General features: G+C 40.2%; 1 protein-coding gene and 1 long non-coding RNA gene across 3 annotated transcripts; one reads left to right on the top strand and one right to left on the bottom strand.

Moving 5' to 3' along the window:
• Positions 1-15834: 15834 nt before the first annotated feature.
• gabrz (gamma-aminobutyric acid type A receptor subunit zeta) lies at positions 15835-25128 on the top strand. Its single transcript, XM_063003956.1, has 9 exons — positions 15835-15842; positions 17406-17506; positions 17775-17842; positions 18863-19080; positions 19441-19523; positions 21943-22080; positions 22774-22926; positions 24215-24408; positions 24776-25128. The coding sequence occupies exons 1-9, from the start codon at positions 15835-15837 to the stop codon at positions 25106-25108; spliced, it is 1296 nt and encodes a 431-aa protein (XP_062860026.1). The 3' UTR covers positions 25109-25128.
• Positions 25129-31958: 6830 nt separating this feature from the next.
• Positions 31959-52856, bottom strand: LOC134321079 (uncharacterized). 2 transcript variants are annotated; one of them, XR_010013785.1, is made up of 4 exons: positions 52814-52856; positions 44639-44753; positions 39326-39428; positions 31959-32128 (listed from the first exon to the last, which is right to left on the bottom strand). It is a non-coding gene; the product is annotated as an uncharacterized LOC134321079 (long non-coding RNA). The 2 variants fall into 2 exon arrangements; XR_010013786.1 differs by lacking the exon at positions 52814-52856 and adding an exon at positions 47797-47887.
• Positions 52857-72089: the final 19233 nt, after the last annotated feature.

The following is a 72089-nucleotide window of genomic DNA, read 5'->3' as shown; positions in this document are numbered from 1 at the left end:
AGGAAAAATATTACTCTATGTGTTTATAGTGATGTGCCACTGATGCCACAATGTTCTGGTAAATTCTTTTTAGTAGTATTTAAACATACACTGATCAACATTAAAACCACCTCATTGTTTCTACACTCACTGTCCATTTTATCAGCTCCACTTACCATATAAAAGCACTTTGTAGTTCTACAATTACTGACTGTAGTCTATCTGTTTCTCTGCATGCTTTGTTAGCCCCCTTTCATGCTGTTCTTTAATGGTCAGGACTCTCCCAGGACCACTACAGAGTAGGTATCATTTAGGTGGTGGATCATTCTCAGCACTGCAGTGACACTGACATGGTGGTGGTGTGTTAGTGTGTGTTGTGCTGGTATGAGTGGATCAGACACAGCAGCACTGCTGGAGTTTTGAGTCTTGATCTTATCCTGCTTTTGCTTGATTTGGGTCTTGATCTCAAGAGGCATACTCTTGATTAAACTAGTTTGCCACAAGTGAGACAGTCATTGGCAGGCTTGCGGTGAGATCTGTATTATGCACATTGAGGGCGGTGAACGGGCACGACTCTCCGGCGCGCACTAGATGTGATCAGTACTTGCGCAGCTGTAATTCACACCTTGTGCATTTTGTTTGTTTTTATGGAGGAAAATCGGAATCTTACTTTAAATAAGGAAACAGATGGTTGTAACCAGTGACGCATTAAGTCTGTCCAGATGAGCGCAGGTATTTTTTGCGGCTGTATCCTGTGTGGACACGCACACGGCTGAACGACTTTAAAGGTAAGTACAGTATATGGATCATTCACTTTGTATTGATTATTTGTGGCATGTTTGTGGCATAAGATTACATAAATGTTTATTTTAAGATCAAACATGCACCCACTTATTCTGCATACGCCCTGTTGATTGTCGTTTAAATGATAAATGTATCTAGTACTCAGTAATCCTTCGGGATCTATAATATCCTGTGATTATGGATCATCATCTTTGATCAAGGTTAACACTGTAATACTGTAAGATTTATTAGTGCATACACTTTATATAACACCTCTCACTTTTATGTAACGAGATCTCATGTACATGCTATCCCACTGGGTTATGCATTATGGAGATGTTCCAATCCAATCATCTCTCATTTATCAATTCATTAATTCATTGTTTATTTTACCACAACTTTGCCCTATTCCAAGGTAGAAAACACCCCGGACTGGTCGTCCATCACACACACACACACACACACACACACACACACACACACACACACTTTAAGGGGGTCTTTTAGTATCTCCAGTTAACCTGACTGCATGTCTTTGGACTGTGGGAGGACACCAGAGCACCCCGGGGAAATCCACACAGACACTGGGAGAGCATGCAAATTCCATACTGGTCTACTCAGGAATCAAACCCAAGCCCTTCTTGCTGTGAGGTGACAGTGCTACCCAATGATCCACCGTGCCACCCTTGATGTGATCAGTTTGAAATAAAATAATTTATTTTGAGTTTTTGGAAAGTATTTAAAAACAGGTGGGCAAAGGGCACAACAAATTAGGGTGAAACAGGTCAGTATCCAACAACACGTTAAGCAACACGGAATAGTTTGTTGTTTTATGTGACCCTCAAGTCTGTGTGTTTTCTGGTAAGGGTGTATAAATGTATTATAGAGTAGGGCTGCAACTATCGATTCTTTTTGTAATCGAGTATTCTATCGATTATTCCAGCGATTAATCGAGTAATCGGATAAGAAATACTTTTGCTTTAATAAAGAGCAAAAATAAATACATATAAGATTAAATACGACATGTCTCTTGAAACAAACTATATATATTTATTACTTGCATAGAGGACAGTTTAAAGAGAAATACTGTATATACATAATAAACATATAATACACAATATACATAATAAACCAGGGGTGGGCAATTAAATTTTCCAAGGTTGTGGAGGGCCAGACCAATAAGGTGAACTTAATTCTGCTCAATATTAATTTTATCTCTTTATTTACATTTACATTACATTTTCAGCATTTAGCAGACGCCTTTATCCAAAGCGATTTACAATACAGTTACAGTATACAGTCTGAGCAATTGAGGGTTAAGGGCCTTGCTCAAGGGCCCAACAGCAGCAACCTGGCTGCCAGCAACCTTCTAATTACTAGTCCAGTACCTTAAGCACTAGGCTACAGCTGCCCACTCTATTAAAAGCAGTAAATTGTGCAGTTCTAATAATCTGTTACTGTTTAGATGTTACAATCAGAATATTAGACGTAGGCAGAGTAAAAACATTAACATTATTTCACTAATTAAACAAACATGCAAAAAAACAAAAACAAATGTGAACAAAATGTGCAGGTTTTTAAACTTTACACTTTTTTGTTTGGAGTCTATTCACCTCATTTGTTTTTTAGTCCTTTGTTATTGTTGGATATTCTTTTTAAAATCACAAATCTGGTCCTGACCGCTTCAGTTCTGGACGTGTTAAACTTTATAAACAATCCTTGTTGCTTGTGCAGTTTAGTTAGTGAAGCTTCAGGTGTGACCCCCCGCATCGTTCATGTTCTTGTATTTCTGTTTAGTACCGCGATTTAGAGCCTAGATTGTGATACTTAACCAGCGTTACATCTGACTTTAGTAAATAAACAATTCAGAAGTTCATGTCGTTTTAAAACTCCACCGTCAATCACACTCAGTTCTGTTCGCATTACAGTGAAGCTGAAACACTCGCGCACACGTAAATCCAAACTTACGGATATTTAAAGACACAGCCCCCCATCAAAATCATTCCTGTTGTAATGCATATTAGATGTACTTTTATTAACGTCCAATTTTTAATTGCCGCGAACCACCTGCACACAGCGCAATCACGTTGTAAAAGTGAAAGTCCGTGCGGAACACTGTGAGCTGTGTATCGGTGTATGGGATAAACGATTCCTCGATGCAAAAAATTTGAATCGATCATTTTTAGTAATCGAATTACTCGAGTTACTCGAGGAATCGTTTCAGCCCTATTATAGAGTATAAATGTATTGTAAATGATGTATTAATAATGGATTATTAGGATATAGCACAGTACGGTGGCACAGCAGGTAGCTATCTATGGCTGTCAGACAACCACGGTATGTACACTACTTATGGAAAATTGCTTGTACATGTAGTATTAGGATCATATGTACACTGATCAGCCATAACATTATAACCACCTCCTTGTTTCTACACTCGCTGTCCATTTTATCAGCTCCACTTACCATATAGAAGCACTTTGTAGTTCTACAATACTAACTGTAGTCCATCTGTTTCTCTACATACTTTTTTAGCCTGCTTTCACCCTGTTCTTCGATGGTCAGGACTCTCACAGGACCACCACAGAGCAGGTATTATTTGGATGGTGGATCATTCTCAGCACTGCAGTGACACTGGCATGGTGGTGGTGTGTTAGTGTGTGTTGTGCTGGTATGCTACTGGAGTTTTTAAATACCATGTCCACTCACTGTCCACTCTATTAGACATTCCTACCTAGTTGCTCCACCTTGTAGATGTAAAGTCAGAGACGATCGCTCATCTACTGCTGCTGTTTGAGTTGGTCATCTACTGGAACTTTATCAGTGGCCAGCTGTTGGCTGGATATATTTTTGGTTGGTGGACTATTCTCAGTCCAGCAGTGACAGAGAGGTGTTTAAATACTCCATCAGCATTGCTGTGTCTGATCCACTCATACCAGCACAACACACACTAACACACCACCACCATGTCAGGGTCACTGCAGTGCCGAGAATGATCCACCACCCAAATAATACCTGCTCTGTGGTGGTCCTGACTATTTAAGAACAGGGTGAAAGCAGACTAAAAAAAGTATGTAGAGAAGCAGATGGAATACAGACAGTAATTGTAGAACTACAAAGTGCTTCTATATGGTAAGTGAAGCCGATAAAATGTGTGTAGAAACAAGGAGGTAATTTTAATGTTATGGCTGAGAGGTATAGATACTGTATATACAGTGGGGCCAAAAAGTATTTAGTCAGCCACTGATTGTGCAGGTTCTCCTACTTAGAAGGATGAGAGAGATCTGTAATTTTCATCATAGGTACACTTCAACTATGAGAGACAAAATGAGAAAAAAAAATCCAGGAAATCACATTGTAGGATTTTTAAAGAATTTATTTGTAAATTATGGTGGAAAATATATACATATATATATATATACAGTATATATACTCATATACATACACAAACATACACATACACTTTTACAACGAACTTCAGCCCCATTGCTTAAGATCACCACTCTGAAATGCTAATGAATAAAAATGTGTCTTAAGACATTTCTTGAAGGTTAATGTAGACTCAGAGAGTCTGATATCGAGTGGGAGACTATTCCATAATTTAGGAGCCTGGACAGAAAAGGCACAGTCCCCTTTCCGCTTCTGTTTGGTACAGGGCACAACCAGAAGCTCTTTATTAGATGACCTCAAAGACCTACAACTTTTGTGAGGAACCAGCAATTCACAAATATAATCAGGTGCTTCCCCATGTAAAGCCTTAAAGGTAAGAACTAAAATTTTCAACCAATGAAGTGAGGCCAGCACTGGACTGATGTGGTCTCTACGTCTAGTTTTTGTTAAAAGCCGGGCAGCTGCATTTTGAACCATTTGGAGTCTTGACACAGCTCCTTGACTGAGGCAAGTATACAAAGCATTGCAGTAATCCAGACGAGATGAAATAAAAGCATGGATGATTTTTTGTCTTGAAAAGACAAAACCAGTCTAAGCTTTGCAATATTTCTTAGCTGAAGGAAGCAAGACTGAACAAGCTTATTTATATGGCCAGAAAATTGCAAGTGAGAATCAAACACAACACCCACATTTCTTGGGGAAGTGTTAATTCTTGAAACGAGAGAACCAAGGGCCACCTCCAAATCCCTGGGTATGTTGTCTAGACCAACAACTAGAACTTCAGTTTTGTCCTCATTTAATTTAAGAAAATTATAATTCATCCAATTCTTGATAGCTGCAATGCACTCAGTTAGATTGCCTAATCCACTGAATTCATTTCGCTTAACAGAGAGGTACAGTTGCATATTGTCTGCATAAAAATGAAAAGAAATATTAAAACGTCTAATTAAATTACCGAGGGGGAGCATATATAATAAGAATAAAACAGGGCCAAGAATAGAACCCTGAGGTACCCCACAGGTAAAATCAGCCTTCAAGGACATCTTATCTCCAATGGAAACAGAAAATTTCCTATTGGATAAAAATGACCGAAACCAATCTAGAGCTGATCCTGATATGCCATATGTGTGTGTAAGAAGGTACAGCATTAATTGCAAGCAACAAACAAAAAATCCCCCCAAAAAGTTGAAACTATAACAGCTTATTTTAAATAATTGACTTTACACGCCCTTTGCAGTGGGTGTTGGTGAAATACCAGAACTAATTAGGAGGGGTGTCCACATTAATGTAACTACACACAGGGGTTAGTAGGGGGTTCATTTATTCAGGACCTGTGGACAAGTTGTATGGTCTGTTATTTTAGTTACTTTTTACTTTCTTTTCACAGACAGACACTTGAGACACCAGCAGCCATGCTTTCATGTAGCCCGTTGGGCTCTGTGGTCTTCCTTCTTATCATAAGCAGGTAAGAAATCTTCACTGATTTGTAACTCGTATTTCCCAGTTTACTCTATTAAGTTCATTTTGGTTAATACAGTATATTGCATGTTAACTAACAGGTATGGTTATTGCTCATTTTCCCCCTTTATGTACATTGACTATCTGTTATTACATCTGTTTTGATATACAGTCATGTGAAAAAGTTAGGACACCCAGTGAGAACCTTTGTCTTTTTCAACATATTTCAACATATGAACATTTGAGCTTCATTTAAACAGTACTGAGAGATGGAGCTTATATAACTAAACAACAAAAATGTTAAAAATTACTTTTAAACACAAGTTGTAAAATGTAATGGACAAAAATGGAAATTTATTTTAAGGACAAAGTTAGGACACCCTATGCCCTAATAGCTGGTATTTCCCCCTTTGGCTGAAATAACCTCAATTAGATGTTTCCTATAACCATTTACCAGTCTCTGACATCGACTGGGAGAAAGTTAATCCCACTCCTCCATGCAGAATTTCTTCAGCTGTGTGAGGTTTGAGGGGTTTCTTTCATGCACAGCCCATTTCAAATCACCCCACAGCATCTCAATAGGATTAAGATCCAGACTTTGACTTGGCCATTGCAGAACTCTCCATTTCTTTCTTTTGAGCCATTCCTTGGTGGATTTACTGGAATGTTTTTTGGATTGTTGTCATGTTGCATGGTCCACCTCGGCTTCAGCTTCAGTTTTTGGACAGATGGTCCTACATTTTCCTCAAGCACCCTCTGATACAGTGAAGAATTCATCGTGGATTCTATAATGGAGAGCTTGCCAGGCCAAGCATCCCCAAACCATGACATTTCCACCTCCATGCTTCACAGTTGGTATGAGGTTCTTGTGCTCAAATGCTGTGTTTGGTTTGCGTCAAAGATGTCTTCTGTTACTGTGCCCAAATAATTCAACTTTGGATTCATCTGTCCAAAGCAAATTGTTCCAGAAGTGCTGGTCTTTGTCTAGGTGTTCTCTGTTAAACTTTAGTCCTGCCCTGATGTTTTTTTTTTTAAATCAAGGGTTTTCTCCTTGCACACCTCCACAAACTTGTGCAGTCTCTTTCTGATGGTAGATGCATGTATCTTGACATCAACTGAGACAAGAGCTACCTGTAGGTCCCGTGATGACATTGTAGGATTATTGGAGACTTCTTTACACATCTTGGGTCTGCTCTTGGGCTGAACTTGCTAGGACGGCCTGACCTGACCATGTTGGCAGTTGTTTTAAATGTTCTCCACTTGTAAATGATTTTCCGGACAGTGGAATGGCTGATTTTTAATTGTTTTGAGATCATTTTAAATCCCTTCCCAGACTCATATGCATCTACAACCTTCTTTCTGAAGGCCTCATAGAGCTCTTTAGATCTCACCATGGTGATAACACTCATTTCAACAATCAAGAGCAAACCAAACTAATTTCTGAGGTTTAAATAAAACTCCAATGTCCTCTAACGATGGTCTAATCATTGCACCTGATTCTAATGTTAGACATTTTAAGTAGTAATAAATGTGGGGGTGTCCTAACTTTTTCCTCACAATAAATTTCATTACATTTTACAACTTGTGTTTAAATGTAATTTTTAACATTTCTGTTGTTTAGTTATATAAGCTCCATCTCTAAGTACTGTTCAAATGAAGCTCAAATGTTCATATGTTTAAATATGTTGAAAAAGACAAAGATTCTCATGGGGTGTCCTAACTTTTTCACATGACTGTAGCTACGGGTGGGCTGTTCATTGATTTATGTCAGTTATAGACCTAAATGCTACAGTATGCTTCAAAATGCTAGAGGCAGAAACCCAATTTTCTTCTCCTGGGCGATAAGCTTACATTTTGACGTGCCCACCAAGGAGACGAGTGGGGAATAATTTAGCTTTTGCTACTTTGGCAGTAAATAAGAGACATGCAATCTCATACACTCATACACTTAGGATTATGTGGGACTGGTAAAAGGTGTAATGATGGTATGATGGAATTAGAGCCAACGAGAGATGACTTTTTGGGTGATCTTTAATGTATGTAATTCAATGTAAGTATGTGTGGGCACATCTTTATGTCTCTCAAAATCTTTATGTGTCTCTTTTATGCTCTTTATGTTAAATGTTATCTTCCCATGCAGAGGAACAGTAAACAAAGCAATAACATAGTTATTATAATCCAATGTCACAAATTTCACTTGCAAGATTGCATGTCTAGAAAGATTGAGGTTAATTAAATGTCTGATCTGATCTGATTTAATGTAGATTTTAGAGGCTAGTCTCATGTCAAATGGTTATTGTCTTCTAAACAGGCAAATTACTGACTTACACTGTAGAAGTATTAGGAGCATTCTACGTAAATTTTTACAATTAGGTCATGACTGCCTGATTTCGTTGATTCATGAATACTGTGCGTGTTCATTATTTATGAGTCAACATCCTGTGGTGTTTTATGCATGTCTTTTGAAAAAACTCAACCAGAACACGATACTTGAAGATCCCATAGCCAATACAGGGCTCTAGAGTGCGACCAATTTGGTCGCACATGCGACCTAATTTCTCAATGGTGCGACTAAAAAAAATCTCAGGTCGCACCGGTGCGACCAGGCTTCCGAGGGAATAAAAAAACAACAGACACACATTAGGCCAATAACATGGTCTAAACCAATCAGAGATAGTGAAGGGCGGGACAATATTCTAGCGGCGATATGTAAGCAACATTCAGCTCAGCCAATCAGAATGCAGCACCAGGTTTATACATGTGCGTTCGGATGTTCTGCAGTTAGTTTAGTTTTGTATATGAGACTCGCTGGATGTCCCCAGAATGGAAGTTCGGGTTCTGGAGCTAGGCAGTCTAAAGTGTTGTAATGCTCACCGAAGCCTTAATTCCCACACCTCCACCACCGCACAGCAAAAGACCCGTTACATCCCCACCGGACAGCGGCTAGGTGAGACGACCCTCTAGTAGCAAGGGGCTAATGCTAGCGATAAAGTGCGATGATAGCGAAAGTAAAAACACGACAATATTTTCGTTAATAAAATATAAAAATAACTAAAAGACCATAATATATTAGAATACATGTAGTCAAAATACGCAGTGAGTGCACCGCAAGCGATTTTGGGAATCTGTGTAAAAGATTCAGTAAAGCAGATAATATAATGCACTGCATTTAAGATTACACTCTAACACTCTAGAGCCCCATACACACACACACACACACACACACACACACACAAACCCACACATATATATATATACATATAATTTTAAATATACACACACATATAAATAGATATACACACATACATACACATTTACTCTATTATTATTTTTATAATTTTTATAAAAAATAATTGCTATAATTAGACTATAATACTATAATTAACTGTAAAGAGCATGGGAAGACCATGGCTGGCAATAGTGTATTTGTGACTGGTTCTAATACATTTTGAATTGAAAGGCTGAAAAAGCACAATGCATCTATAAAACACATTACATGCGGCGATAAATGCACTGCCCAAGTGTCCCCTCTCCCCACTGCCCTTCATTGTCAGGCAGCAGCAAACAGATCATCAGACGAGGCCATGTTGACCAGATTGTTAGTTAATTACAAGTCAATATTGCCTGTATGGACAGTGAGTAAAAAAAAAAAAAAAAAGTGAACCTGTAAAACTGCGGTGTTAAATGCGATGCAGTCGAAAATTTGGGTGCACCTAACTTTTGTGCTGGTGCACCTAAGAAAAAAAGTTAGGCGCACCAGTGCAACCAGTGCAAAAAGTTAGTCTAGAGCCCTGCAATACAAACTGAGCTTTGTCTGTTTTGGGAATTTCAATCTGCAGAAGTCATAAAAACAATCTGCTTTTGACATGAAATTGGAACACAGAGGCTTACAAGTAAGACAGCTACACTGATTAGCCATAACATTAAAACCACCTCCTTGTTTCTATACACACTGTCCATTTTATCAGCTCCACTTACCATATAGGAGCACTTTGTAGTTCTACAATTACTGACTGTAGTTCATCTATTTCACTACATACTTTTTTTAGCCTGCTTTCACCTTGTTCTTCAAGGATCAGGACCACCACAGAACCACCAAAATTGTAATTTTTACACTTCCTTCCCTCCTTCCTTTCCTCCCTCTATCGGTCCCTCCCTCCATCCTTCCATCAGTTACAAAATGTGAAATACTTTTAAACTATATGCAGTCTACCTGAGACAGGTTACTCAGATGCCATCTTTGCCTCTCTTTCAAACAGCTATTTACAATTATTCTGTACCAAACTTCAAGACTATTTAGCCAAAAGTATGTGGACACTTGACCATTAGCTATTTAAACATCCTATTTCAGAATCATTGGCATTATTATGGAGTTTACTCACATTTAAAATAACATTTATGACTGTATAAAACATGAAATATGGCTTTAAAAATATTGCATGAAGAAGCTCAGTAAATGGCATGTTTTCCTTGGAGCAGATCAAAGTGGGGAGTACCAGAAGTGCCAGACTGCCTCACCATATGTCCCCAACCTATCCACTGTAAACCCGATCCCATGTAAATCTGGAAAAAATGCTAATTTGTGGGATTGTAATCCCTTGTTAAAGTCTTACAAGTCACCAGGAAAGCTACAACCCTGCCTAAACTTCACTACCTTTCATTACAGTCGCTGTACAGTTCACACTACACGACTGGATCTCTTGTAATCGGGAGTCTTTCAAGTCGGTGTGGCTTTCACACTGATCGGCGATAGGGGGTTTCACACTACACCATCTATCACCAACTGGAATCGTAGGCGAGCTTCTCTGGTCTCCCAAACTACATTTTGTCACGAAAACAAATGAGTGTTGTGACGAGGGGTTTAATGATACCATGTCCAAAAATACACGTCAACAAGTAGCGAGCGATCAAAGTTTGTGTGCTGATGTGCAGCGTAAAAACAAGGAGAAAAAATTCATGAATCTGAGTGGATTTGGCAAAGCGAACAGCATGAATTGTTTTATAGTGAGTTGGAGGTTAATAAATATTTTTTGCAATGCAAAACAATGTTATGTTTTGTAGAGAACGATCAGGTCAGAAATACTGTAAAACTTGTGTGTGTGCCGATGTATTCTGATAGAAACTATATTATGCCCCTGCCCCACCTTTTTACAACTCCTCCCCTGCATTTCCCCTCACCCCGTATCTTGCGTTCTCACTGGCTGCTCGACATAGCACTCATTGCCAGTTGGGCAACTCAGATCCAGATACAGTATTTGACAAGCTAGATATCTGTCGTTGGTCGCTGAGCACTCGGCGAGCCGCTCAGATCGAGTTGTTGAGTAGTTCACACATAGCGATTGAGAGCTGAGTTTCGATCGCCAAGTGAACGCCGAGTTGCTCCCGAGCCGAAAAAATGGTGTAGTGTGAACTAGGCATTAGCTTGTACTGTATTGTTCTTAAGGCTGTAATTTTATCATTATCTTTATTGCTAAAAAGACCACAATGTTAACCTTTAAACAATTTAGGTTGTATTTTATGTAGCTGCAAAAAATTTAAGCGTTGCAAGAACAGTCAGCTGTTATTTAAGACATTTTAAGGCTGAGAAATGAGCTTTTTTCTCTTTGGGAAATTAAAGATGAGACTTCTTTCTTGAAGTGGAAAGGGGGGATAAATAACATCATGTAGAAACACATTACAAATTCAGTTTGAAGTTTGGAAGGCATCACATATCCAAAGGCATATGCAACAGGGATAAAATCTATTGAAGGGGGTTTGGGAGCCTTATTTAATTCATTCTCAACATGTTAACCTCATTGACTGTTTAATGAGCAGAATACTGAAGATGAGGCACTTGTTTGCCTAATGAGTCTCAAGATTTCAAGATTTCAAGATTTAGATTTCAAAGCTTTATTGTCATATGTACAGTAGGAAACGTGTTTCCCTGTACAATGAAATTCTTATTTTGCTGTCCACACATGATGTAACAAAGTACAAAGATAATAATAAAATCAAATCAAATTAAGAAATAAAAGTTAGATATAGTAAAAAAAAACACGCTGAGTATAAGTTATGTACATTGTGCAAGAAAAGAGCAGATATATTGCAATCAGACAATATAGTTACATGTGCAAAATGTAAAGACAGTAGTGTAAACATACATATATAAAATGTAAAGAAAGTAGTGTAAACATACATGTGCAGCTGTATGTAGACCTGTAAACAGTCATATGTGGTATAGTGCAAGTATTGTGTGCAAGTGTGATAGTGTCTATGAATAATCAGCTCAGCTGTTTAAGAGTCTGATAGCTGTGGGAAAGAAAGAGATCTTTAGTCTTGTTGTCCTGCATTTCACACTTCTGTATCTCCGGCCTGAGGGTAGAAGTGTGAATAGTCCATGTTGGGGGTGGGTGGGGTCTTTGATGATGGACGCAGCTCTCCTGTGATGGTAGATGCTCTGGAGAGAGGGTTGTACCGTCCTGGTGATTTTCGTAGCAGTCTTTATCACTCTCTCCAGGCGTTTGCGATCCTTCACAGTAGAACTGCCGTACCACACGGTGATGCAATTGGTCAGGATGGACTCAATGATGCAGCGGTAGAAGTTGCTGAGTATTTTGGGTGACATGCCAAATTTTCTCAGCCTCCTCAAGAAATACAATCGCTGCTGAGCCCTCTTTAACACCTGTGTGGTGTTTAGTGTCCAAGTGAGGTCATCACTGATGTGGACCCCTAGGTATTTAAAACTGTTCACCCTCTCCACCTCAAGGTCCCGGATAAACAGTGGCTGATGAGGTCTCCTCTCCCTCCTCATGTCCACTATCATCTCCTTGGTCTTGTCTATGTTGAGTGTAAGGTTATTGTCCACACACCAGGTAACCAGACTGTACTCATACTTAACTTTTCTGTAAGATTTTGTCTTATTTAGTGTGACTTGGTGGCACAGCTGATAGTATGGATAGTATGAGTTTAATCTTAGCCTTGAGTCACTGTCTGTGAGGACTTGTGTTTTTTTTATATGCTCTGACTTTATTTCACCTTCCAAAAACATAGAGAAGAAAATGGATTGGTTATTCTAATACAGTGGTACCTTGAAACTCAACGTCAATTGGTTCTGGGACTGGTGTCAAGGTATTTTTTCCCATAATGATGTATGGGAAACCTGCTAATGCGTTCCATGGTTCAGTGGACTTGCATATATTTTAGGCTTATGTAAAATAATGGGGTTGTTTTTGACACTTATACACTGAAAATAACACAAATATAATATAAAACACTGAAATAAAAAGCTGATTCTTACAATTTCTCAGAACCCCGAGCTATAACACAAGTTTAAAAGTGAAACAGGAGGGAAATCCAGCTAACACAGATACACCTGGGGCTTCCAGAGCGTCTCATATGCACACTTTGATGACATATTACCTCACTGGTCAAGCTGAGCGCTGAACAAAGCAACAAAGCGTCAAAGCTGATTGTTAATTTAAAATTAAATACATTAAAAAAAAAAAAAACTGAACATGCCGAGTTTAAGGGAAACGTTGAGTTTAAGGGTACAAATTTCTCGACAAAGGGCATTGAGTTTCAAAGATTTTGAGTTTAGGGGACGTTGAGTTACAAGGTACCACTGTATACCTTTAGGGGTTAGAGAAAGATTGGATAGGTGAATATTGTCTGTGATTGACTTATTGTGATAAAAAAAACAGGATGATGCAGTTAGTGATTATGAATTTTTTTTGGCTATTATTTACCTAGAGCTAATATCAAGGTCCTTGACTATACACATTGATATTTTGTTTGTATGTAACCAATATCTTGTCCTTATTTAGAACAGGCTTTTGCTTCTAAACGACATAATGCACACGTTTGGCTAATGTGCATGATCCATATTCATCATAATAACAAAACATCATTTTAGACAAATTACTATCACAGCTGCTAAGTAGAACCACTTTCTCTGCACAGAGTTATGTTAGTGCAGAAGAGAAGACATTAGTGCCACGAACAAGCACTTTAATTCTCATCTGACAGTTCATATCATGGTTACATGTTTTGTTTGTGTAGAAAGTATGTGGACACCCCTTGAAACTAGTCAAGGCAATTAAGAAACATTCATTGCTACGAGATGCATAAAATTAATTTGAGCCAGCAATTGGGGAAGGCTTATTCTTGTTCCAGCATGACTATGCCCCTGAGCAGAGTCCATACAGACATAGTTTGATTAGTTTGGTGTGGAGGAGCCCAAAACCCAACCCCATTAAACACTTGGGGAAAATGATTTTTTTTTAACTAACTGGGCACAAACTTCCACAGAGAAACAAAGATCTTATGAAAAGCCTATCCAGAAAAGTGGAGGCTGTTATAGTCACAACGGAGGGATCAACTCAATTTTAATGGCCATAATTTGAGATGTCTAACAAGCTAGATGTAGCCTAGTGGTGAAGGTACTGGCTGGTAATCAGAAGGTCGCTGGTTCAAGCCACACCACTACCAGGTTGCTGCTGTTGGGCCCTTAAGCAAGGCCCTTAATCCTCAATTGCTAAGACTGTATACTGTCACTGTTCTGTAAGTCGCTTTGGATAAAAGTGTCTGCTAAATGCTGTAAATGTAAGCTCATTGTAACATGTCCACATATATATGGACTTATAATGTGTAAGGAAATATACAAAACAATAGAAAATAAAAACAAAATAGTATTTTCAAGAAAATAAAAGTAGCCCAGGTGGCGCAGCGGGATATTCCGCTAGCACACCAGCACCGAGATTCTGAAATCCTCGGTTTGAAACTCGGCGTTGCCACCGGTTGGCTGATGCAGCTACGACCTCTGCTGGCTGATTGATGATGCCTGCGCAGAGTCGAGGAATAATGTGGACAGGGTGTGGCTCTCCGTACACAAAGCTGATCCACATATGAGAGGGCGTGTGTCAGTTGTGGCGCTCCTCAGTCAGCAGTGGAGGGTAGTATCGGTACAGAGGAAGCGTAATGCAATCGGGATAATTGGATATGACTCGATTAGATAGAAAACTGGGGGGAAAATTGCAAAAAACTGGCTGCTAGGTATAAGAAGATGAATTGCAATGGCATGAAACCCTGTCTGGGAAGTGAACATTGATCAGAATGAAGCGTTATTGAAGATGAAACAAAATAATAAATGAACATTCCTGTTCTTCTGCCACTGCCTGACTTTATAATGACGATGATGAAGGCTTTTATGTTTCTGTGACCACACCCAGCACCCCATAGTTACTAGACTAATCACAGTGAACACGCTTTATTACTGTTATTTTTAATAAGAATAAGATTGTACTTGTATGTTTTGTAAGTAAACAAGCTTGCTGGCTTTAGAGTAAGGCTGTGCAGAGGGTAGCTGGGGGAGGTTGAAAGGAGGTTGATCCACTCAGACAGACAGATACAGCTAAAATAGAGCAGGAGAAGGAGGGGAGAGAGCTGGTTAGTGAGCACTGCAGTCATAAAGCCTCTCTGATGTCTTCACTGTGGGCATTTATGCTTTCCCAGGAAGGCAAAATTTTATTATTCATTAATTCATTCACTTTGTTTGTTTTACCACAGGTTTATCCTGGTCAGGGTTGCGGTGGGTCTGATTAATAGGGAGAAAGGCAGGACACACACACACTTGTGGCAATTTTTAAACAAGCTAGATACATTACATCGATCAGGCATAACATTATGACCACCTTCCTAATGCTGTGTTGGTCCCCCTTTGCTGCCAAAACAGCCCTGACCCATTGAGGCATGGAGTCTGACACCATTCGATCAGAACCAGCATTAACTTCTTCAGCAGTTTGAGTTACAGTCGCTCGTCTGTTGGATCGGACATGCATCAATGAGCCTTGGCCACCCATGACCCAGTCGCTGGTTTACCACTGCTCCTTCCTTGGACCACTTTTGATAGATACTGACCACTGCAGACCAGGAACACCCCACAAGAGCTGCAGTTTTGGACATGCTCTGACCCAGTCGTCTAGCCATCACAATTTGGCCCTTGTCAAACTCGTTCAAATCCTTACGTTCGCCCATTTTTCCTGCTTCTAACACATTAGCTTTGAGGATAAAATGTTCACTTGCTGCCTAATATATCCCACTCACTAACAGGTGTCGTGATGAAGAGATAATCAGTGTTATTCACTTCATCTGTCAGTGGTCATAATGTTATGCCTAGTCGGTGTATCATACAACCTTAATGAAGATGCGACCAATAATAGTAATAACAGAAGGCAGACGAGATGAGAAATGACACTGTCAGTGTATAGCTCGCACTCTGCTGCCGGAGGAAATCCATGTACACAGAGAGAACGCCACACAGAAAAGAATCTGGCTGCTCGGGTGGGGAATCAAACCCAGGCCCTTGTTGCTGTGAGGCAACAGTGCTACCCACTATGCCATTATGATGCCTAATTGTTGCTATAATTATTGTTGTTGTTATTGTAATTAATATTATTATTATGAAAGGTGTTGTAATAGTGTCAACCAGCTTTACGTATCTTAGTAAGTGCTTTTCTCAAGCTGAACCCCTTCTTAAGCTCAGAGACCCACTTCACTCATGCTGACTCGTTTCTTCAGGCATTGACACAATTTAGTACAACACATCGTAATACTTGACAAATGCTGTACATTAGACATGACTACTGGCTAAACTGAGCAGACTTTAGGACCAGAAAGATTTACTTTGCTCTGGCAACACATTTCTGGAACACAGTTCTCGCCCCCACATCTCCTCCAACTTTATGCTGCATAACAGAAATATCAGTTTTGTGATGATTCTTCATTTCAGAAATGAAGACTGGGCGTAGATGGCTATATAGAAAGCTTCTGATCATGTTTAGTATTTGTTTAATAAACAACTGGTTCAACTTTTGTGAACAAGGTTGAGTTGTAAAAATTAATGTTCCATTATGATACAGAAAATTATACACTGATCAGCCATAACATTAAAACCACCTCCTTGTTTCTACACTCACTGTCCATTTTATCAGCTCCACTTACCATATAGAAGCACTTTGTAGTTCTACAATTACTGTCTGTAGTCCATCTATTTCTCTGCATACTTTTTTAGCCCCCTTTCACGATGTTTTTCAATGGTCAGGACCACCACCGGACCACTACAAAGCAGGTATTATTTAGGTGGTGGATCATTCTTAGCACTGCAGTGACACTGACATGGTGGTGGTGTGTTAGTGTGTGTTCTGCTGGTATCAGTGGATCAGACACAGCAGCGCTGCTATCCACTCTATTAGACACTCCTACCTAGTTGGTCCACCTTGTAGATGTAAAGTCAGAGACGATCGCACATCTATTGCTGCTGTTTGAGTTGGTCATCTTCTAGATCTTCATCAGTGGTCACAGGACGCTGCCCACAGGGTGCTGTTGGCTGAATGTTTTGGGTTGGTGGACTATTCTCAGTCCAGCAGTGACAGTGAGGTGTTTAAAAACTCCATCAGCATTGCTGTGTCTTATCCACTCATACCAGCACAACACACACAAACACACCACCACCATGTCAGTGTCACTGCAGTGCTGAGAATGATCCACCCAAATAATACCTGTTCTGTGGGGGTCCTGTGGGGGTCCTGACAACTGAAGAACAGCATGAAAGGGGGCTAACAAAGCATGCAAATAAACATATGGACTACAGCCAGTAATTGTAGAAATGGACAGTGAGTGTAGAAACAAGGAGGTGGTTTTAATGTTATGGCTGATCTGTGTATGTCAGATGGGCATCAATCTAAGTGATCAATCATTGTGTACATTACACTGTATTAGGTGAGGTAATTTATACAGGTATTTTCATGTTCTGTTTATAGTATTACAGCGGGTTCAAGCCCCAGTGCTGGCGAGGTCCTGCCTCCCACCGTTCAGAAACTCATGAAGGGATACAACAAGTACCTTAGACCTTTATTCGGCAGTAAGGAAGCTACGATCTTATATGTTACACACAGTCACACAACATCAGTGGATTTTAAAGTTTCATTTGCTATAAAGACTACATTATTAACTGCAAAAGCAGAAAGAAATAGATTTACATAATAGAAGTGCTTTAGGCTGAAGCTAATTTAGTCTGTATTAGCACATAAATGTATTGGAGCTGTATATTTTTGCTGTATATCAGACATTCACAACGTCCTGCTTTTAATACTACTGCTCTGTTTTACACTGTGTTGTGTGTGCTGCAGATGGTCCTGTGAATGTTGGCATGAGTTTGGACATTGCCAGCATAGATACCATATCAGAGATCAACATGGTAAGATACTAATAGCTACTACTAACATACTGCTTCTGTGTAAAATTACACTGGATCTTCAAAAAGTTTCCACACTTTTATATTTTGGTTGGAAACAGTGAGGGTGGGACGAGTAGTAATCGGTCGTTTCTGAGAGACGCTTATAGTCAGGATTTAGCTCCATCTGATTTCCACCTTTTTGGATGCTCAGAGAAGCTTTAAGGGGAAGAAGATTTTCATGTGATGATGATGTGAAAGCAGCGGCGCATCAGTGGCTACACACAACTCAAAACCTTTTGTTTTAGCTGATGGCATTAAAACGTTAGTGTGGCGCCCAGGTGGCGCAGCGGGATATTCCGCTAGCACACCAGCACTGAGATTCTGAACTTCTCGGTTCGTAACTCGACGTCGCCACCGGTCGGCTAGGCGCCATCTAGCGGACACAATTGGCAGTGCCTGCAGCAGACATGTCGTGAGGCGTGAGCAGTAATATACCCACCTCGTCTGCAATCGGGTACCCCAGTAGCGGAAGACAAATTGACTACGCTCAATTGGGAGAAAATGGGAGAAAATGCATAAATGAATAGTAAAAAAAAATTGTCTTCCCAGGGGCGGATGGGATCTTCCAGCAAGACAATCCGACATGTCACATGGCTAGAAATGTCCCACATTGGTTGGAAGTGCATGACCAAGACATTCATATACTACCCCTAATTTCCCCGACTTGAACTCAATTGAGCTTCTGTGGGACCACCTTGATTGTCATGTTAGGTCTATGGATCCTCCCTCACACACCCTCCAGCAGCTGTGGGATGCACTGCAGTCGCAACTTGTGACAACCTACCAGCACCTTATTAAGTCACTGCCAGCCCGTCTAGCTGCTGCCTGTGCTGCACACGATGGTTACTGTGGATATTAGCTGGTGGTCATAATAATACGACTCAGCTGTGTACAATCCCACTTTTCTGTAACATACTGTATATTTTAAATGACCTGTATCTTTTATAAAAGCCTGTATCTGTGTGTTTGGGTTTTGTTCAGGACTACACAGCCACTATTTTCCTGCGGCAGCGCTGGACAGATGAGCGTCTCTGTTTTGATGGCAATAAGAGCCTGAGTTTGGACGGCCGACTGGTGGAGCTTCTCTGGGTCCCTGACACATTTATCGTGGACTCTAAAAAATCTTTTCTGCATGACATCACAGTGGAGAACAGACTGATCCGGATATTTCCCAATGGCACCGTACTCTATGCTCTAAGGTTATTGAGAATCTCACTGTCTTTGTCTTAGAAGGAAGCTGTCTGTCATTCAGGCTCTGGTACTGTAGAGTCTCTGAATAAGGAAAAAGGGGAAGTGTGGGGAGAACTTTTTAGGGATGTTTTTGGAAGGAGGAAATGAAGGGCTGTGAGGGTAATGGTTGGGAGTGTGGGTAAAAATGTAGTTTAGAAGGAGAAGTAAGGCAAAATAAAGATAACTGAGGCAAAACAGAGTACAGATTATGCTGGAAAGTACTGTTACATAAGGATTAGATGTCGTAAAGCTTATCATTAGTATAAAAGAGAGTAACAGTTTCTGTTTGTAGTTCTCTCTATATTAACGTTCTTTCTGGTTTCTTACAGAATCACAACCACAGTTGCCTGCAGTATGGACCTTACCAAGTATCCCATGGACAAACAGACTTGCACACTTCAACTTGAGAGCTGTAAGACTTAAAAGCTTAAGATTTTAAAAGATTTATTTGGATTCCCTAAGTCTTTTTACAATACTATGTATTGTAGATGGTGAAAGACCTAAATTGGATCAAAAAACCTTGATTGACGGCTGCTCAGGTGGCGCAGCGGTAAAAACACATGCTAGAACCAGATCTGGGATCTCGAATACATCGTATCGAATCCCAGCTCTGCCTGCTGGCTAGGCTGAGCGGCCACATGAACAACGATTGGCCTGTTGTTCAGATATGGGCGGGATTAAGCCGGATAGGGTCTCTCTCTCATAATTGATTCAATTACGACCTCTGCTGGCTGATTGATGGCACCTGCACAGAGATGAGAAAAGAGTGCTCTCAGGGTGTGTCTCTCCATACACAGTACTGAGCTGCACTGCACTCGTCAAAGTGTAGGTGATAAAATGCATACGGCATGCTGCCCACGTGTCAGATGGGGCATGGGTTAGCTTCGTTCTCCTCAATCAGAGCAGGAATCGGCATTGGTGGAAAGGACCGGATCCACCTTTTATAACTGGTCATGATACCTGCTACCTATTTACCTTCTTATTGTGGAATGTTTTAAAACATTCTAACTTAAATATTCTATAAACTTTATTTTGTGCCTCTGCCAACTTATAAGTTAATATAACGTAATATGTTGCCAGAATTAAATTCAACATTTTCATTTAACTAATATAATCAGGTTGGATGTGACACAGAGCTCTATTACAATAACCTTCCCCCTGTTGAGATCCGGGTTCAAATCTCAGTGGTGCTATCGACTGGCTAGGCATCTACAGAAACATGATTGGCCATATCTGGGGGTGGCAAAATGGCCGAGACCCTGCGATGGATTGGCACCCTGTACAGGGTATTCCTACTTTGTGCCCAGTGTATTTTTGTGGATCTGTACCTGAAGTGACCCTGAGCTGGATAAAGCAGTTGATGAAAATAAAAAATTTAATGAATGAAATCAAGTTGGACACTGAAAACAAAAAAGAGTAATTTTCTTGGTGGCCGTTTAGGTGGCGCAGCGGTAAAAACACCCAATTTGTATCACATCGTATCGAGTCTCAGCTCTGCCTGCTGGCTGGGCTGAACAACCACATGAACAATGATTGGCCTGTTGTTCAGATGGGGTGGGATAATAAAGCCGGATAGGGACTCTCTCATAACTGATGCAGTTACGACAAGGAAAAGACCGCTGTCAGGGTGTGTCTCTCCGTGTCTCATTTCTTTGAGCTTTTTTAAATAAAATAATGGTTCAAAAGTTCAGAACAAGTTTTGTGATCACAGATTAGATGTTTTCACTGTATTTCACGAAATGTCCCAGCTTTTCTGGATAAGGCTTGTAGTTTCTTTTTTTTTTTTTTTTTTTTAGAGAAAATATAATGGGGTAAAAAGAATAACTTTTGAGTGGAGGGGACATGGTAGCACAGTGGGTAACATAATTGCGCAATACCGTGATAGACTTGGGTTTGATTCCCTAGCTGGATGGCCAGGGTCCTTACTTTGTGAGGTTGGATGTTTTCCCTGCGTCCGTGTGGGTTTCCTTCAGGTGCAGTCAAGTTACTTGAAGCTACTTACAATTGCCCTAAAATTGCTCATTTGACTTTGGAGTTTATTTGGGTTTGTTCTGTGGACTTATTCTTTATCATATTTCTGACAAATAGGTGGGCAAACAGCCAGTTCACACATTTAAACACAGTTGTTTGCTATCATCAAATCAAATTAAATTAATCTGCAAATTAATGTGCCGCAGTAGCCCAAAAATAGACTTACAATTACATTATTTATAACTGCTTTGAGGCACATAATGATCACAGCTTTACAGATCTGGAACTGGAAACTGTATATTTGAATTGTGTTTGAGAAAATGAAATAAATAAATAGACTGGAGCTAAATAATTTGTCAAGCTACTTTATATTTAGTACAGAGCATTAAATTATGTACTGTCTATTCCCAAACAGCTGTACTGTCTTGAAAAGCAAGTGAGTAAAAGTAACATTAATCTTCACTTATCAGTTATTCATGCATTGTTTCTTGTGAAGTGGTATTGGGGAACCAGGCCATCAACTTTTACATCAGGTGTGTATTGTAGGCTGCATGATGTGAAAGTGTATAATTATTATTGAAAAAATGGGTGTAAAAAGATCAAAGTAATTTAGAGAGTGCAGAGTGCCCTCTTTGGGTAGACCAGCACTTATACAAGGAGATAAGTACACCAGCTGTGAATCACCATTTATGTGTATATAATAATCTTGAGTTATTCATGTTCATAAACAATAAAAATGCACATTAATGATGATGGATTGCTCTCATCCTGGAGGATCGCACTGCTATAAAACGTTTTGTGATGCACAGATATCTTGCAGTGCTGGATTTATGAGATGATTTTTACTTTCTGCCCTGCAGGGGGTTATAATGTGAAGGATGTGGTGTTTTATTGGACTCGTGGGAACCAGTCAGTTAGTGGACTGGATACTTTGCAGCTGGCACAGTACACTCTAGAGGACCACTACACCTCTGAGTCTGAAGCTGTCTATGAAACTGGTATGTAAACACACTTACATATCCTGTACAACACATACACACCTTTACAACATACCCTTTTTTTATGCATTTTTTTTTACCCCTTTTGCTCCCGGCTTTAGTGCTTCCAATTGAATTGCCCGATAGTGTCATGGTTCCTCTCCACTAATGCCGACCCCAGCTCTGATTGAGGAGAACGAAGCTAACCCACGCCCATGCCTCCTCCGACACATGGGCAGCAGCCGTATGCATTTTATCACCGACACTTGACGAGTGCATATGCGAATCAGCACTGTGTACGGAGAGACACACCCTGAGCAGTGCACTCTGCCATCAATCAGCCAACAGAGGTCGTAATTGCATTAGTTATGAGAGAGTCCCTATCCGGCTTAATATGCCACCCCTATATGAATAACAGGCCAATCGTTGTTCATGTGGCCGCTCATCCCAGTCGGCAGGCAGAGCTGAGACTCGAGCTGATGTATTCGAGATCCCAGCTCTGGTGTGCTAGCGTGTTTTACCGCTGCGCCACCTGAGCGGCTGACAACGTACCCTTTTTATTAACATGTTCTTGTGGTTTTCTTTCACCTCCAAAAATGCTGAAAGTTATTTACTTCTAAGTGTTAGTACGTGATAGAATGTGTGAGTGTGTGCCCTGTAATAGAGGATGTCCTGTATTATTAGGATAAACTACATTTTGTTACATCTTTACAGGTAGGTACCCAAAGCTGATCTTCCATTTCCAGCTGAGACGAAGCATCCTTTACTTTATTTTGGAGACCTACGTTCCATCCAGTGCCCTAGTGGTTCTGTCCTGGGTTTCCTTCTGGATCAGTCAGTCTTCTGTCCCTGCTCGCATCTGCATAGGTATGGATACAGGACGCCTGTCTGAACTTTGTCAGTTCATGTTCATGTTCATGTTATTTTAACAATCATGTTAACAATTAAATACCCTTAATGATACAGTAGACCCTTGACTTACGAATTTAATTGGTTCCGAGGGGGTGTTCTTAAGTCAACATGTTCGTTAGTTAAACCTATTTTTCTCATAAGAAATAATGTAAATACAATTAATCCGTGCCAGACCTCCCAACCCCCCCCCCCCCCCACCTAACCTTTCTAATGTCTTAAATGATCTTTTTTTGTTATAAATACAAGTAAATTTTCCCTTAAATCTTAAATTATAGAATAGACATTCCTGTAATAAACAATAATAAACAATAAACAACAATACACAGTAGTACTGTACTGTACATAAACACACATCACATTTCAGTACAGTATGTGTGCTGTACCATACACCATAATAAATTTCCTTCTTTTTTATAAAATGTATCTACCAGAAACAACAATAACTCTCATATTTCTCTATTATTTCCTTCTTTATTTCAATAGTGTTTGTAGGTGTAATTGCACGAAAGAAAGAATACTTTACTCAGCCGAATTCCTTCTTCTCTCTCACTCACTGTCCCCTCTGTCTGATACACAGTGACAGCTACTGGCAGGAGTAATTATACAACAATAAATTTAATAGATTTGTTCATTTTCTCAACACTGCGCTCTCTCTGCACATTCTTTGGGGACATTTTAATATAGAATTTTACAAAATATAAAGAAAACACCGGAAAAACACCGTCTGAATGTTTGCTCACTGTATATATATATATATATATATATATATATATATATATATATAGAGAGAGAGAGAGAGAGAGAGAGAGAGAGAGAGAGACGCTTGGAGTCAACTTGTTCGTGACAACCAGTTCTTAGTTCTGTACTACCCCTGTTCTATCCGCTTTCTATTTGACACTTTGTTTCTGTTATTTTGGCCATTTTATTTAGTTTCAGTTGTTCCCATTTCGTTACTGGCTTTTGTATTCACAGTATTGTTCTACACTGGTTAAATATCGTGCATTTGGGTTCTTTTACATTCTTGCAGGTGCAGGGCTTGACCTTCTGCTTCAGTAGGGAGGCACAAATTACCCATTACACCTCTGTAGACAACAAATCCTATATTAAAAAAACATTAAATAAATATTTAGTTAGTCACATACCTTTGGCCATTTTGACTAAACACATTTCATTTTTAAATGTGTTTTTATAGCACGTTTTAGAGAATGTTATATTACATTTGCTTATGTTTTTGCTTCTAAAGGAGTGACCACAGTCCTGACCATGACCACTCTGATGATGGGTGCACGCACTTCTCTGCCCAATGCAAACTGCTTCATCAAAGCCATTGATGTGTACTTGGGGATCTGCTTCAGCTTCATTTTTGGTGCTTTAATAGAGTATGCAGTGGCCCATTTCTGTACCTTGCACCAGCCAAATGCTGCCAATGCCTTGATGGTAAGAGTTTGTCTTTATAAGGGACGTAACACTTTTGTTTGTGTTGTGTCTTCTGTTTTTAATTTTGTTATTATTATTATACATCACTTTTTAAGTAACATTTTGATTAGGGTATTAGTGTCATGGAACCCTATTTTTGCTTATGCTTAGTTCACACTACACGATTTTTGCCCTGATTTTCGCTCGCCGTCTGGTCGTCGCTAGATGTGGCAGCTCGGGAGCAACTCAGCGTTCACTCGGGGATCGAAACTCGGCTCTCGATCGCTATGTTTGAACTGTTCAACGACACACTCTGCAGAAGATGTGCATGTTATTTATGTTTAAGTAAAATTACTGGTGAATTTACTGGTTTGTTTGTGTTTCTAAGTATGGACAGGAGATGCAGGAGCGTGAGGATGAGATGAACGGGATCGTCACTTCCTTCCGCAGCCAGGCTCTGCGGGTACGTAGGAGGGAAGAGATCATGTCCCGAGCAGGCAGTACCAGCAGTCCTATTTCCAGTGACAGTAAAGAGAAGTCCTCCTCCCAGCCCCAGAGCGGCTGCACCAAGTCCCTGTCACTGTTGCGTCGCATTATATGCTTCCTGAACTGCTGCCGTGTGAAGAACCCACACTACATCGACAACTACTCCCGTCTAACCTTTCCTCTCTCCTTTATCTTTATTAATTTGGTTTACTGGACCTACTATCTGTACTTCTGATAAGAAAGCCTGATCTGTATCTGAGTCTGATTATGGTTGATGCATATGGATATTTATTGTTCTGATTTCCTACGTCCCAGCATTAGGGGTTTGTGCACTTTCTTCTTAGCATGTTTTTGGATACTACATGTTTGTTGTAAAGAGTGCATACATATTTTGACTGCCTATGTTTACAAGAGTACTGAAATAATGAAGCATTCCTGAAGTAATATTTATGCAGGAAAGTTGTGGCCTTTGCTTTTTAGTTTTTATTTAATCTAGTTAAAGACTGAAGCTCTAAACTGCAATAATACATACAGTGTATCACAAAAGTGAGTACACCCCTTACATTTCTGCAAATATTTTATTATATCTTTTCATGGGACAACACTATAGAAATAAAACTTGGATATAACTTAGAGTAGTCAGTGTACAACTTGTATAGCAGTGTAGATTTACTGTCTTCTGAAAATAACTCAACACACAGCCATTAATGTCTAAATAGCTGGCAACATAAGTGAGTACACCCCACAGTGAACATGTCCAAATTGTGCCCAAAGTGTCAATATTTTGTGTGACCACCATTATTATCCAGCACTGCCTTAACCCTCCTGGGCATGGAATTCACCAGAGCTGCACAGGTTGCTACTGGAATCCTCTTCCACTCCTCCATGATGACATCACGGAGCTGGTGGATGTTAGACACCTTGAACTCCTCCACCTTCCACTTGAGGATGCGCCACAGGTGCTCAATTGGGTTTAGTCCATCACCTTTACCTTCAGCTTCCTCAGCAAGGCAGTTGTCATCTTGGAGGTTGTGTTTGGGGTCGTTATCCTGTTGGAAAACTGCCATGAGGCCCAGTTTTCGAAGGGAGGGGATCATGCTCTGTTTCAGAATGTCACAGTACATGTTGGAATTCATGTTTCCCTCAATGAACTGCAGCTCCCCAGTGCCAGCAACACTCATGCAGCCCAAGACCATGATGCTACCACCACCATGCTTGACTGTAGGCAAGATACAGTTGTCTTGGTACTTCTCACCAGGGCGCCGCCACACATGCTGGACACCATCTGAGCCAAACAAGTTTATCTTGGTCTCGTCAGACCACAGGGCATTCCAGTAATCCATGTTCTTGGACTGCTTGTCTTCAGCAAACTGTTTGCTGGCTTTCTTGTGCGTCAGCTTCCTTCTGGGATGACGACCATGCAGACCGAGTTAATGCAGTGTGCGGCGTATGGTCTGAGCACTGACAGGCTGACCTCCCACGTCTTCAACCTCTGCAGCAATGCTGGCAGCACTCATGTGTCTATTTTTTAAAGCCAACCTCTGGATATGACGCCGAACACGTGGACTCAACTTCTTTGGTCGACCCTGGCGAAGCCTGTTCCGAGTGGAACCTGTCCTGGAAAACCGCTGTATGACCTTGGCCACCATGCTGTAGCTCAGTTTCAGGGTGTTAGCAATCTTCTTATAGCCCAGGCCATCTTTGTGGAGAGCAACAATTCTATTTCTCACATCCTCAGAGAGTTCTTTGCCATGAGGTGCCATGTTGAATATCCAGTGGCCAGTATGAGAGAATTGTACCCAAAACACCAAATTTAACAGCCCTGCTCCCCATTTACACCTGGGACCTTGACACATGACACCAGGGAGGGACAACGACACATTTGGGCACAATTTGGACATGTTCACTGTGGGATGTACTCACTTATGTTGCCAGCTATTTAGACATTAATGGCTGTGTGTTGAGTTATTTTCAGAAGACAGTAAATCTACACTGCTATACAAGTTGTACACTGACTACTCTAAGTTATATCCAAGTTTCATGTCTATAGTGTTGTCCCATGAAAAGATATAATTAAATATTTGCAGAAATGTGAGGGGTGTACTCACTTTTGTGATACACTGTATATCCCTTTATGCAACATTCGATTGAAAACATTAGATGCTTTCTTAAAATGTTAAATATTCATTTTAAACACTAAACACTACATAGCCAAATTGATGTCGACATTTCTAACTTGTGGACTATTAGCTGCAAGCAGGTGCATAAAATCAGTGTCCAGGGAAAAACAATGGCAGTGGAATGGTCAATTGTACAATGACATTGTCATCGGATTTCACCTTTCCATTTCATTTCAACTGCCAAGAATTAGGGCACAAATTTCCCATAATGGAACTGCCGGAGTTACAACTTTGTCCTATGTTGTAACAACCCCACCTCATTGTTTCTACACTCACTGTCCATTTTATCAGCTCCACTTACCATGTAGAAGCACTTTGTAGTTCTACAATTACTGTCTGTAGTCCATCTGTTTCTCTACATACTTTTTTTAGTCTGCTTTCACCCTGTCTTAAATAGTCAGGACCCCCCAGGACCACTACAGAGCTGGTATTATTTGGGTGGTGGATCATTCTCGGCACTGCAGTGACCCTGACATGGTGGTGGTGTGTTAGTGTGTGTTGTGCTGGTATGAGTGGATCAGACACAGCAATGCTGATGGAGTTTTTAAACACCTCACTGTCCCTGCAGGACTGAGAATAGTCCACCAACCAAAAATATCCAGCCAACAGCGCCCCGTGGTCAGCGTCCTGTGACCACTGATGAAGGTCTAGAAGATGACCAACTCAAACAGCTGCAATAGATGAGCGATTGTCTCCGACTTTACATCTACAAGGTGGACCAACTAGGTAGAAGTGTCTAATAGAGTGGACAGTGAGTGGACACAGTATTTAAAAACTCCAGCAGCGCGGCTGTGTCTGATCCACTCATACCAGCACAACACACACTAACACACCACCACCATGTCAGTGTCACTGCAGTGCTGAGAATCATCCACTACCTAAATAATACCTGCTCTGTGGTGGTCATGTGGGGGTCCTTACCATTGAAGAACAGGGTGAAAGCAGGCTAAAAGAAAGTATGTAGAGAAACAGATGGACTACAGTCAGTAATTGTAGAACTACAAAGGGATTCTATATGGTAAGTGGAGCTGATAAAATGGACAGTAAGTGTAGAAACAAGGAGGTGGTCATAATGTTATGGCTGATCGGTGTAGTTCCACACACTGAAAACAGCATTAGCACAGCATTTTTTTGATGACTGAGCAGCTACCTCCAAGACCTCCACTACTATGGTGACCTTGTTTAATTTCCAAAATAGGAGGTAGATATGTAATGCACACCACCACTTCACTTTGGAGCAGTAGAAACTAGGGATGTAATGATGCACCACAAGACAGTTAATAACCAATTTAAAAATTCCACGATTCAAATCGATTTGACATGTAAAATGAATCGATATTTACTTTAAACAGCAGAGGGCACTGGCGCTATACACCTCGCCTGGTTGACGTCACTTGTGCTATACGCCTGGCTGCCAGATTCGGGTTTTTTCAGCCAAATTGGGCTTAATTCAAAATTGTTTTGCATAGTTTGTACCTACCTCAGACATAAAAGGGCATTCATTATTTAGATAAATAAAAGATAAGCACAAATACAGTATTTTATTTTTTAAGAGGAATATAAAAGGAAAGTTTGTCATAATTTGTTGAAAAATCGTATCGTGAACCCAGTATTGTGAATTGCATCGCATCGTGGGTAGAGTGTATCGTTACATCCCTAGTAGAAACTCTTTAGAGTGATAAATCACACTTCACCATATGGCAATGTGAAGGATAAATCTGGGTTTGGTGAATAGAGAAAGTCTACAGTTGGCTGCCTAATGACAGCTATAACATATGGTCGAAGAGGGCTGGGACTGTTTGGACAGGGTTTTCCTGTTTCAGTGAAGGTAAATATTAATCTTCTAGCATACAATGAGATTCTGAAAAATTGTGGCCTTCCAAAACAAATCTGTACAGAATTGTGACCAACACTGACCTGCATGCCAAGTGGTATTGCCCAACAATAATAATAACAGGGTCTTCTTAGCAATCTTGTGGCTTGATGTCTACGATAATAACAAAAGTGGGGATTAACTTCATGTCCATGGTTTTATATGTGATGTTTGGGTGTTAGCTGTCTACAAACAGAATAAAGTGTAATAAACACACATAGAGAAATTCTTTAAAATCCAAATATATACAAGGTTCATTCAGTATGGCAGGGTCACAGATACAGTAATAATAAATAAAAGGACCAAAGATTTAACTCACCTTTACAGTGTATAAATACAAACAGCTCGGTGCATGCCAGCATACGTTGGACAGGAAAGATTTTATGCATAATTACACTGACGTTATGCAGACTTTATTGAAGTTGTTGCCTTTAGAAAAACAATCATGATTTTTCACACGTATTAAGAATTGTGCTTTTTGACTTCTATTTATTAAGGCATGATAATTAATCTTTAACTTTCTATATTGTTGATGGTTTTTGGTGATTATGTCATTGTTGGATCTTACACCGATCAACCATAACATTAAAACCACCTCCTTGTTTGTACACTCACTGTCTGTGTTATCAGCTCCACTGACCATATAGAAGCACTTTGTAGTTCTACAATTACTGACTGTAGTCAATCTGTTTCTCTGCATGCTTTGTTAGCCCCCTTTCATGCTGTTTTTCAATGGTCAGGACTCTCCCAGGACCACCACAGAGCAGATATTATTTGGGTGGTGGGTCATTCTCAACACTGCAGTGACACTGACATGGTAGTGGTGTGTTAGTGTGTTGTGCTGGTATGAGTGGATAAGACACAGCAGCGCTGATGGAGTTTTTAAACACCTCACTGTCACTGCTTGACTGAGAATAGTCCACCAACCAAAAATATATCCAGCCAACAGCGCCCCGTGGGCAGCATCCTGTGACCACTGATGAAGGTCTAGAAGATGACCAACTCAAACAGCAGCAATAGATGAGTGATCGGAGAAACATGCAGAGAAACAGATGGACTACAGTCAGTAATTGTAGAACTACAAAGTGCTTCTATATGGTAAGCGGAGCTGGTAAAATGTACAGTGAGTGTAGAAACAATGTTATGGCTGATCGGTGTATAATCCTATATTTATCTCTGAATATTGAGTCAAATTTGAATATTGCATTGTTGTTATTTTGACCAGAAAATTTTGGGACTAAGCTATTTTTAGAATTAAAAAATGATTCATACTTTTGACATACATACTGGTCAGTAGGAAATATTTGCTCGTTGTTTACATACTGAACTGTATTTTAACTATTTTTCCAACATGGTTTATGCTGTGTAGAGAGTTGTGGATTTTTGCTTGTTTTATTACGTTATATTCTTTCGTAGACCTTTGTATTTAAAAAAGAACTGTACAGTTAAAATGTACCGTGTTTGAAATGTACAGTTACATGATGTCTTCCTTATGCACTGAAGTTTGAATTACAGGAAATTAATTATGTATTATTTATTTTTAACGAACTGTACTTATGATAATGGACTGTACATGCACTTTATTTTTCTTAGTCATGCATGAAGGGTATGTTGTGAATTATAAGCCATGTGGCTACAGTATGTTGTCAGTGCATGACAGATTCTGATGTGCATCCATTCACATCAGCTAATGAAGAAAGATGTGAAATATATGCATGTAAATTTTATGTATGAAATGTGTTTAGAACATATCTGTTGTTTTTATTTTAGTGTTTAAATTTCTTTTAATTTTATAAAAAATAATCTGAATTTTTTTGATTAAAGGTGTAGCTGCTCTTACTAATTCTTCAGTGTTTAGTGGAAGAGGATTATAAAAAAATAAAGCAGACAAAAAAAACTTTTTAAAACCAAAATAGAACAAGTGTCATTATTTTAAAAAGTGACTTTAAAAAGTTTAATCTTTTTACACATGATCAGATTATTTAGCATGTTTTGTTAATTGTTCCTAAACTAACAAGATAGTGGCTACTGAAATTAGCTTACAACATTAGACTTCACATTATTTACTTCACATAGGGTGGCACAGTGGCTAAGTGGGTAGCACTCTCACCTCACAGCAAGAAGGTCCTGGGTTCGATCCCCAGGTGGGGCGGTGCGAGTCCATTCTGTGTGGAGTTTGCATGTTCTCCCCATGTCAGCGTGGTTTTCTTCGGGTGCTCTGGTTTCCTTCCACAGTCCAAAGACATGCAAGTGAGGTGAATTGGAGACACTAAATTGTCTATGACTGAGTTCGATATAACCTTGCGAACTGATGAATCTTGTGTGGTGAGTAGCTACTGTTTCCAGTCATGAATGTAACCAAAGTGTAAAACATGACGTTAAAATCCTAATAAACAAACATTCACTTCACATAAGATTAGTTTATTTGTTCTAGTACAAAAATCTAGTACCAAACCTAAATACCAAGAGCTAGTACCTCACCATCTGTAAGGTGATTAGGCACCAAACGTTTGTGGCTTTGTACAGGTTTAGATATACTGTAGATATTTTCTAAATTCGGTATACTAATGCTCCAATTTGATTATTTGAAATATATTAAATTAGGTTTTTATACAAATTACAATACAATCACAAAAGGTAATTGTCAGATTAATGAAAGCAGTTTTTGTATAAGGTGTCATTACATAGTGTTTGTTTCAGGTGACATCAGTGACTGTCAAGTCAAGTGAAGTCAAATTTATTTATATAGCGCTTTTTACAATGAACATTGTCTCAAAGCAACTTTACAGAATCCAGGACCAACAGACCAAAAACCCCTACTGAGCAAGCCGAGGGCAACAGTGGCAAGGAAAAACTCTGTTAAAATTACAGGAAGAAACCTTGAGAGGAACCAGACTCAGCAGGAAGCCCCATCCTACTTGGGTGGGTTGGAGGATCATTTGAATAAATAGGATTTACACAAATCATACAAACACAAAATTACATTTAACTGAATTTATAAATAGCAAAAAAATAAATAAATATTTGGAGTTCTTCTTTGTTCAGTCCAGTCTGTGATAAAGTCTGTTGTACGTTCTGGACATTTTTGGTGCAAACATGCCAGGGGCTCCATCTCATCTAGTAGGAGCAGCATTGCTGGCACTGTAGTCTCGACTTGCAGTCTTTAACCTCGAGAGGGTAAACAGGTTTCCGTCAGAACCACCTCGGGGTAAAACAACAGAAGGTGTAGTTACAATGTGAAATCGTTAAGAGTAAAATGTCAGTTTTACAGAGAGTAGCTTTAGACTCCGGCACCCCTAAATATTACAGCATAACTAAAAGGGAGAGCAAGCAGGTAACAAGGTCATGAACCCCCAAGCCTATATATATACAGTATATATATATATATATATATATATATATATATATATATATATATATATACAGTATATATATATATATATATATATATATATATATAAATTAATTTATTTATTTATTTATTTTATTTATTTATTTATTTATTTATTTTATACTGTGACGTAAATGCAATACTTAAATATGTTATATATGGTTTTTAGGCACTTTTTCAATATTTTGAGTAAATTTTACCTTAAAGCTAACTTTTTTTTAGTTTGGATGTGTGACAGCCAGTTTTTACAGTACCAACAACAGCTATTAATTACAAAAATGTATAAAAACTAATTTTTAATGCATATGGGTGATAGTGGAAGGTTACCACCATATCCACATAATTACAAACTAACAGCTACAAGTGATATAAACATCTTTTAGTCTAATATATTTTATTCTATTTAGTCTTTCTGGCTATATTTAGTATCAGTATAGTCCAGTGCATATAAGGATGGGTAATAAAATAATAAAAAAGAAAACTTAATTTGCATTAACTGTTCATGGACAAGCCATTTATTTACAAAATCAGTATTACTTCCTTAGTAGTTGTTTTACCACATGGAGGTGCTATTTGATCAGCCTTATAAATCAAGGTCATCAAACCTGAGCGTTAAAACGCACTACATGGCCAAAGTATGTGTGCACCTGTATGTTCAAATATTTTAGGGTATTTAGGACAGTTGTGGATATCGGTTAAGTATGTACAATAAAACCTACCAGAATTAAAGAAATCATTACATCTGGCTATTTTAATAGTGGAAAGTGTTGTATTATATGTGATTACTGGAGTCTCTCAGTTTTGACTAGGTTACCTATACAAAAAAACAGTGTGTGTGTGTGTGTGTGGCCCTGCAATTGTCTGATAAAGGGCTAATAGGGCAGTTGTAGCCTAGTGGTTCAGGTACTGGACTAGTAATTGAAAGGTCGCTGGTTCGCCGCTCAGATGGAGCAGCGGTAAAAACACACGCTGACACCAGAGCTGGGATCTCGAATACATTGTATTGAGTCTCAGCTCTGCCTGCCGGCCTGTTGTTCAAATAGGGGCCGAGCCATTAAGCCGGATAGGGACTCTTTCATAACTGATGCAACTATAACCTCTGCTGGCTGGTTGATGGCGCCTGCACAGAGGTGGGGAAAAGAGTGCGGATCAGGGTGTGTCTCTCCGTACACATAGCTGATCCCGTCTAGTGTAGGTGAAAAGATGCATTTGGCTGCTGCCCACGTGTCAGAGGGGGCGTGGGTTAGTTTCTTTTTCCTCAAATCAGAGCAGGGGCCAGCATTAGTGAAGAGTAAGCATGACGCAATCGGGCAATTGGATGCCCTAAATGTTGGGAGAAAAAGTGAGAAAATGCATAAACAAAATATATATATACAGTGTATCACAAAAGTGAGTACACCCCTCACATTTCTGCAAATATTTCATTATATCTTTTCATGGGACAACACTATAGACATGAAACTTGGATATAACTTAGAGTAGTCAGTGTACAGCTTGTATAGCAGTGTAGATTTACTGTCTTCTGAAAATAACTCAACACACAGCCATTAATGTCTAAATAGCTGGCAACATAAGTGAGTACACCCCACAGTGAACATGTCCAAATTGTGCCCAAATGTGTCGTTGTCCCTCCCTGGTGTCATGTGTCAAGGTCCCAGGTGTAAATGGGGAGCAGGGCTGTTAAATTTGGTGTTTTGGGTACAATTCTCTCATACTGGCCACTGGATATTCAACATGGCACCTCATGGCAAAGAACTCTCTGAGGATGTGAGAAATAGAATTGTTGCTCTCCACAAAGATGGCCTGGGCTATAAGAAGATTGCTAACACCCTGAAACTGAGCTACAGCATGGTGGCCAAGGTCATACAGCGGTTTTCCAGGACAGGTTCCACTCGGAACAGGCTTCGCCAGGGTCGACCAAAGAAGTTGAGTCCACGTGTTCGGCGACATATCCAGAGGTTGGCTTTAAAAAATAGACACATGAGTGCTGCCAGCATTGCTGCAGAGGTTGAAGACGTGGGAGGTCAGCCTGTCAGTGCTCAGACCATACGCCGCACACTGCATCAACTCGGTCTGCATGGTCGTCATCCCAGAAGGAAGCTGACGCACAAGAAAGCCAGCAAACAGTTTGCTGAAAACAAGCAGTCCAAGAACATGGATTACTGGAATGCCCTGTGGTCTGATGAGACCAAGATAAACTTGTTTGGCTCAGATGGTGTCCAGCATGTGTGGCGGCGCCCTGGTGAGAAGTACCAAGACAACTGTATCTTGCCTACAGTCAAGCATGATGGTGGTAGCATCATGGTCTTGGGCTGTATGAGTGTTGCTGGCACTGGGGAGCTGCGGTTCATTGAGGGAAACATGAATTCCAACATGTACTGTGACATTCTGAAACAGAGCATGATCCCCTCTCTTCGAAAACTGGGCCTCATGGCAGTTTTCCAACAGGATAACGACCCCAAACACAACCTCCAAGATGACAACTGCCTTGCTGAGGAAGCTGAAGGTAAAGGTGATGGACTAAATCCAATTGAGCACCTGTGGCGCATCCTCAAGTGGAAGGTGGAGGAGTTCAAGGTGTCTAACATCCACCAGCTCCGTGATGTCATCATGGAGGAGTGGAAGAGGATTCCAGTAGCAACCTGTGCAGCTCTGGTGAATTCCATGCCCAGGAGGGTTAAGGCAGTGCTGGATAATAATGGTGGTCACACAAAATATTGACACTTTGGGCACAATTTGGACATGTTCACTGTGGGGTGTACTCACTTATGTTGCCAGCTATTTAGACATTAATGGCTGTGTGTTGAGTTATTTTCAGAAGACAGTAAATCTACACTGCTATACAAGTTGTACACTGACTACTCTAAGTTATATCCAAGTTTTATTTCTATAGTGTTGTCCCATGAAAAGATATAATAAAATATTTGCAGAAATGTGAGGGGTGTACTCACTTTTGTGATACACTGTATATATAAAAAAAGAAAGGTCGCTGGTTCAAGCCCCACCACTGCCAGGTTGCCACTGTTGGGCCCTTGAGCAAGGCCCTTAACCCTCAATTGCTTAGACAGTATACTGTGACAGTGCTGTAAGTCACTTTGGATAAAAGCATCTACTAAATGCAGACAATGTAAATGTAAATAAATTAATTTGTGTGTGGTGTTGGACCTATCACAATCCTGATAAGGAATAATTAAAAATGAACTACTTAATTAGTAAATGAATGCTTTTGTTTAATAAACTTGTAACAATGAGCCAGCTAACAAGGGCTAAATACAAAATTTTGCTGGCTAGGAAAGTAATTTTATCACTGATGGATGGATGTCTCCACCTAAACCACCTAAACACAGGAAATAATCCAGCAGACAAGATGTGTAGTGTGCACTGTGGTGGATTGTATAGTGTTTCATTTAATCTTTCTTAATTAAAGTTAAAGCTGTGCATCAGCCCTCTGCTCTCTGGCTATCAAACACACCACCTAGCACTGAGATATGAAGGTTAATTACATGTATTTGCTCTATGTTTAGGCTTTTTGAATGGATGCTTGGGTAAGATATTTGGACGCTACATTAGACTAGAGAAATTGAATATTGACTTTCTGATGTGTATCAGTATACATTTAAAATGCTCTATTAATGATCTTCTGCATAAAAAGCTAATATCTGGCAATAGAGTGATGGCAGAATAAACAGTGTGTTTTTTTATCCACACATGGCCATGAGTTTCTACACTGATCAGCCATAACATTAAAACCACCTCCTTGTTTCTACACTCACCGTCTATTTTATCAGCTCCACTTACCATATAGAAGCACTTTGTAGTTCTACAATTACTGACTGTAGTCCATCTGTTTCTCTGCATGCTTTGTTAGCCCCCTTTCATGCTGTTCTTCAATGGTCAGGACTCTCCTAGGACCACCACAGAGCAGGTATTATTTTGGTGGTGGATCATTCTCAGCACTGCAGTGACACTGACATGGTGGTGGTGTGTTAGTGTGTGTTGTGCTGGTATGAGTGGATAAGACACAGCAGCGCTGATGGAGTTTTTAAACACCTCAGTGTCCCTGCTGGACTGAGAATAGTCCACCAACCAATAATATCCAGCCAACAGCGCCCTATGGGCAGCATCCAGTGACCACTGATGAAGGTCTAGAAGATGATCAACTCAAACAGCAGCAATAGATGAGCGATCGTTTCTGACTTTAAATCTACAAGGTGAAGAAACTAGGTAGGAGTGTCTAATAGAGTGGACAATGAGTGGACATGGTATTTAAAAACTCCAGCAGCGCTGCTGTGTCTGATCCACTCATACCAGCACAACACACACTAACACACCACCACCATGTCATTTACATTTTCAGCATTTAGCAGACGCTTTTATCCAAAGCGACTTACACAGTGAGCGGAACACAATGAGCAATTGAGGGTTAAGCGCCTTGCTCAGGGACCCAACAGTGGCAACTTGGTGGTGGCGGGGCTTGAACCGGCAACCTTCTGTTTACTAGTCCAGTACCTTAACCACTGAGCTATCACTGGTCATTGTCACTGTAGTGCTGAGAATGATCCACCACCTAAATAATACCTGATCTGTGGTGGTCCTGTTGGGGTCCTGACCATTGGAAAACAGAGTGAAAGCAGGCTGAAAAAAGTATGCAGAGATACAAATGGACTACAGTCAGTAATTGTAGAGCTACAAAGTGCTTCTATATGGTAAGTGAAGACATATAGAAGTATAAAACTCAGTAGTGAATGATACAACCAAGGACAGACAACACAGAATCATGTTAAAGAGTATTATAGAGTTAAGTCACTTCAAACAACACTAATAGAGCATTATTAACATTATTTACATTTCTGAACCTTGTAATAGCCAACAGTGTCATCCATTTGTCTTCCAGAATATACAGATAACCAATACAAATAAAAATGATGAGGATGACAGTGTTGACTTTAATAAAGAGAAAAATAAATGTGTGAGCAGACATTTGGAGTGATATAATGGTTCAGAGCACAATGCCCACACATGAAAAGTGGCATGGTTGGCACATTGCAAATCTAGGGCAGCTCATTTTAATTCTTGTCCAGTTGTATTCACAAAGCTGAATAAGCCAGAATGTGTGTAAATGAAGGAACAAAGATCTCCGAAACCAGATCTTTGGTCGACCTTGTGTACTCAGAAGTGAAATACAGTTTTTAGTATTTAAATATTATATCTTCTTCAATGGTCAGGACCCCTACAGGACCACCACAGAGTAGGTATTATTTGGGTGGTGGATCATTCTCAGCACTGCACTGACACTGACATGGTGGTGGTGTGTTAGTGTGTGTTGTGCTGGTATGAGTGGATCAGACACTCATACCAGCGTTGCTGGAGTTTTTAAATACCGTGTCTACTCTATTAGACACTCCTACCTAGTTCGTCCACCATGTAGATGTAAAGTCAGAGACGATCGCTCATCTATTGCTGCTGTTTGAGTTGATCATCTTCTAGACCATCATCAGTGGTCACAGGACGCTGCCCACGGAGCGCTGTTGTCTGGATATATTTGGTTGGTGGACTATGCTCGATCCAGCAGTGACAGTGATGTGTTTAAAAACTCCACCAGCACTGCTGTGTCTGATCCACTCATACCAGCACAACACACACTAACACACCACCACCATGTCAGTGTCACTGCAGTGCTGAGAATGATCCACCACCCAAATAATACATTATCTGTAGTGGTCCTGGAAGAGTCCTGACCATTGAAGAACAGCATGAAAGGGGGCTAACAAAGCATGCAGAGAAACAGATGGACTACAGTCAGTAATTGTAGAACTACAAAGTGCTTCTATGTGGTAAGTAGAGCTGATAAAATGGACAGTGAGTGTAGAAACAAGGAGGTGGTTTTAATGTTATGGCTGATCATGTATAAATAGTCATACAAGCCTGTTGCTTGTAACTCTTTGCATTTACATTATATAAAACCTATCGGCTAAATATTTAACAGTTTTGTTTTTAAATGATAATAAATAAAAACAAAAATACTAACATGGACTCTTGTTTTTAATCCAGTTTACACTGAGGTTCAGGTTGCCAGGTTATTTCTGAGTAGAGCTTTCAATGCATGAGTTCTCAATTTACATTAAATATACAGTATGTTATCCTGGGGCATTTTGTCAAACACACTTATTGTTTTCTGTAATATAAACATTTTTTTTTTTATTTAAAGCCTGCAATACATTTGGGACAGGGCCAAAATAGGAGTGAAAATGAATATAATATATGAATTAAAGCTGCATCATTTTCATACATTCCACAATAAGCAGGTGAATTGATATAGATGAGGGTATCATAATTGGGTATTTATGAGACTTTACAAGCAAAGATGATCATTTCTCAATCAAACAAGATTGCAAATTACTTAAGCATTTTGCCATCTCCTGTACATAATATTGTGAAATGATTTAGTGAATACTGAGGAATGTGTGTATGGCACACTTTTAAAAGTGTGTGACCTTTGAGCCCTCAGATGGCATTGCCTGAGACATCATCATGATACTGTGGTAAGTTTATCCACATTGGCTCAAGAGTTCTTGAAAACCATTGTCACTTAACACAGTCAACCTCTGCAACTAAAAACGCAACCAGAAACTCTATCAGTTCTATAAAGAAATAAATAAAGGTTCAAGAGAATTACAAAATCACAGATTCTTGATTTTACTGTATTTTGCAGAAATTGGGATTGTATATAATACCACTGTTAAATAGCATTCCAACACATACAATATGTACATATTTTTGCATATATTTTATATTGACTGAGGATTTTCATACTGATTTTAATACATCTGAGCTTATCAGATAAAAACAAGTGGCCAGTATTTTATTGTATATCCCATACATTTTGTATTTTGTTCATACATGCTTACTTTCTAATGAACATTTGCTAGAATCAGATTTCCTTTCATACATAATAAAACTGCATAAATTATCTGGCTAATAATTGATGTTGACAGTAGGCTCCCCTACCAGCGTGCTGGACTTGCAGAGGTAACTCAGTTAGACAGGTCTCCTGCTGAGCATGAACTGGGAGTTCATGCTTGGTTGGCTGCATATCTTCAATAGTGAGGCACTGCAAATGTAAACCCATCTTAGGAGTCTTACTGTGTTTGTTTAGCTAAATGTCATGTCTCTAATTAAATGTGTTAATTTAGCAGATTTTTTTTTCTGTTTTATTTAATGACTAACCTACTGGCTCTGTGAGCCATGCGTTAGGTCTTATCTCTGGCATTAAATACAGGCGGGTCACCATTTACATTTTCAGCATTTAGCAGACGCCTTTATCCAAAGCGACTTACATTACAGTTACAGCATACAGTCTGAGCAATTGAGGGTTAAGGGCCTTGCTCAAGAGCCCAACAGCAGCAACCTGGCAGTGGTGGGGCTTGAACCAGCGACCTTCTGATCACTGGTCCAGCACCTTAACCACTAGGCTACAGCTGGTGGTCTATTTAAAAAGAGTGTTCAGCACTATGCACGAGAGCTTTATTTCAATAAGTAATATGTACAACCCCAAATCAGAAAAAGTTGGGACAGCATTGAAAATGCAAATAATAATAAAAACACAGAGTTTCTTACATTTACTTTGACTTTTATTTGATTGCAGACAGGATGAACCTGAGATATTTCATGTTTTATCTGCTGAACTTCATTTCATTTATTAATAAACATCCATTCCTGCATTTCAGGCCTGCAACACATTCCAAAAAAAGTTGGGACAGTAAAGCATTTACCACTTTGTAACATTGCCATTCCTTTTCACCACACTTAAAAGACGTTTTGGCACCGAGGAGACCAAGTGATTTAGTGTTTCAGCTTTTATTTTGTTCCATTCTTCCTGCAAACACGTCTTAAGATGTGCAACAGTACGGGGTCGTCGTAGCATTTTTTCAAAATTCTCCACACATTCTCTATTAGGGACAGGTCAGGACTGCAGGCAGGCCAGTCCAGTACCCGTACCCTCTTCTTCTGCAGCCAGGCCTTTGTAATGTGTGCAGCATGTGGTTTTGCATTGTCTTGTTGAAAAACGCATGGACGTCCCTGGAAAAGATGACGTCTTGAAGGCAGCATATGTTGCTCTAAGATCTCTATGTACTTTTCTGCATTAATGCTGCTATCACAGAAGTGTAAATGACACAGCCCCATACCATGACAGACCCTGGCTTTTGGACTTGTTGCTGATAACGGTCTGGATGGTCATTTTCGTCTTTGGTCCAGAGCACGCGGCGTCCATTTTTTCCAAAAAAGACCTGGAATACTGATTCATCTGACCACAATACACGTTTCCACTGTGTGATGGTCCATCCTAGATGCCTCAGAGCCCAGAGAAGTCGATGCTGCTTTTGGACATGGTTAACATAAGGCTTCTTTTTTGCACAGTAAAGTTTTAAGTGGCATTTGTGCATGTAACTCCGTATTGTAGTGCTTGACAAAGGTTTGCCAAAGTAATCCCTCACCCATGTGGTTATATCAGCTATTGTTGAGTGGCGGTCCTTGATGCAGTGTCGTCTGAGGATCGAAGATCACGGGTGTTCAGCTTAAGCTTGCGTCCTTGGCTTTCATGCACTGAAATTCCTCCCAATTCCTTAAATCATTTAATGATATTATGCACTGTAGAGGAAGAAATATGCAAATCCTCTCCTATCTTTCTTTGAGGTACATTGTTTTTAAACATTTCAATCATTTTCTCACACATTTGTGGACAAACTGGAGATCCTCTGATCAACTTTGCTCATCAAAGATTCAGCCTTTCCTGGATGCTGCTTTTGTACCAAACCATGATTACAATCACCTGTTGACATCACCTGTTTAGAATCACATTATTGTTTAGTTTTTTCACCTCATTACTAGCCCTAAATTGCCCCCATCCCAACTTTTTTTGGAAAGTGTTGCAGGTCAGAAATGCAGGAATGGATGTTTATTAATAAATGAAATGAAGCTGAGCAGACAAAACATGAAATATCTCCGGTTCACTGCATTTTTATTTGCAGTATTTCCATACTGTTCCAACTTTCTGATTTGGGGTTGTATTTTGAACTTTACATTTACTTAGTACACTTGTTTTTTGGTCCTGTCTCTTCACTATTTTCGTCCAAAAAATGTCCCCTTTATGTATTTATTAAAGGTCTTTGTATTCATCACACTGTTTCTGTTTGCACTGTGTATATTGTAGTGTCATATCTGAAATGACAATAAAGCTTAGATCTTAAACTCCTACAATCATATTAGTCATTGTTTAAAAAGCAGGTATAGGTGGAAGACAACATTAAGACAATGTTCTCCGTCTTTGCCATCTGCTGAGCGAGAGGTGGAAAAAAGCTTCATGACATAATAACTGATGTTCCCTCTTTTTTCTCTGCATGCTCCGAGGCTTAATTAACAGCCGATCTGCAGGTTCCCAGCACAGCCTCTCAACCACAAACTCTCCACTTAGGCTGTAATGACTGATGAAAATTCCATCACAAAACAGACAGAAAATCTATTTAGAACACTTGCTTGTGTGGGAATGCACAACTATATGCCTTGTAGAGTGTACCTACACATCCTTAACAGTCCTACTAATGTGTACTTTAATAGAAGAAGTAATTAAATATCCGGTAAAATAAAAGCTTAATCAGTATTTTTTTATTTATAAGAAAATAGTGAGTGATATGGGTGGCACGGTAATGTAGTGGGTAGCAAGAATGTTCTGGATTTGATTTTCAGGTGTAGCGGTCTGAGTTTCCATGTTTTCCTGTGTCTGCATGGGTTTCCTCTGGGTGCTCTGGCTTCCTCCTACAGTCCAAAGACATGCAGTCAGGTTAATTGGAAATACTAAGAGTACTTAAAAGTCCCTCTAGGTGTGTGTGTTGGACTGCAGGGGTGGCTCGTTTCTTAGGGCGATCGGGCGACGCACCACCAAAGGGCGAAAGGGAAGAAATTTTTCTATCACAGCTGTGACTGTTCTGGAGTCAGTCTTGCCTCGGAATATCGTAGTCCAATCAGCGTCGAGGCAGGAGCCACCACTGTTGGACTGGCAGCCTGTCCAGGGTGTTTTCTGCATCTCACCCAATGAATCACACCTGGCAGGTTTGCACCTAAGCTCTATTTTGTTTCTTCTCTAAGTTTCTCCTTTAGTTTCCTGCCAACTGTGTTGCATGAAGTGCTGGGATTCTGCTTCAGGCTGCAGCTTATGCTTTTTTGACTTATTCGCGCTGTCTACAACCAACTATCTCTCTTTCTCACTTTGAATGACCTTCACGATCCGTATCAGTCTGGCTTCAAGGCAGCACATTCTACAAAAACAGCTCTTGTGGCTGTTACTGAGAAGCTTCATGCAGCCGAAGCAGCCAAACTGTCATCTGTCCTCATTCTTCTTGACCTCTCTGCAGTCTTTGACACAGTAAACCACAACATTGGAGTAACCGGTTCGGCATGGCAATGGATGGCCTCCTATCTGAAAGGGCGCTCCTACCAAGTGTCATGGAGGGGATCTATATCCCCTCCATGCACTCTCTCTACCAGTGTTCCTCAGGGCTCTGTACTTGGCCCACTTCTATTCTCTATCTACAACCGCTCTCTGGGTAAGGTCATAGCCCCCCATGGCTTCTCTTACCACTCCTATGCAGATGATACTCAGCTGATTCTGTCATTTCCTCCATCAGACACACAAGTCTCAGCTCGCATCTCAGCATGTCTACGAGATATCTCACAATGGATGTCAGCTCATCATCTAAAACTCAATCCCAGCTAGACAGAGCAGTTACTTATTTCTGGAGATCTAGTCATCTCTCTTGATGACTCCCAGATCAGACCATCTGATAATGTAAGAAGCCTTGGTGTTGTCCTGGATAACCAGCTGACCTTCTCTTTTCATGTAGCCAACAAGACAAGATCGTGCCGGTTCCTCCTCTACAACATCAGGAAGATTCGTCCATTTCTCTCCATGGAAGCCACTCAGATTCTTGTCCAGTCACTTGTAATCTCACGGTTGGACTACTGCAACTCTCTCCTGGCAGGAGCTCTCATGTCCACTATTAAACCCTTGCAGCTCATTCAAAATGCAGATGCTCGCCTGGTTTTTAACCAACCTAAACACAGCTACATCACCCCATTTCTCTGTTCTCTTCACTGGCTTCCTGTAGCTGCACACATTTAGTTTAAAACACTGATGCTCGCCTACAAAGCCAAAAATGGACCAGCCCCAAGTTGCCTTTGTGGTCTAATCAAACCCTGCTCTGTACCACGCAACCTCCGAGCCACTAGTCTCGCTCGACTAGAACTACTTTAATTCTAACAGGTTTTAGCAGATTTGTGTTCTTGAACTGTTGTCTACTTAAACTAGAGTAAGGTAATGTTTACTATGAAAGCACTTCTGTAAGTCGCTCTGGATAAGAACGTCTGCTAAATGCCAAAAATGTAAATGTAAATATATTCCTTGGGTTTATTTATTTATACTTTTACTTCCTTTTGTTTTTCTGGCTTTTAAGCCACAGTTCTGTTTTGCATTGATTGAATTTCAGCACTTGGTTTCACTCTCAAACAATGTATGTGTTTAACCTGTGTAAGTGTACATTGGTTTGAATTGTGAGATTTTCCTGCTGATTTTCTTCATTCATATTTCAGCATGGAACAGAGCAGAAACACTTTTGGAGCAGCGAATCCCCACTGTAATTTAGGCTGCTCGGTTAAGCTCAGTACAAATAAGTAGATTGAATTTGATGCTCCTGTTGGCTGGTGAAGTGGAGAGAGCGTTTTAACAGAACTTAATCACCCATGTAATGTTGGTCTCTGACGCACATTGTCTTCAGCACACTGGAGATTTTTCAACCCTTGCCCAATCCTTATATTCGTTGTATTACGTTTATCTAGACCTTCACATCAGCACTTCTATAACACATTTAGACACATTTATTTAATCCCAGAATCGAATGAATTGAAGTTATGACTAAAGCTTTACCACGCTCACTATAGAGGTTGAAAGGCTACAGTTAAAGCTCAGTGTAGGTTAATAATGGCTATTCTGACACAGTTATGACTACATTAGCTGCAATATTTCGTTTGTGGTTCATTTAAATATATATTGGAGGGGTCACCAATTTATCACAGGGCAACACACGCTCTGGTACACCTACAGGCACGAGTTGCCAATCCATCTAGAGCAGCAGTCCCCAACCTTTTTTGCACCATGGACCAGTTACATATAAGATATAATATGATGGACCGGCGGGGCTGGGAGGATTTAAAATACAATTATACGATGAGCATAATAAAAAACACAAACTGCACAACAATACTACTCACCAGTGATGGAAAATCAGTGGCAACCCTGAGCTTTTTTCACTGCAACAAGATGCTCCCACCTGAAGTGTGTTCCTTATGTCCAGTCTACTCCATAACTTAGTTTTGGTTGGCATCACTGCACACACAAAGATAGGATGTAGGAAATGGAAGCAGTGTTTCATTGTTTTTGTTTGTTTGTTTATTAGGATTTTAACGTCATGTTTTACACTTTGGTTACATTCATGACAGGAACTGTAGTTACTCATTACACAAGGTTCATCAGTTAACACAAGGTTATATCGAACACAGTCATGGACAATTTTGTACCTCCAATTCACCTCACTTGCATGTCTTTGGACTGTGGGAGGAAATATACTGTATATACAGTGGGGTTAAAAAGTATTTAGTCAGCCACTGATTGTGCAAGTTCTCCTACTTAGAAAGATGAGAGAGGTCTGTAATTTTCATCATAGGTACACTTCAACTATGAGAGACAAAATGAGAAAAAAAAATCCAGGAAATCACATTGTAGGATTTTTAAAGAATTTTTTTGTAAATTATGGTGGAAAATAACAAAAGTTCAACTCAATACTTTGTAACATAACCTTTGTTGGCAATGACAGAGGTCAAACGTTTCCTGTAAGTCTTCACCAGGTTTGCACACACTGTAGCTGGTATTTTGGCCCATTCCTCCATGCAGATCTCCTCTAGAGCAGTGATGTTTTGGGGCTGTCGCTGGGCAACACGGACTCCACAAATTTTCTATGGGGTTGAGGTCTGGAGACTGGCTAGGCCACTCCAGGACCTTGAAATGCTTTTTACGGAGCCACTCCTTCGTTGCCCGAGCGGTGTGTTTGGGATTATTGTCATGCTGGAAGACCCAGCCACGTTCCATCTTCAATGCTCTCACTGATGGAAGGAGGTTTTGGCTTAAAATCTCACGATACATGGCCCCGTTCATTCTTCCCTTAACACGGATCAGTCGTCCTGTCCCCTTTGCAGAAAAACAGCCCCAAAGCATGATGTTTCCACCCCCATGCTTCACAGTAGGTATGGTGTTCTTGGGTTCTTCTTCTTCCTCCAAACACGACGAGTTGAGTTTTTACCAAAAAGTTCCATTTTGGTTTCATCTGACCACATGATATTCTCCCAATCCTCTTCTGGATCATCCATATGCTCTCTGGCAAACTTCAGATGGGCCTGGACATGTACTGGCTTAAGCAGGGGGACACGCCTGGCACTGCAGGATTTGAGTCCCTCTCGGCGTAGTGTGTTACTGATGGTAGCCTTTGTTACTTTGGTCCCGGCTCTCTGCAGGTCATTCATCAGGTCCCTCCGTGTTTTTGCTAACCGTTCTCATGATCATTTTGACCCCACGGGATGAGATCTTGACCACAAGGGAGATTATCAATGGTCTTGTATGTCTTCCATTTTCTTACAATTGCTCCCACAGTTGATTTATTCACACCAACCTGCTTGCCTATTGTAGATTCACTCTTCCCAGCCTGGTGCAGGTCTACAATTTTCTTCCTGGTGTCCTTCGACAGCTCTTTGGTCTTGGCCATGGTTGAGTTTGGAGTCTGACTGTTTGAGGCTGTGGACAGGTGTCTTTTATACAGATAACGAGGTCAAACAGGTGCCATTAATACAGGTAACGAGTGGAGGACAGAAGAGCTTCTTAAAGAAGAAGTTACAGGTCTGTGAGAGCCAGAAATCTTGCTTGTTTGTGGGTGACCAAATACTTATTTTCCACCATAATTTACAAATAAATTCTTTAAAAATCCTACAATGTGATTTTCTGGATTTTTTTTCTCATTTTGTCTCTCATAGTTGAAGTGTACCTATGATGAAAATTACAGACCTCTCTCATCTTTCTAAGTAGGAGAACCTGCACAATCAGTGGCTGACTAAATACTTTTTGACCCCACTGTATATATCCTTTCCGTGCAGCCCGGTAATAAATGACCCACGGACCGCCCGGTGGTTGGGGACCACTGATCTAGAGTATATTGTATGATTACATATGCCAGTAACATCTATAACTCACTCCTTACTCTTACAGACAGTAAGGAGGATTGAACCTTTGTCCCCTGGAACATTGCTGCTGTGTGGCACAAATTGGGTCATCGTGCCAATTTTATTTTATTTAATTACAATTTTTACCAATATTTGCTGGTATTATATTACCCCAAAATATTTTTTCACTTGCTAAAACATCACTGGTTGACATTCTGTGTATTTAATATCAGTTAAGTGATTAGCTAATGATGATTTCATTTAAAGTACACATATACTGTAATAAGGCGGCATGGTGGCTCAGTGGGTAGCACTGTCACCTCACAGCGAGAACGTCCAGGGTTTGACTCCCAGGTAAAGAGGTCTGGGTCCTTTCTGTGTGGAGTTTGCATGTTCTCCCCATATCTGCATAGGTTTCCATGGTAATCTCTGGTTTTCCCCCACAGTCCAAAAACATGCTGCCAGGTTAACTGGAGCTACAAAAATTGCCCTAGGTGATGGACTGGCCACCTGTCCAGGTGTTTCTTACTATTCGACCAGTGAACTGTACCCACTACAACCCTGAATATGATGAAGCAGTGGTAAAATAGACAATAAATCAATACATCAATAAATGTACAGTAATTGGTAATAGTTGCTGGCTAGATAGGGTTTCATCTAACACATAAAATAATGAAAATAAAAACTGTAAATAAAGATGTGTGTGTGTGTGTGTATAGTGGATAAAGATGTGTGTGTGTGTGTGTGTGTGTGTATAGTGGATGTGTACAGTGTGTACATCATTGTCACAGCTTCTTATTTTCCTGTTTCTTTTCATGCACAATTGTTGACAGAACTTTAAATATTACAATAATTTAAAATCCTTTCTGATGTGTATGAGTGTTTTCATGCGTGTGACACACTCACTTAAACATCTTGTGACTGCTATACTCACTATAAATTGGGTTAATCTTATTTGGGGTGATGAGGTGGTTGGCTTTCATGGTAACAGAAGGATAAGAGCTTTATCATGGACCTTCACTGTGTCCAAATCATAAAAATACTTAAAATTTCTTACAAATTAATATTAAAAAGGCTTTATAGTAATATACACTGATCAGCCATAACATTAAAACCACCTCCTTGTTTCTACACTCACTGTTCATTTTATCAGCTCCACTTACCATATAGAAGCACTTTGTAGTTCTGCAATTACTGACTGTAGTCCATCTGTTTCTCTGCATGCTTTGTTTCATGCTGTTCTTCAATGGTCAGGACCCCACAGGAGCACTACAGAGTAGGTATTATTTGGGTGGTGAATCATTCTCAGCACTGCAGTGACACTGACATGGTGGTGGTGTGTTATTGTGTGTTGTGCTGGTATATGATGATATATCATGGTATATCATATAGCAACTGTATCATGATTAAATGCACACATTCAGTAATGTGATGGTAGTGGTGTGGCAGGGTTTTAAGTCACAACATTTAGTCACACAATGTTTTGGTACTAGCATTTATTTGGTCCTCATGCTGGCAATGCTAAAAGACTCTATGTGCAAGTTCTACACCTTGATGATGCAACAACACATCTAAGCCAGAAACACATTCTAAAATGCAAGATTATATACTGTGGGGGTCCAGGTTCTTTGTGTGTGGAGTTTGTTTGCTTTCCCTGTGTCTGCATGGGTTTCCTCAGGGTAGGACATTAAGAGAAGAATCTGACAGCAACAACTCCAAAATATCAGTCAAAAATGACATTAATGACCAACACAATATTAGGAAGGTCATCATAATGTTATGCCTGATCGTTGTATATATACTTATTTTCTTAATTCTGCACTTTGTATAGTTGGTTCCTATTTTTACCTATTGTATGTGTAAGCGCCAGTGGATTGCAGCTTAATTTCGTTGTATTCTGTGCAATGACAATAAAACCATTCTATCTATCTTATTATCTTATAGAGAAGATTTAATGGTAATCATTCAGAGGTCTGTTTCCAGCTTTGTGGAAGCACTTTCTAATAAGTAACCTAATGGACAAAATCACTCCATGAATCCAGTGTGGACGAACTTAAATGATCTGCACAAACTCTTCTCAAAGTTTTTAACTCAACCCTATTCATTATGTTTGCAGTATGAATGCTGATGTGCAGGTCTTATCACCCAGCATCAGTATCCGACCTCACTTTTGCTTTTGAGGCTGAATATACAAGGATTTCTGCAGTCACATTTCTAAATGTAAAAAGCATTCTCAGAAAAGCAGAGGCTGTTATATATTCAGATAAACGACCTGTTCTCCTGGAATGCGCTGGATTATCAGCACTTTCCTTTTTTCCCATGAACACTTAATTCTTTCTATTATTTTGGTATATCTTTCTTGATGCCACTAAAACTTTGCTGTAACCAGGTGTTTCTGTTCTTGAGGATTACCAGCAGTTTGCTCAGGCTTGACAACTCTTCATTCTATGATGATGTCTTAAAAAATATTGATCTAACTGTATCATGATTAAATGAACACATTCACATTCAGTAATGTGATGGTAGTGGTGTGGCAGGTTGTTTAGTCACAACATTAAGTCACACAATGTTTTGGTACCAGCATTTACAGTAGACCCTTGACTTACGAATTTTATTGGTTCCAAAGGGCTGTTCTTAAGTTAAAATGTTCGTTAGTTAAACCTATTTTTTCCATAAGAAATAATGTAAATAGAATTAATCCGTGCCAATGCTAAAAGACTCTATGTGCAAGTTCTACACCTTGATGATGCAACAACACATCTAAGCCACATCTAAAACACAATGATATACTGTGGGGATCCAGGTTCTTTGTGTGTGGAGTTTGTTTGCTTTCCCTATGTCTGCATGGCTTTCCTCAGGGTAGGACATTAAGAGAAGAATCTGATAGCAACAACCCCAGAATATTCAGCAGCTAAAGTCAGCTAAAGTCATTACATTTAACAAAAATGTCAAGAATACAGCCTCATTGTGCTCCCAGAGTTGTTTTTTGTGGTTTGTTTATGGGATCAGCCAACACCCCCTCTATTCTGATTGGACTGTTTGTTTGTTTGTTTGTTTGTTTATTAGGATTTTAACGTCATGTTTTACACTTCGGTTACATTCATGACAGGAACAGTAGTTACTCATTACACAAGGTTCTTCAGTTCACAATGTTATATTGAACACAGTCATGGACAATTTAGTGTCTCCAATTCACCTCACTTGCATGTCTTTGGACTGTGGGAGGAAACCGGAGCCTGATTGGACTGTAGCCAATGATCCACAGTTGCTCCTCGTTTCAGGTAAAAAGCATAAGGTATTAAAGGGAGCAGCTGTGGATCATTTGGTAGAGGCTGATTCGGGTTCCTAGGTTTGTCATGCTTTTGACTTTGTCATGGTTTATTGATTGAGAATTTTTATGTCTTGCTCATGTTTAGAAGTCTTGTTTGGTGTTATCTTAGCTTAGGGTCTAGAATAGTTTAGTCAGGTTTCATGTGTGTTTAGCAGTTACCAGTCAGCGTAGCACTTAGCTTAGGTCATGTATTGGTATGTCTTGTCTTGTGTAACCCTGTCTTGTCTCTTGTTATTATTAAATACATTGTTTAACATCTCTGTGTGTGTGTCTGGCCCTTGTCTCTCGCATTAGCCCATTTGTTACCAAAAATTTGTATCACTGGTTCTCAAATCATTCAAATATGTTAAAAAGAGTAATTAATAAGGAATGTAATGTACCGCTACGGTAACTGTGTTACATCACTTGGTTTGCAGGCTTCAAATTTAAAATTTTAAACATATCTGCCATCTAGCTCAGTGCTTTAAACTGAACATATAGCAGCCACAGTCACATTTCAACTACTCATGGTAAGTGAAAAGATTAATTACAAGGTATTTAAATCTGTCAGAGTGATTGATTTTTAATTCAATTTTTGTGAGCTAATCCATCAATACTACACTGATCAGCCATAACATTAAAACCACCTTCTTGTTTTGATGCTCACTGTCCATTTCACTTACCATATAGAAGCACTTTGTAGTTCTACAATTACTGACTGTAGTCCATCTGTTTTTCTGCATGCTGTTTGCCCCCTTTCATGCTGTTCTTCAATGGTCAGGACTCTCCCAGGACCACTACAGAGATATGTAGTATATGCAGACAATTTCCAATTTCTTCTAATTATTATTATTATTATTATTATAAGCAGGTCCTATATGCTTTCAGGGAAAAATGGTTAGGTACCTGGAAGTGCCTAGAATTGTGTCACAAATGCCTGGAATTCATACTTCTGATTATTTTTTAAAGGTTTCTAGGGTTTATGTATTGATCACTAATTTGCTTAAATCATGGACTATTTATTTTGATGTAGATCTTTTTAATTGTACTGGCAAACATTTAAATGTTAAGCTTTTACCATCTTGTTTAATGTGTCTAGATAATCTGAGAGGAAAGTTTATTTCCTCTTTAGTCAATTACATGTAATAATCTTTTCTTATTATTTTGCTGGAAATTGAATCTTCTCATCTAACCTCAGATAAAAAACATCAATGGGGCATGGACAAGTTGGCATGGAAACCTAGTTGTTAATACATGCTTGACTTGCTGTGCTTTAAATACAACAGATTGGGGACCTTTCAGTATACCCTAGTGCAAGCACATTTTTAAATTTCAATTAGAATGCTAATACAATCATATCGAACAGCATTGTACTGTAACTAAATCTAATGAAACATGACTAAAAAACACACATAACACGCATATGGGTGTTTACCATGTGCACAAAACACCACTAAATGTCCAGAAAACTCAATGACAAACTTGTATTATTATACACTTTTATTTAAAATTAAAGCTTAATAAAGGTGACTACACAATGTGAATTTTAACTGCTTTAATAATAAAGATCTTAGAAGATTTAAACATTAGAAAAATGTTCTAGTCATTTAACCAACACTAACAACAAAGTAATATGCAGTTTTGTTTACTTGGCTTTCCCTTATATATTGTAGTAACCATTTGCATTAGCTGAAAAGAACTACACTGTTCATTGCATAACCACATTTTTCTATATCTAAAAAAGATGCACATTTCTGATTATGCATTTTTGTCTTACTGAAGTATTTCAGTAACCCGGTGGCTAAGTGGGTAGCACTGCACAGCACTCGCCTCACAGCAAGAAGGTCCTGGGTTTGATCCCAAGGTGGGGCGGTTCGGGTCCTTTCTGTGTGGAGTTTGCATGTTCTCCATGTGTCCGCATGGGTTTCCTCCGGATGCTCCGGTTTCCTCCCACAGTCCAAAGACATGCAAGTGAGGTGAACTGGAGACACTAAATTGTCCATGACTGTGTTTGATATAACATTGTGAACTGATGAACCTTGTGTAATGAGTAACGACCATTCCTGTCATGAATGTAACCAAAGTGTAAAACATGACATTAAAATCCTAATAAACAAACAAACAAACTGAAGTATTTCTGCTCAATAAACAAACGTCACACAAATTAAACCTAATTAAAAAAACAATTCTGTATGATATAATTTATTATGTCCTTTCATTTATTACCATATTTTTATAGTATAGTATAGTAGTATAGTATAGAGTATTGTATATTGTATATATAAAATAAACTGTTAAATATAAAAATATAAGAAAAAAAATATGACATACAATACATAATTTACAAATATGGCTCAGAGCCATGATTATTGATGTTATCAGCATGAATTGCATTTATACATTTATGTATGTACTGTAGATATATATGTATATGGGTGATTCTTCAATTGCGGGCATTTTTTACCATCTTAACTTTTGAAAAATAAAATTAGTAATAATTTAGTTTTAATTATGTCAAGATAATGCTTACATGCTTTAGAGCAAAGACTTAATGATGGCTACAATTTAGCTTATATAGAATTTTAATATTTCATATTTATTTGCGAAGTGGCATAGCAAAATGTCATTATGTGTTGGTAATGACATGTTGCGGTAATGACAATTTTTACTTTTTTAAAGAAAAAAACTAGATAGACCATGGATTTGCTAAAGCTAGTCAACAGCTAGTACAAGATGCACTTTAAATACATATAAATAATGTGTAAATTTCTTTTTTTTTTTGGTAAAGTACTGCCATATTGATGTAAATGGTAATGACGCTGAATAAATATACTCTATGATCAGGAGGAATACATGATTAAATTACTCACATTTCCAGACATTAAAATGTCAATCTTCTCTCATGGCTGGCATGTGCTTCCTTGCGAGTCTTTGTTTCCATGGTTACAACATAAACAAGTGTTACCTTCAAATGATTCCTACAGAAACCATACACTGTTGCGGTAATGACGATAATGCTGACAGTAATATATTGCTCAAAAATATGCATAGGTTGTACAAATATGAAAAAAAAAATTACATTTTGTTTCTTTTTAAGTTATTATAAAACTCATATTGTGATTTTTATAATGAATTGATCACTTTTTAGCATTTTATTAGAGCAGAGAAGTTTTAAAGTCTGGGTTGGGGACAAGGCCAAAGTAGCAAAATATTGATGTTTAAATCATCATAAAAAATGGAAATCATAATTATTTTGGTATGTAATTTTTTTTTAGTGATGCAATGAATGATCTTTTTAATACCTAAAATATTTGTTTTGTAATAAAGTATTTTTAACACAAATTTATAACCTAGGGACGTAAAAGTTCCCCCAACTGAAGAATCACCCATATACAAGTAAGTAATATACAGTATAAGTGGATAGATAACAAAATAATAGATTAAAAAATAGTGGTTGATACTTGGGAGTCTTTCGTTTGAAACCTGATTTTAATTTTTCAACAAGGTGTAGAAAGCCTGTGAGTGGAGTGCAGTTTTCTCTTTTGGGTTTTACTGTTTTCTGTGTGACGGTAAAACCTGAACTCGGTTGTCTCTTTAAATCAGAGCTGCATTGGAGACGTGGCCTCGGGTGCACACGGGAACGAACCATTATTTTCTCCCTCCCTCCCTCCCTCCCTCCCACTCCGCAGTACCCCCCGCATAACGAGCAACCTGCTTTTGGTTAAGCCCACTTCGTAAGGCAAACTGTTCCTCATATCCTGAAGAAGGGACAGTGAAATCCAGCGGAAATTAAACTCTTGATCGTTTTGATTTATTTTCTCAGCGTTTCTTTGACTCGCAGTGGCGCTGCGCTCTTCATCACTGCTCACACTCATCACTTCACTGCTCACTGATACTGATGCGTAAAGGAACCTTTCCGCAACAGTTGCTCTCATCACACTGGGTAAGATTATTTAGAGGAAATACACCATTAATCTTGTAAGACTTTGTTACTAATCGTAATAGAAAAACTGCAGAAAGATACGTTTTAACCTACTAAACAGATCACTTTTTATTGGACTACTTTGCGCATGTAATTATTCCATAGCCTGTCATTTTGGGTGGTGGCTTTGCTTGCTCACGCAACAGTATAAAGCAGAATACCCTGGACTAGTAGCGTCCACAGTGTTCTCGTTTTAAAATTAATTGCATTGGGGATCTTTGGCGTCATCACGACGTCACATCGCTCGCTTTTTCTCTCACAGCGCCTGATCTAGCTTTAAATGCATCATCTCGTCATGATCGTGGCGTAAATCCATTTGTTCCTACTCACTGTCTCCAGCAAGACTAAATGAGACACAGGCTTTTTAGCGCACATCGAGGATCAGTTCGCATGAATTGATCACATTTTCCTTCCTCCGTGCACACACACAGATAGCGTCGGTGTAGCTGCTGTAATGAATGAGTCCTCGCTTCATGCTGCTCCTCCACGTGTGCAGCGGATCCTGCAACTCATGATCTACTGCGGCACGTCCCTGCACTCACGTTGGACTTCAACTTTCAAGAACTGATGGTGAGTCCATTGTGTTTTATTGTTCACGTGAAACTAATCGGAGTCTATGGCAACTGACTTCTTTTAGGTTCTTGAAGACATTTCACCTCTTATCGGAATGGTTTCTCTTAGGTTCTTGAAGACCCTTCTTAGGTTCTTCAGCACACCTTTCTAATCAGAGGTAAAGCATCTTCAAGAACCTAAAAGAAGTCCAGTCGCCTTCGACACATGCTTCTTTACTGAAGAAGCCATTTAGATTAGGGGGGAACGTCTTCAATAACCTAAAAGAAGTCCAGCTTCTTCTTCAGTGAAGAAACCTTTTGAATGAAGGAGTGAAACATCTTCAAGAACTAATCAGAGGTAAAACGTCTTCAAGAACCTAAAAGAAGTCCAGTCACCTTCGACACAAGCTTCTTTACTGAAGAAGCCTTTTAAATGAGAGGTGAAATGTCTTTAAGAACCTAAAAGAAGTCCAGCTTCTTCTTCAGTGAAGAAACCTTTTGAATGAAGGAGTGAAACATCTTCAAGAACTAATCAGAGGTAAAACGTCTTTAATAACCTAAAAGTAGTCCAGTCACCTTCGACACAAGCTTCTTTACTGAAGAAGCCTTTAAAATGAGAAGTGAAACGTCTTTAAGAACCTAAAAGAAGTCCATTCGCCTTTGACACAAGCTTCTTTACTAAAGAAGCCTTTTGGATGAGAGTTAAAACCTCTTTAAGAATCTAAAAGAAGTCCATTTGCCTTTGACTCAGGCTTCTTTACTGAAGAAGCCTTTTGAATGAGAGGTGAAACGTCTTCAAGAACCTAAAAGAAGTCCAGCTTCTTCTTCAGTGAAGAAACCTTTTGAATGAGAGGTGAAACATCTTTAAGAACCTAAAAAAAAGTCCAGCTTCTTCTTTACTGAAGAAACCTTTTGAATGAGAGGTGAAATGTCTTTAAGAACCTAAAAAAAGTCCAGCTTCTTCTTTACTGAAGAAGCCTTTTGAATGAGAGGGGAAATGTCTTTAAGAACCTATAAGAAGTCCACTCGCCTTTGACACAAGCTTCTTTACTGAAGAAACCTTTTGAATGAGAGGTGAAACGTCTTTAAGAACCTATAAGAAGTCCACTCGCCTTTGACACAAGCTTCTTTACTGAAGAAGCCTTTTGAATGAGAGGTGAAACGTCTTTAAGAACCTATAAGAAGTCCACTCGCCTTTGACACAAGCTTCTTTACTGAAGAAGCCTTTTGAATGAGAGGTGAAACGTCTTTAAGAACCTATAAGAAGTCCAGTTGCCTTTGACACAAGCTTCTTTACTAAAGAAGTCTTTTGGATGAGAGGTGACACATTTTTAAGAACCTATAAGAAGTCCACTCGCCTTTGACACAAGCTTCTTTACTAAAGAAGTCTTTTGGATGAGAGGTAAAACGTCTTTAAGAACCTATAAGAAGTCCAGTTGCCTTCGACTCAGGCTTCTTTACTGAAGAAGCCTTTTGGATGAGAGCTAAAACCTCTTTACGAACCTAAAAGAATTTCAGTTGCCTTAGACTCAAGCTTCTTCACTGAAGAAGCCTTTTGAATGAGGGGGTGAAACGTCTTCAAGAACCTTTAAGAAGTCCAGTTGCCTAGACACAAGCTTCTTTACTGAAGAAACCTTTTGGATGAGGGGTGTAACGTTTTCAATAACCTAAAAGAAGTCCAGTTGCACAGGCATTTTGTTGTTGTCTTTTTTTAAACTTTAACTGTCTAACAAGCTACTGTGCAGTTTATAAGCCAACATTGTACACATTTTATTATTTAATGTTTTCCATTTAGTAGATAAATACAACATGACCACATTGTTTCTTGTTAACTGCTGTTTTGTGAATACTGACCAAAGCAGACTTTTTCTTTCTCATCATTGGTCTTTAGTCGTGCGCGCCCCCGTTATTCTCGTGCCCATGCCTCCACCCGGTTGTAACCCAGTAGAACCCGTTTGTTATGGTTTGTGCTGCCTAGTGGTGTCTATTCTACCCCTGTAATCTTTGCATTGGGCTTTTCATTGGCTGTAAAATGTGCAGATCTAACAGAGAAGCCTTTGGAGCATTTTACTTATAGTGTGATTGCACCGGTGATTCTGAAAGCGAAAGAGGGCGTGAGCTGAATAACAAGTGCTTTGGGCTGCATCCCAAACGTCCTCTGACTCCCTGTGTAAGTGCACTGCGCAGTCATTTACTGGATATGAACCTTACAAAGTTGGAGCCAAACTCGACCCAAGTGCTCTGTATTGCCTAATGAGTTAAACATTGGAACGTTTTCCTAAGCTTCATATTTGGGTGTATCCATCTCTACTTTTAGCCTGTGAACCCTCAGATGGGTGCAATTGCTGCCCCTGAAGCCCAGTTAAAAGCAGCTCCAAATACTAAGCTACACAATATGCCGACATTTCATTTTTTTCATGTAATTTTAGGCTAATAGTCTTGTTTTATCATTAAACTTCCAAAACGTTTGAAATCACAATTGACAGGGATTTTTTTACCCAGTGTGGTTGAAAGTTTATGTTCAGAGTGCAAAACTATAACTTAAGTATAAAAATACACCGATCAACCATAACATTAAAACCACCTCCTTGTTTCTACACTCACTGTCCATTTTATCAGCTCCACTTACCATATAGAAGCACTTTGTAGTTCTACAATTACTGACTGTAGTCCATCTATTTCTCTGCATGCTTTGTAAGCCCCCTTTCATGCTGTTCTTCAATGGTCAGGACTCCCACAGGACCACCAGCGTATAGGTATTATTTGGGTGGTGGATCATTCTCAGCACTGCAGTGACACTGACATGGTGGTGGTGTGTTAGTGTGTGTTGTGCTGGTATGAGTGGATCAGACACAGCAGCGCTGATGGAGTTTTTAAACACCTCACTGTCACTGCTGGACTGAGAATAGTCCACCAACCAAAAATATCCAGCCAACAGCGCCCCATGGGCAGCATCCTGTGATCACTGATGAAGGTCTACAAGATGACCAACTCAAACAGCAGCAATAAATGAGTGACCGTCTCTGACTTCACATCTACATGAAGGACCAGCTAGGTAGCAGTGTTTAATAGAGTGGACAGTGAGTGGACCATGGTATTTAAGTCCATCAGCATTGCTGTGTCTTATCCACTCATACCAGCACAACACACACTAACACACCACCACCATGTCAGTGTCACTGCAGTGCTGAGAATGATCCACCACCCAAATAATACCTGCTCTGTGGTGGTCCTGTGGAGTCCTGACCATTGAAGAACAGGGTGAAAGGGGGCTAACAAAGTATGGAAACAGATGGACTACAGTCAGTAACTGTAGAACTACAAAGTGCTTCTGTATGGTAAGTGGAGCTTATAAAATGAACAGTGAGAGTAGAAACAAGGAGGAGGTTTTAATGTTATGGCTGATCGGTGTAAATATACTGTATATTTTCATTGTAACTTGGATTATTAATTAGTAAAAAAGATGTCGTGTTTTTTGAAGAACTGTGGTTTACTCTGTGATTTTAGTGTTTTTCGTAAAGTGTACATAAACAATACCTTTTGTCAATCTCTGTAGGTCTTCTGCTATCATTTCAATTGTGAAAAGAGCAGGTTTACACTTTGTGCTTTTCTATAGGGCAGGGCACAACCCACACCTCTAATCTCATGATCTCATAAATCTCGTGAATTTGCGCTCCACTCTACCCCTCACTTATGGTATAGTCTTCAGCACAGAAGATTAATCAGAGGCAGAGTGGCAACCCTTTCCCACATTTGGACCCATGCTGGAGATGTTTAGTTTCAGAGAGGTCAAGATCCAATTATACAAACCACACTACACACAGATATCTTTCTAAGTACTCGTTTAAGTCAAGCCTGAAAGCAGAGAACCTTTTGTAGTTGTCAGAAGAGGTAAACTGACGTGTAAACCAGGGATTAGGACACGTGGCTTATTAAGTAAACATTGAATCAAAGCACTGTATTTGATTTTGAATTTCAGAATAGTTAACATTTTTAACTGGTGCTGAAAGTACTGATGGTACCTTTGATATAAAGGCTTAGCTGTCAGGCTTCTAGTCATAAAGGACATGAAACTAGAGAAACTGGCACAAAGCCCAGTCAGTACCATGGAGAAGGCCAGGCCATGTGGGAGATAATAAACCAACCAAAGGGACAGTGAATGATACTGGCGGTGGAAAACTATATATATGTATATATAGTAAATATGTAAAAATAATAAACTTACAAAATCAGCAGGGGATCAAATACTTATTTTCCCCACTGTATATACAGTGTATCACAAAAGTGAGTACACCCCTCACATTTCTGCAAATATTTCATTATATCTTTTCATGGGACAACACTATAGAAATGAAACTTGGATATAACTTAGAGTAGTCAGTGTACAACTTGTATAGCAGTGTAGATTTACTGTCTTCTGAAAAAAACTCAACACACAGCCATTAATGTCTAAATAGCTGCAACATAAGTGAGTACACCCCACAGTGAACATGTCCAAATTGTGCCCAAATGTGTCGTTGTCCCTCCCTGGTGTCATGTGTCAAGGTCCCAGGTGTAAATGGGGAGCAGGGCTGTTAAATTTGGTGTTTTGGGTACAATTCTCTCATACTGGCCACTGGATATTCAACATGGCACCTCATGGCAAAGAACTCTGAGGATGTGAGAAATAGAATTGTTGCTCTCCACAAAGATGGCCTGGGCTATAAGAAGATTGCTAACACCCTGAAACTGAGCTACAGCATGGTGGCCAAGGTCATACAGCGGTTTTCCAGGACAGGTTCCACTCGGAACAGGCTTCACCAGGGTCGACCAAAGAAGTCGAGTCCACGTGTTCGGCGTCATATCCAGAGGTTGGCTTTAAAAAATAGACACATGAGTGCTGCAAGCATTGCTGCAGAGGTTGAAGACGTGGGAGGTCAGCCTGTCAGTGCTCAGACCATACGCCGCACACTGCATCAACTCGGTCTGCATGGTCGTCATCCCAGAAGGAAGCTGACGCACAAGAAAGCCAGCAAACAGTTTGCTGAAGACAAGCAGTCCAAGAACATGGATTACTGGAATGCCCTGTGGTCTGACGAGACCAAGATAAACTTGTTTGGCTCAGATGGTGTCCAGCATGTGTGGCGGCGCCCTGGTGAGAAGTACCAAGACAACTGTATCTTGCCTACAGTCAAGCATGGTGGTGGTAGCATCATGGTCTTGGGCTGCATGAGTGTTGCTGGCACTGGGGAGCTGCAGTTCATTGAGTGAAACATGACATTCTGAAACAGAGCATGATCCCCTCCCTTCGAAACCTGGGCCTCATGGCAGTTTTTCAACAGGATAACGACCCCAAACACAACCTCCAAGATGACAACTGCCTTGCTGAGGAAGCTGAAGGTAAAGGTGATGGACTAAACCCAATTGAGCACTGTGGGGCATCCTCAAGTGGAAGGTGGAGGAGTTCAAGGTGTCTAACATCCACCAGCTCCGTGATGTCATCATGGAGGAGTGGAAGAGGATTCCAGTAGCAACCTGTGCAGCTCTGGTGAATTCCATGCCCAGGTGGGTTAAGGCAGTGCTGGATAATAATGGTGGTCACACAAAATATTGACACTTTGGGCACAATTTGGACATGTTCACTGTGGGGTGTACTCACTTATGTTGCAGCTATTTAGACATTAATGGCTGTGTGTTGAGTTATTTTCAGAAGACAGTAAATCTACACTGTTATACAAGCTGTACACTGACTACTCTAAGTTATATCCAAGTTTCATGTCTATAGTGTTGTCCCATGAAAAGATATAATGAATATCTATTTTCTATTTACAGTCTATAATTTTTATGGAAGGTTTATTTTAACAGAGAGAGACAGAATATCAACAAAAAATCCAGAAAAAGTTATAAATTAATTTGTATTTAATTAAGGGAAATAAGTATTTGATCCCCTACCAACCAGCAAGAATTCTGACCCCCACAGACCGGTTATGTGCCCATGAGGCACACAAATTAGTCCTGTCCCTGTTTCTTCCGTTCAAATCTCTCAACCACCATGGGCAAGACCAAAGAGCTATCAAAGGATGTCAGGGACAAGATTGTAGACCTGCACAAGGCTGGAATGGGCTACAAGACCATCAGCAAGAAGCTTGGTGAGAAAGAGACCACTGTTGGTGCGATAATTCGAAAATGGAAGAAATACAAGATCACAGTCAATCACCCTCGCTCTGGAGCTCCATGCAAGATCTCACCTGGTGGGGTAAGAATGATTCTGAGAAAGGTGAGGTCAGTCCAGAATTACACGGGAGGAGCTTGTCAATATATATACACACACACTGACCATAACCATAACATTAAAACCACCTCCTTGTTTCTACACTCACTGTCCATTTTATCAGCTCCACTGACCATATAGAAACACATTGTAGTTCTACAATTACTGACTGTAGTCTGCCTATTTCTCTGCATGCTTTGTTAGCCCCCTTTCATGCTGTTCTACAATGGTCAGGACTCTCCCATGACCACTACAGAGCAGGTAATATTTGGGTGGTGGGTCATTCTCAGCACTGCAGTGACATTGACATGGTGGTGGTGTGTTAGTGTCTGTTGTGCTGGTATGAGTGGATCAGACACACTGATGGATGTCCACTCACTGTCCACTCTATTAGACACTTCTACCTAGTTGGTCCACCTTGTAGATGTAAAGTCAGAGATGATCGCTCATTTATTGCTGCTGTTTGATTTTATCTTTGAGATCTTCATTAGTGGTCACAGGATGCTGCCCACAGGGCACTCTTGGCTGGATATTTTTGGTTGGTGGACTATTCTCAGTCCAGCAGTGACAGTGAGATGTTTAAAAACTCCATCAGCATTGCTGTGTTTTATCCGCTCATACCAGCACAACACACACTAACACACCACCACCATGTCAGTGTCACTGCAGTGCTGAGAATGATCCACCACACAAATATTACCTGCTCTGTAGTGGTCCTGACGATTGAAGAACAGCATGAAAGGGGGCTAACAAAGCATGCAGAGAAACAGATGGACTACAGTCAGTAATTGTAGAACTACAAAGTGCTTCTATATGGTAAGTGGAGCTGATAAAATGAACAGTGAGTGTAGAAACAAGGAGGTGGTTTTAATGTTATGGCTGATCGGTGTATATATGAATAATATACTGTAGATGGTTAAACTAATGTGAATACACTATCAGTGACATGCATGGTCAAGCTGTAAATGTTGATGTGCAAGTCGTTTAAACTGAATTTTACTTAAGCGACAGATCTAATGACAGATTATGAGGAATCAGTTAGCTTAAAGTGATATCTGGAAAAATTTATGGAGATGTGATTTTACATTATAGCAATAATATCATCTTTTTATGGTGCATCATTTTGAAGAATCTCAGCAGATAAACTAAAAACATATGTTGCTATTACATACTGCAGGATGCTCACAGTGCCTCAGATTACACTGTAGGTCGATGAGTAATTAGTGCAGCTTCAAATCGCAAAAGACATTGTGATCAGCATCTTTCAGACCTGAATAAATATGCCTATATTAAAACGACACTAAAGAAGACCACTAATCTGTGATTACCTGCTGTAATGAGGGTAATGATTGACTTTCACTTTAGCTTTATCAGAGGAAGGTTTTGAGGTTTTCAGTGGGGTTCAAATCTGGAGATTGGGCTGGCCATGATAGGGTCTTGATCTGGTCGTCCCTCACCCACACCTTGATTGACCTGGCTGTGTGACATGGAGCATTGTTCTGCTGAAAAAACCAATCATCAGAGTCAAGGACAGATTAAGGATAGTCTGGGCCCCTGGGCAAAGAGTTGCCCAGGTCCCCACCCCGTGCGCCCCCCCCCCCCCTTCCAAAAACATACATTAATTAATACATTAAACAACCTGTCAATAACTAACCCTAACACAAGAATCTATTTTATATAAGTTTCTTTCTACTCTTCTTTCTTGCAAAGTCATCCACTAATTCATCAAAATTAAGCTGTCTGACCAAATCTGATTCAATGGCCAGAAGTGACAGTGAGTGCAAGCGGTTTTGGCGCATCCTAATCCTGAGTTCATTCTTAATACGAGCCAGTTTGGAGAATGAACGCTCCCCTTCACAGTTTGTGATAGGCACAGTCAAAAAAAGTCTAAGTGCTATGTAGACATTTGGAAAGGTTGACTGTAAATTCAAATTTATCATGGTTTTGAGCATTTTACTAGGACATTTTTCTTTTTCTGTTATGAATGATTTGTATTGTATCAATTCATCTGCCAGGCTCATGTTCAGATCTGAAGGATATGCTGCAGCGAGTGAGTTAGCCTTTAAAGTGAGCTCACTGTTGGACATATTGTCAGGCATGAAAAGAACATCAAATAGCTCAGTTAAGTGTGTGTATGCATTCAAACGGTGGTTGAGACAGGACACAAGTTTGTCAATGACAACATTGAAAGTTTCGATCCGAAACTTGTCTTTTCCGTTAAATGCTACACCTGGCTCTGCACTATCATCAGACATAATTTTGCGCTTCTTTGTACGCTGGAGGTCATGCCTGTACTCTTGGGAGACAGCAGTGGTGACATTTAAAGCTGCCCCTTCAAACACCTCAAAGTTATCTCTCTGTGCTGCCACAAAGTCTCGTAAAGACAAGAGAAGTTGTGTAGCTGTACATATGTCAATATCATGCTTCTGCAGCTGCAGGCTTGTGGCTTGGAACCTCTGTAGTATTGTGTCCCAGAAGTATGCCATGAAGGCCATCTCCAACGTGTCCAATTTGTCACAGAGTGCAGAGGCTTCACTTCGAGTTACACATTTCTCCTCCATATCTTTAGACATATCATTCAATGCCTCTCTCAGTTGTGCATAATATTTCCAAAGAGCCTTAGTTGACTCAGCTCGTGCGCTCCATCGAGTACCTGACAGTGATTTCAGTGTGAGTTTGATATCAGTATCACGGAAAACCTTTCCCCACCTGTGTGTAGATGATGCACAAAATGTGTACATTGCCTGTACAAAGTAAAAAAAACGTCCAGCTTCTGGGCTACTGTCAACAGCATTGACACCAACTAAATTCAGTGAATGTGCTGCACAGGGGACATAACAAATCAAAGGGTTTCTTTGTTTAAGATGAGCTTGGACTCCATTGTACTTTCCCGACATGTTACTTGCATTATCATATGACTGGCCCCTACAGTTGGATAAGTCTAGGCCCAGATTCTCCACCATAGCAACGACACACTCTGCCAAACTGTCCCCACTATGGTTTGCAATAGGCTCAAAAGCTAGAAAACGCTCAACTACATGTCCGTCATTATTAACAAACCTGAAAATAAAAGTAAGTTGGTCCACATGAGCAAGGTCTGGAGTGGAGTCAACTATAACAGAGAAGTATTTTGGCTAGGCCCCAAAAGCATGGCTAGGGGCCCCAAAAGCATGGCTAGGACCCCCAAGAGGCCCTGGGGTCAAAGTCCCTAATAGTCAGAGGATCCTTAAAATGGAGGGCCCTCGGAAATAAAAATATATTGTATCATAAATGTTGATAGGCATCGCAAAATGTTTTGGGCCAGGGCCCCCCCGGGGCCCCCTGACCTCAAGGACCCCTGGGCGCTGGCCCCACTGGCCCGGTCAGTAATCCAGCCATGATCAGAGTTGATGATGATGACAGGAACATTGTCAGAGCAGAAGGAAGCAAATTTTCTTCCAGCACAGTTTTGTATGTGGCTTGATTCATGTGTGATTCACAAAGATAAATTTGCCTGATTCCGGCGTTGCTGAAACACCCCCAGATCATCACCGATTGTGCACCAAATTTTTTACAGTGGGTGCGAGACACTTGGTTTGTAGGCCTCTCCAGGTCTCCGTCTAACTATTACACGACCTGGTGTTGGACAAAGCTTAAAATTGCACTCATCAGAGAAGGTGACCTTACTCCAGTCCTCGACGGTCCAATCCTTATGGTCTTTCGCAAACTTCAGCCTGGCTCTTCTTTGCTTCTCATTGATGAAGGGCTTTTTTCTAGCTTTGCACGACTTTAGCCCTGCCTCCAGAAACCTTTTTCGAACTGTCCTTGCTGTGCATTTCACCCCAGCTGTTGCTTGCCATTCTTTTTGTGGGTCACTTAATGTCATCTTACAGTTGTTAAGTGACATTCGAATGAGGTGGCAGTCATCAAGGTCAGTAGAGAGTCGTTTTCGCCCTCTGCCAGTCTGTAGCTTTGTTGTCATATGTGTCTGCTGCTTGATCTTGTTCTTACGAAGCACTGTTTTTAAATTTTTCAGGATGGAAGCAACCTGACGCTCATTGTATCCCTCTGCCAGTAAAGCTAGAATCGAACCCCTCTTTACCTCACTAAGAACCTTTCTTTTTAACTCTATTGGCATGGTCTGTAGTTGTATTTTGACTATGTATATTATATATACAGTGTATCACAAAAGTGAGTACACCCCTCACATTTCTGCAAATATTTCATTATATCTTTTCATGGGACAACACTATAGACATGAAACTTGGATATAACTTAGAGTAGTCAGTGTACAACTTGTATAGCAGTGTAGATTTACTGTCTTCTGAAAATAACTCAACACACAGCCATTAATGTCTAAATAGCTGGCAACATAAGTGAGTACACCCCACAGTGAACATGTCCAAATTGTGCCCAAATGTGTCGTTGTCCCTCCCTGGTGTCATGTGTCAAGGTCCCAGGTGTAAATGGGGAGCAGGGCTGTTAAATTTGGTGTTTTGGGTACAATTCTCTCATACTGGCCACTGGATATTCAACATGGCACCTCATGGCAAAGAATTCTCTGAGGATGTGAGAAATAGAATTGTTGCTCTCCACAAAGATGGCCTGGGCTATAAGAAGATTGCTAACACCCTGAAACTGAGCTACAGCATGGTGGCCAAGGTCATACAGCGGTTTTCCAGGACAGGTTCCACTCGGAACAGGCTTCGCCAGGGTCGACCAAAGAAGTTGAGTCCACGTGTTCGGCGTCTTATCCAGAGGTTGGCTTTAAAAAATAGACACATGAGTGCTGCCAGCATTGCTGCAGAGGTTGAAGACGTGGGAGGTCAGCCTGTCAGTGCTCAGACCATACGCCGCACACTGCATCAACTCGGTCTGCATGGTCGTCATCCCAGAAGGAAGCTGACGCACAAGAAAGCCCGCAAACAGTTTGCTGAAGACAAGCAGTCCAAGAACATGGATTACTGGAATGCCCTGTGGTCTGACGAGACCAAGATAAACTTGTTTGGCTCAGATGGTGTCCAGCATGTGTGGCGGCGCCCTGGTGAGAAGTACCAAGACAACTGTATCTTGCCTACAGTCAAGCATGGTGGTGGTAGCATCATGGTCTTGGGCTGCATGAGTGTTGCTGGCACTGGGGAGCTGCAGTTCATTGAGGGAAACATGAATTCCAACATGTACTGTGACATTCTGAAACAGAGCATGATCCCCTCCCTTCGAAAACTGGGCCTCATGGCAGTTTTCCAACAGGATAACGACCCCAAACACAACCTCCAAGGTGACAACTGCCTTGCTGAGGAAGCTGAAGGTAAAGGTGATGGACTAAACCCAATTGAGCACCTGTGGCGCATCCTCAAGTGGAAGGTGGAGGAGTTCAAGGTGTCTAACATCCACCAGCTCCGTGATGTCATCATGGAGGAGTGGAAGAGGATTCCAGTAGCAACCTGTGCAGCTCTGGTGAATTCCATGCCCAGGAGGGTTAAGGCAGTGCTGGATAATAATGGTGGTCACACAAAATATTGACACTTTGGGCACAATTTGGACATGTTCACTGTGGGGTGTACTCACTTATGTTGCCAGCCATTTAGACATTAATGGCTGTGTGTTGAGTTATTTTCAGAAGACAGTAAATCTACACTGCTATACAAGTTGTACACTGACTACTCTAAGTTATATCCAAGTTTCATGTCTATAGTGTTGTCCCATGAAAAGATATAATAAAATATTTGCAGAAATGTGAGGGGTGTACTCACTTTTGTGATACACTGTATATATATATATATATATATATATATATATAAGCATGCAATTTATAATATATTATAAATTTATAAATATTATAAATAATAATCTCAATCCAAACACACCAACCCACTAAATGTTTTGAACTACAGCCCCCCCCCCCCCCCCCCCACACACACACACATACATACATAAACACCCACTCACTGATTGTACACAGGTCCCCAAGAACTCACACCTCCACACACGTAACAATTTGCAACACATCCACAACGTACTGCAATACCCACAGTGTCGGTATCGATGCCTAGCGTACTGCAGTACTCTTTGCAGTCACAAGCAGTCAATGAAGCTTCAGAGTACTGCAGTCACTACACTACTGACTGTTATAGATTTAAGTTTTTACTGGCATTTTCTGATGCGAGTCACATTTGGTGGAAATCAGAGATGAATAGATTCGTCTTACCAGATAACTTATGAGCCTGATTTTGGAAGGTCGTGGCATTGTTTGTGTGGATGCATGTATGCAAAACTGGATGTTTGTGTGTGCCAGTCTGCATCTATGTTGGCTGAACCTAATATATGCAGTCATGTTGGGTAGGACAGAGGGGTTTGTTCACTGGAGCATGCTGATCGACCAACTTTTGCTGAGCATGCTCACTGAGGCACACACAGAGTGGTCATGAAGGAATGTTCAGCTACTGCAAGACATGAGTTGGAATTGAACAGCTTCACTGTCATAACCAGGGTTACACTGTTTACACTGTTTTTACTTACACTGTTTTCCATGAATTCAATAACATTTAATTAAATTACCTAAAATTACTACAATTACTGTCTGTAGTTCATCTGTTTCTCTACATGCTTTGTTAGCCTGCTTTCAATCTGTTCTTCAATGGTCAGGAACCCCACAGGACCACCACAGAGCAGGTATTATTTAGGTGGTGGATCATTCTTAGCACTGCAGTGACACTGACATGGTAGTGGTGTGTTAGTGTGTGTTGTGCTGATATGAGTGGATCAGACACAGCAGTGCTGCTGGAGTTTTTAAATACCGTGTCCACTCACTGTCCACTCTATTAGACACTCCTACCTAGTTGGGCCACCTTGCAGATGTGAAGTCAGAGACGATCGCTCATATATTGCTGCTGTTTGAGTTGGTCATCTTCTAGACCAGGGGTGTTCAACCTGCAGGGATGCGCGAGTTATACCCCCCCAGGCAATAACTCGCGTATACCAAGTTGCGGAATCAGCACTTGGTATACGCGACTGAGCGGTGTTCCACCAAGGAGAGGGGGGGAGTGGGGGGAGGGGGGGAAGCAAGTTGCGCTTGGCACACGAGGGGGCAGGCATTCCCAAAAAACCCTGTTCTAGACCTTCATCAGTGGTCACAGGACGCTGCCCACAGGGCGCTGTTGGCTGGATATTTTTGGTTGGTGGACTATTCTCAGTCCAGCACTGACAGTAATGTGTTTAAAAACTCCAGCAGCGCTGCTGTGTCTTATCCACTCATACCAGCACAACACACACTAACACACCACCACCATGTCAGTGTCACTGCAGTGATGAGAATGATCCACCACACAAATAATACCTGCTCTGTAGTGGTCCTGTGAGAGTCCTGACCATTGAAGAACAGCATGAAAGGGGGCTAACAAAGCATGTAGAGAAACAGATGAACTACAGTCAGTAATTGTAGAACTACAAAGTGCTTCTATATGGTAAGTGGAGCTGATAAAATGGACAGCGAGTGTAGAAACAAGGAGGTGGCTTTAATGTTATGGCTGATCAATGTATGTAATTTTATGTTCTTAATTTTATGTTTCAGTCTTAATTACTTATAGATCTTATGCTCAAATGTTATGTGGTGTTTCTTTAAACACATACAGTGTATCACAAAAGTGAGTACACCCCTCACATTTCTGCAGATATTTAAGTATATCTTTTCATGGGACAACACTGACAAAATGACACTTTGACACAATGAAAAGTAGTCTGTGTGCAGCTTATATAACAGTGTAAATTTATTCTTCCCTCAAAATAACTCAATATACAGCCATTAATGTCTAAACCACCGGCAACAAAAGTGAGTACACCCCTAAGAGACTACACCCCTAAATGTCCAAATTGAGCACTGCTTGTCATTTTCCCTCCAAAATGTCATGTGATTTGTTAGTGTTACTAGGTCTCAGGTGTGCATAGGGAGCAGGTGTGTTCAATTTAGTAGTACAGCGCTCACACTCTCTCATACTGGTCACTGAAAGTTCCAACATGGCACCTCATGGCAAAGAACTCTCTGAGGATCTTAAAAGACGAATTGTTGCGCTACATGAAGATGGCCAAGGCTACAAGAAGATTGCCAACACCCTGAAACTGAGCTGCAGCACAGTGGCCAAGATCATCCAGCGTTTTAAAAGAGCAGGGTCCACTCAGAACAGACCTCGCGTTGGTCGTCCAAAGAAGCTGAGTGCACGTGCTCAGCGTCACATCCAACTGCTGTCTTTGAAAGATAGGCGCAGGAGTGCTGTCAGCATTGCTGCAGAGATTGAAAAGGTGGGGGGTCAGCCTGTCAGTGCTCAGACCATACGCCGCACACTACATCAAATTGGTCTGCATGGCTGTCACCCCAGAAGGAAGCCTCTTCTGAAGTCTCTACACAAGAAAGCCCGCAAACAGTTTGCTGAAGACATGTCAACAAAGGACATGGATTACTGGAACCATGTACTATGGTCTGATGAGACCAAGATTAATTTGTTTGGTTCAGATGGTCTCAAGCATGTGTGGCGGCAATCAGGTGAGGAGTACAAAGATAAGTGTGTCATGCCTACAGTCAAGCATGGTGGTGGGAATGCCATGGTCTGGGGATGCATGAGTGCAGCAGGTGTTGGGGAGTTACATTTCATTGAGGGACACATGAACTCCAATATGTACTGTGAAATACTGAGCAGAGCATGATCCCCTACCTCCAGAAACTGGGTCGCAGGGCAGTGTTCCAGCATGATAATGACTCCAAACACACCTCTAAGACGACCACTGCTTTATTGAAGAGGCTGAGGGTAAAGGTGATGGACTGGCCAAGCATGTCTCCAGACCTAAACCCAATAGAACATCTTTGGGGCATCCTCAAGCGGAAGGTGGAGGAGCGCAAAGTCTCGAATATCCGCCAGCTCCGTGATATCGTCATGGAGGAGTGAAAAAGCATTCCAGTGGCAACCTGTGAAGCTCTGGTAAACTCCATGCCCAGGAGAGTTAAGGCAGTTCTGGGAAATAATGGTGGCCACACAAAATATTGACACTTCAGGAACTTTCACTAAGGGGTGTACTCACTTTTGTTGCCGGTGGTTTAGACATTAATGGCTGTATATTGAGTTATTTTGAGGGAAGAATAAATTTACACTGTTATATAAGCTGCACACAGACTACTTTTCATTGTGTCAAAGTGTCATTTTGTCAGTGTTGTCCCATGAAAAGATATACTTAAATATCTGCAGAAATGTGAGGGGTGTACTCACTTTTGTGATACACTGTATAATTAATATTTTGAATCCAAATTTTATATTTGATTTGATTTATTTATAGGTCTGGAAAACCTTATCGAGTTAACTTGTAACTTACTTATTCACCTGCAACAAGGTTGTGTTATATTACCTGGAGTCAACTAAGTAGAAGCAGGGTCAGTGTGCAGAATGCAAACCATGTTCATTGTGTGAGTGATGAACTTCTTACTTTGTGTGTGTTTATTGTCTGAGTGCTGCACCATCTCAGTCCTCGCTTTTTGTGCACTGACCTTTTTTTCTGCTCATGTGCTGATTGGCTGTGAGCACGTCTAAGCTGGAGGAGGCTCGACTGATCTGCCAGTGGAGTAGCTTCTCTCACACTACATGCCAGGCTGTTGTCTCTAGACTAGTGCTGAAAAAAGAAACGCTCATATGCTGCAAATGCCACAAGCAGTTTTATACTAAATCAATACATATGGTCCAAAATGACTTGGGATACAATTTTTAAAAACACTGAGTGGAATTCAACAGGACATGGTGCGAATCCATCCCAGGAGTTTGGCCATCCCTCTGTCTCAGCTTTTTTAGAGTGTGTAGCAGGCATCAAATTCTAAATGTGCTTTTTATTTACAAAATACGCTGATCAGTGAAAACATTGGAATTAGTTTCCTTTCTATTTCTGTCACTGAAATCAGGGGCGGCTCGTTCCTTAGGGCGATCAGCGACGCACAACCAAACGGCGAAAGGGAAAAAAAATTCTATCACAGCTGTGACTGTTCTGGACAGTCTGTCTTGCCTCGGAATATCGTAGTCCAATCAGCGTCGAGTTGTGTTCCGTACAGTACCGCCCAGGATTGCGCTCATAGACTCATGTTAAAGCTCTTGTTTTCGAACTGCAGGCACTGCAATACATTCTGAATGGGTTCCGGGAGGGCTAACACTTACGTGCTTGCGTCACACGTAACCTGGTGTCGCGATCTCGTCACCATGACTACCATTACCTCAGTTCGGAGCAACTCCATCGTGTAATCAGGATAAATTAGCAACTTAAGAATTAGGGCCACCCAGACCAAATTTAAACATCAAGTATCTACAAAGGGGGGAAAATCATATAAGTTACAAGTAAATTACAACTAAGTAATGTCATTTTAATTTAATTGTGATTGCACTTATTGTATCTCCCAAATTGTTTAATTGTACTTCTTTATTCATTGCACATCAGCCCCGATGCCAATCTTTATTCTGGATCTGCTGCACCTAAAATAAAATGCTATCTGATGAAGACAGCATTAAATTGTTAGTGTGAAGCTTTACTTAATTTTATGATTGATGGTAAAGCTGGTCTCTCTCCATGTTCAAAGTTATTTGTAAGGGGAAACTGACAGATGACTTAAGATGTTAATTATTGAAGTTTTAATTTCCCCATTGAACGGGTCACCTTGGCCATAATTGCAACAATTGCCCCCACTGAGAGATTTGGCAGGAGCCGCCACTGACTGAAATAAAGATTTAAGGAAATTAAGAAATTACAGATTCATTTTTACTGCATTTTACTGCATTTGGTGTTTGTAGTTATTTAAATAAGCAATAAGAAACGTTTATGTACAGTATGTTACAAATACAACAATATATGATATGTCGTGCAATGCTGTATTATTATATTCTACATTTTACATTAACATAAGATGATTCTTTGCTTTGAATTTTTCAATATAGTTGTTCGTCTTATGCTTAGTTCATACTACACGATTTTTTTCCCTGATTTTTGCTTGCCGACTGGTCGCCGCTAGATGTGGCAGCTCAGGAACAACTCGGCGTTCGCTAGGGGATCGAAACTCGGCTCTCGATCACTACGTGTGAACTGCTCAACAGCTTGATCCGAGCGGCTCACTAACAGCATGCTAGATATCTGGATCAGTCGGCCGACTGGCAGTGAGTGCGGTGTCGAACTACAGCCAATGATAACGCAAGATACTGGGTTTGGAAACCCGGGGGAGAAGTGTAAAAACGTGAGACAGGGGCATAATATAGTTTCTATCAGAATACATCGTCATACACTTAAGCTTTACAGTATTTGTAAACTTATCGTCCACGGCAAACCATTGCCACGGCTGCATTTCAAAAAATATATATTAACCTCCAACT

This window comes from Trichomycterus rosablanca, chromosome 10 (assembly GCF_030014385.1).
Source record: "Trichomycterus rosablanca isolate fTriRos1 chromosome 10, fTriRos1.hap1, whole genome shotgun sequence".
NCBI lineage: Eukaryota > Metazoa > Chordata > Actinopteri > Siluriformes > Trichomycteridae > Trichomycterus > Trichomycterus rosablanca.
This window is presented reverse-complemented; position numbering and strand designations above follow the sequence as displayed.

What these genes read in the sequence shown, in the direction of transcription:
- gabrz (XM_063003956.1), top strand. An exon ending in CCCTGCTCGCATCTGCATAG is followed by an intron (nt 22,927 to 24,214) that starts GTATGGATACAG and finishes TTGCTTCTAAAG; the next exon opens with GAGTGACCACAGTCCTGACC. An exon ending in ATGCTGCCAATGCCTTGATG is followed by an intron (nt 24,409 to 24,775) that starts GTAAGAGTTTGT and finishes TGTGTTTCTAAG; the next exon opens with TATGGACAGGAGATGCAGGA.